The 72089-nt window shown below is 45.5% G+C and overlaps 1 protein-coding gene and 1 long non-coding RNA gene across 2 annotated transcripts; both read left to right on the forward strand.

The window, feature by feature from the left end:
- The first annotated feature begins 7876 nt into the window (after positions 1-7876).
- LMO2 (LIM domain only 2) lies at positions 7877-36528 on the forward strand. The gene is made up of 5 exons (XM_049639774.1): positions 7877-7943; positions 8032-8141; positions 26326-26933; positions 30598-30813; positions 35615-36528. The coding sequence occupies exons 1-5, from the start codon at positions 7877-7879 to the stop codon at positions 35832-35834; spliced, it is 1221 nt and encodes a 406-aa protein (XP_049495731.1). The 3' UTR covers positions 35835-36528.
- Positions 36529-63688: 27160 nt separating this feature from the next.
- LOC125934869 (uncharacterized) lies at positions 63689-71595 on the forward strand. Its single transcript, XR_007461562.1, has 3 exons — positions 63689-64120; positions 65691-65914; positions 66552-71595. It is a non-coding gene; the product is annotated as an uncharacterized LOC125934869 (long non-coding RNA).
- The last annotated feature ends 494 nt before the right edge of the window (positions 71596-72089 follow it).

A 72089-nucleotide genomic window follows, 5' to 3' on the forward strand; every position in this document is an offset into this window, starting at 1 on the left:
TCAGGTCATATAAAGGGCTTAAACAGAGCTGGGGACAGTTTCTGGTTGAAAATGCCAAACCAGGGCAGAAGCATCACCGAGAACAGGCAGCAGGTTGTCAGGCTTGTTCTAAACTAAAGATTAAGTTTGATTAATGTCCCATACAGGGAGAAAGTTGGATCAGGAACAACAAGAGTAAAACCAAGTTGCCATGGTCAAAATAGCACAGGAGGCCTGAAGCTGAGTGGTCAGGGCGGGAGAGAAAGGTGATCTGTGAGTGAGCAATTGACCTGGCTCCTTTGGCACAGGTGTTTCCCTCCTCCTAAGTGGATGTTGGCTCACACTTCAGACCCGTTGTACTCACAGACTCAGGAGCTCAAAGCATCAAGCAGAGAACTTACAGTGGGTTCAAGAGGGAGGCAGAGGTGGTCAGCTGGGGCTCAGACAGGACACATCAAAGTATTTTCTGCACTGAATGCACCCCCATGGGGCCACACAATACCTGGGGGACTCACTGGGAGACTGAAGGTGTGTGCAGAAGAGAGAAACGGGAAGCTTTCAAGAAAGTGAGAATGAAAAGAGGAAGGAGGGCAAGGGCAGAAAAACAGAAATGGAGGTGATTGTGGCCAGAACTCGCGCTTTGACAATGGCTTTTGTTGCCCCTCAGAGCTGCCCCCCAGAGCCCTGTATGGGGAGGGGCGATGTTGGGGGGGGGGGAACAGACTGTGCCTGACAACCTGGGTTTCCTTCCCCTGTTTTGTCTACTCTTTTTAGTGAGTTTTGAGTATAAAATGTCTCTCCTTAGGCAGGAAGAGCCTCAGTGATAAGATGCCCAGTTAGTTATGACACTCAAGCTTCTTGCTGGAAAGAAATATTTTTTTATGTCATCATGAAACTGCCCAGCTCACCTAGGTCTGCCGTGGAAATGGTGGCTCTGAGGACAGAAGGGAGATTAGAGCATCTGACCTGAAGCTCAGGCAAAAGGGAAGGCCCGGGATACCTTCTCTCTTCCAGCCTTTCTGCTGTGCCTGAGCTAGCCGGAAGCAACACATGGCAGTTAGGGAGGAAAAGGAGAGGTCAAGTGTGGGTTCCTGGCCTGACCCGGCACCGTCCAGAGGAATGAAGCCTGAGAAAGTGTCTCAACAACAAGTCGTCGCTCTGGGGAAGGAGGTGTGGGTGGGAAGGGGCATGCATCCGTGTGTGGCTGCCCTGAACCTCCTGCCTCATTGGAGCAACTTGTCCTGGGTCCAGTCCTAGCTCCATTAAGCAAATGAAGATCTGCCAGGCTGCCTCCACAGACCACGCCCTCAAACAAGAGGCAGGATGACCTCTGGCCAAATGTTGCTCTGCCATCTCTAGCTGAGTCGTCTTGGATGATGGCCCATCTCTGAGCCTCTGTTCCCCCATCTGAGAGTTGGGGGAAATAGTGCCCATCTACCTGTGCGTTGAGGCTCAGAGAAGGTGAATGCAATGTATCACCTGCAAAGCTCAAGGCATTTTATGTGCAAATATTATTACACAACTGTCCCACTCAGAGCCTTAATGATAGTGTTCGAGAAACTTTTCCTTCCAGAATTGTAGCCCTGGAGACACAGAGATGAATCAGGCAGGTGTCTGCCCTCAAGGGCACACAGTGAGCAGGGGAGACAAGACAGGAAAACATCCGATTAGAATCACTGTTTGTAGTCCTGTGAGATGAACGTGCAGCTTTGGAAGCTCTCAAGAGAAAACAGTGTCTACCTAGAAGACAGAGGGAGTCAGCATATGACCTAGGCCTTGAAGAGAGAGCAGGATTTTATTGGAATAGGCAGTTATTGGTAGAGGATGGACATTTTAGGAAGAGGGGACCACATGAACAAAAAGTATGGTGATTGAACATGACCCAGAATATTGGGAACACAATGAACCGTCTGAAGGACTGGAGAATAAAGCCCATGATGGGGAGTGGCAAGAGGGAGATGAGAAAGAAAAGCTGGTCCAGACTCAGAAGCGCCTGATAGAACTGAAAGGGATCTCATAGAACAACACGATGAGAACTTTCTGTGATGGAAATGTCCTATATCTGTACTGCCCAATACGGTAGCCAGTGGCCACGTGCAGCTATTGAACACTTAACGTGTAGCTCGTATGATTGAGGGATAAAATTTCTTGTTTTATTTCATTTTAATTTAAGTTTAGATAGTTACATATGGCTGGTGGCTACCATATTGGAGAGCTTAGCCATCGAACTCTGACAATAACTTCAAGTGTCTAGAGAGAGCCCTTGACGCCCTTCCCTTGGGCAGTTCTGTCCTCAGCCCATGCATCGGGAGCTCCCACGCAGGTCATTCTTGTGGTGGTACGGTTGCCTGAACGAGCTGGGCCGAAATACAACTTGTTTCCTGCTTGCCAAGCTGAGCCTGGCAATATGGCCGCGTCTGCTTAGGGGCAGGGGCAGCTTTTTCTAATTCTTACAAAGGCATTGTGTGGGCTGGCAGTTCTGCTTCCTCCGGAGTCGCTGTCCTCAGTGGTATGTTTGCAGGTAGAGTCAGGTTTCCTCACTGCTCCTGGAGGAAGCAGGGCCAGGTGAGCACACCTGGGGCATGGCTCAGGTGTTGTCTGTTACCGGTGGCCATTGGTCAAAGTTGGCCCGATTTTTTTAAAGTATACGGTGTTGGCCCATATTTTTGAATTATTTGCCTATATTTAAAAACCAGCTGAATTCTCTTTGAAATCCAGATTAGTTATCTTTTCTGGGCCTATAAATTCACAGGGCAGCAAGGACCTGAAGGAAAGTAGCACCTGATCTGGCCTCAAAGAACGATACGGGGGACGGATGACAGATGCGGGACATTTCAGAAGGCATTGTGAATGTTATAGAAGTTGCTTTTAAAACACCTGGTTCATAATTTATTATTGCTTATTATAAGGACGCAGAGTTTCTAGTTGTAGAGGTTTAAACAAAATATAGATCTTTGAGATTATTCGGTTGAGCCAATTCATGTTACAGATGCACATGGTGGTCCTAAACCACACAAGCCTACAGACAAAAGCAGGGTAGCAGAGGTAGGAACCAAGCAGGATTTGACTGGCTTCTCTGGTCCCTGCTTTGTGAGGACCCCAGACCTGTCAAATCCCCTCACCCCAATAGTGTAAGGAACAAATCTCCAAGAATGTTTCTTATGGACTCACATGATGAGGCTACCAAACGCATGAATATCCATCTCAGTACATAGCAAGCAGTCCCTGAATGCGTTGAATGAATGAATGTGTGAGAGACTCAGTGAGTGACCTTAAAATTGGGTCCACCTTCCTTCTACATGTTCTCATGTTCAGTGTATAATCTAATCAAACGTATATGACTGACTCTCGACAAAATACAATATGTCATTTATAATCTGTTCTCTTTTTACTGTTTATTTACTTTGAGCGAGAGAGAGGGAGAGCAAGAGAGCACAAGGGGGGAGGGGCAGAGAGAGAGGAGAGAGAGAATCCCATGCAGACTCTGCTGTCAGTGCAGGGCCCGACACAGGGCTCAAGATCATGACCTGAGCCAAAATCAAGTCAGACATCCAACGAGCTGAGCTACCCAGGCGCCCCTATAATCTGTTCTCTTAAAAAATAGATGCAAAATGGCTCTGACTTGGAGAAGCAGTGAATCCGAGCATCAGTGTTCTATTTTTCTGGATGTATTTTGTAGTCTCATAAAGTACTAATATTTTTATTGCCCCCAAATAAAAATTAAGCACATTTTAACTATACCACATAGGAAATCTGGAAAAAAGCAATTGGGTGTTACTGCCCAACGTCAAGGCAACTGAAACTGGCCCTTCAGGCACCATTTTCTAAAGCCATCAGTGCCATCTTTGGTCACAGCCAAGCAGCTGGCCCCAAGACCTTGTATCTTGCTAGCTCACAGATGTTTCAGTGAAAAGCCTTTGAGTCAATTTTCATTCCCTTTTACTATAGCTCTCTTGTTCTAGGACTCCATTGGGGGCACCATAATTGTCCTCAGAAACACCTCTGCCCTCCCTCCGTCTACTGTTATCCGTTGCCCTTGAATGAGATCAATGACTCTCAACTTTGCCTCTCCTTGGGACAAAAAGCTTGTCCCTTGGTCCTGTGACTAATTGGGTCCTGGGGTGGAGAGGGAGCCCTTCTGGTCCTCCAGACTGGTTTGGACATGCCTGCACCAGCAGAAACTATTTTGTCTGTTACGTAAAGATGGTAACACATGGGGAAGAAAACTTGACAGGTGTTTTGCTCTTTACCGCTGTCTGGTAGAGTAGTGTGGGCTTCTTGCCTAGCATTTGCTGGGCTTCGCTTAACAGGAAAGACATCACTGGTCTTGATCACTGTCCCAAAATGGGCTCTGCCCCTTTGACAGCCTTTGCCAGTTGGAAGTTCTTCTCTCCATAAACATCAATAGGGCTGGAGAGAAATCTCCACAGTGAAAACTTGTCTTTTAATATTTAAAAAATAAGTCTCAGGGTGCACTTTAGGACAGAGGGGCAATAAATTACAACTTACTATGTGCCAGAAGTTATGCCAATTGTATATCTTATTAAATCCTCCCAACAGCCTGAAGAGGGTCTTAAGCTCCCCATTTAAAGATGAAAAGGACAGGTAAAGAGAGTAATTGAATTACACAAATAAGGGGCTGAGGCAGAATTCAAATCCATGTTTTTCTAACTGCAAACCTAGTGTCCTTTTCTTAGTGTTTCCCTCCAGAAAGATCGTTTTTTTTTTTCTTGAAAACACCCCAAGTCACACAATATAGTTGGCCTTCTCTGTGTGTTACCACGGGGATCCCATAAAGCACTGTATTCCCACCATAGTCAGCAGGTGCATAATGCACATGCAGTTAACCCAGAAAACATACTTTCTGAACCACCCTGGCAGAAAACCCTCAGAACCCCAAAGCAATTGTCACCCCGTGGCAAATGCCATCTGATCGCCAGCCCAAGGCTCAGCCTAAAACCTTCTGCAGGGTATCACTCTAAAGATAACCCAAAGGTCTCATAGCTTCCTGGTTGTGAAAACAGCAACTCCAGTAGCAGGAATTGAGACCTACAGATCGGTGGGGTAGAAATGAGGAAGGAAATGGCATGTTAAATGACTATTTCCTCCCCAGCTTGCCCTGTTCTTTCTAGATATAGCCCAGAACTTGCATAGCTACAGTGGGATAATTTGATCAAATGCTGAATGTTTTCTATCAATTTCAAGGCTGTTCAAATCTCTATGTACTTTGAAGTGTGGGTGCGGTAGAATTCCTGGGACATTTATGCTTCTAACTCTGCTGGGCTGATTGGACACAGATTCCCCCTCAGGAGGCCTTTCCCAAGCCACTGTGCGAACTGTCCTTGGCCAGCAGTGAAGCCAGTGTACCATTACCCTTCTCTGCTCCTCCGAAGATCTTACTGTACCTTCCACTTCTTATTGTCCCTTTCATCAAATTTGCTGCCACTTTGGTTCTTTCTCCCTCTCTCCCCACATCTTTCTACTTCAGATCAAATGATTTGCCCACTTCCCCACTTTTGGATTTGCTCCATGAAGGGCAAAGCAAGGCTAAGTCCTTCCTCCGTCCTTTCCCTGTCACTTAGGCTCTCCTTAGCTTTGGGCAGGGGTGGGGTGGGGGGAGATCTCCATCCCACTGTGAGCTCTTGAGATTTCAGGCACCTGAGCTGGGGCAGGAGAAAAGGTCTAGTTTGATGTGGTCCCGTCAGCCATCACTGTGTCCTCATACTGTCTGCCCCAAACCTTTCTCCTATCTGCCACCGTCACCTTCCAGTTCTCTGGGTTAGAGCTTTCCTCTGTTTACCACTCCTGGGAGGCTAAAGCAGGGGCCAGAGGGGAGATACATTTCCTTTCCTGGCTGAACTACTGACTGCTGTGGCTAAGCCATTCCTGGTCCTGCACATTACAGGGAACAAGAGAAAGAGAAAGCAAGAGTGAGCGGGGGCTCCAAAGACTGTTGTTGCATGGTTTCCCTTAAGCCCCAGAAATAGAAAGCCAGACTTCCGACATGCAGGGCCGCCGTGCAAACCACCAGACCACACTGCCAGATAAGAAAAATGTTAGATTGTGTCATACTTCCAGCTCCAGTTTCTGAAAATGGACCTGAATGTCAGAGAGCTTCACCACGATTCTAAAATCAGAGAAGATGGAAGAGGGTGGGGAGTGGGGCAAAGGGATCAGGCACCTCTCTATCCTGGTATTAATTTCAGCCACAAAAAATAAAGAAAAAAATATTATGAAATATTAGTCATGAGCTTTCTTTTTTATATAAAAATTGTTAATGTTTGTATTCATTTTTGAGAGATAGAGACAGGATGTGAGTGGGGGAGGGGCAGTGAGAGAGGGAGACACAGAATCTGAAGCAGGCTCCAGGCTCTGAGCTGTCAGCACAGAGCCCTACGTGGGGCCCGAACCCATGAACCGTGAGATCACAACCTGAACGGAAGTCAGCCGCTTAACTGACTGAGCCACCCAGGCACCCCATGAGCTAACTTTCTTAATCGCATGTACAAGAAGAGGAAATGAACTGGATATGAACAAGCATTGCGAGTGGGAATCCAACTAAAAAAATGTCTCCTTGGCCTTTTCAATTTGTGCGTGTTCATTTATTGAGTACCGACTGTATGCCAACCACTGTGCTTGGTGCTGTGGATTTGAAGAGGACCATACATTGCAGACTGAGGCCGGACTATATTCAGATTCACCCAGATTCTAACTTTTGTGCTCAGCACTACCTCGGCCATGGAAATCATTTTGCCTCGTTCTCCCAGAGCAGTCTCCGCGGGCGCCTGTGTTGTCAGCCGCTGTAGGAAGAGTGATGGCCGGGGTGTTGACAAGCTCCTAATTGGAAGGTAGGAGGTGCCGCCACAGATCAGCTGTAAAAGATATCTTTGGGCCAGGGTGGGCTGCTAATGCTGGAAGAGACTCGGGGTGAGGCCTGGTGAGCTGTCACCCTGGGAGGGGGCCCAGCCCGGCAGACAGACGATGCTGGCGGCAGGAGGCAGCTGACAGACAGGGCCCACGCGGGGAGGCAGCCATTTCAGGGCATGGCAACGATCACGTGCAAACCAGGACTTCAAGAGCCAGAGAGCTCACTGGGGGATGGAGTACTGGGAGAGGAGAGACTGGGGTGGCCCCGAAGCCCAGGATCAAAGAGGCAGGGCAGGAGATAAGAGCCTAGTGGTAAAAACAAGGGAGAGGAGCCACAGGAGTCTGCTTTATTCAGCACGCTCAACTACTTATGAGTAGCTTCTTATGTCTATAATTGCTCAGGGCCCTTAGGGGTTCGAAAGAAGAACTGACTTAGAATTTAATGTCTAATTAGGAGGTGGTCACATCCAGGCACTAAAAGTATTGCTAGGCGAACCAATACTGCTTGTGTTGCACAATATTGGCGGTTGTGCGAGCTCTTTCCCTGCGTTATCTCATTTAATCCACCCAACAACCATGCAGAGTGGGTACAGTTGTCCCTGTTTTAGAAACGAGGGTGCTGAGGTTCAGAAAGACTGCACACCTTCTCTAAGTTTGTCTGGCTGGTAAGTGGCTGAGCCAGGATTCAAATCCAGGTCTGCGTGAGGCTCCAAACTTTCTGGTATGGCCCGCAGCGTCCCTTTACTGAAATAATACGTCCGGGGCTGCACTGAGCGAGAAGGAAAAGTAAATACTGGCTGATGGTGCAGGGGAGGGAGAGAGAGCTATGCATGAGCAAGGTCAAAGATGGCTTCTTAGAATTGGAGGGTCTGTTGGAGTCATTCAAACCGCGGTCCGTGAATATTCTCTACTTTCTGAAGCAGAGGATGAGGGTCTGAGTCAAGATTTGGGCCATCCAGCACTTGCCGTTTGACATGGCAGAGAAGACCACCCCTGCAGACCTAGGGATTCTGCACAGAACACAGCCGGCATGGGAACGCACTGCAAGAGCGAAAGCTTCCCCCATCAGATAGATGAGGAGGCCACCGATAGGCCCAGTGCTCTGAACCATGGCTTTGCAACATGCTCAAAGAACAGCGACTGGCCTTGAGCTGAAGTAAGAAGAAAATACCCCCTCAACCCTAGGCCAAGAAGCAGGATTTGTTGTGCGCGAGGGCCTGCAGGTGTCCCGGACGAAAGATGAGTCGGCACAGGCATCAGGCACTAGGGTGACAGGGCCTCCTGAGAAGGAACAGGTGCGAAGCAGGGCAATTAGCTGAGGAGGGGTGTCGGGGCCGGCTGCCTAGATCTGATCCAGGAAGCCACCAGGATTGCATCATCTGCTGGTGAGTAGGCTTGATGAACTCTCTGATGAACGCAGTATGGCAAGGGAGCTTTTTCTCCTTCTTCAGAGAGGCAGAAGTGGTCATTAAATTTGTCTTTTAAAATAAAACTATTCTGAAAGGGGCATGAGGTTTCAAGCTTCCCCCGGGGTGTTCTGGGCAGTCTGGTTTCTGTCTGAGGGAGGAAGAGCGTCTATTCATAGGCCGTGATGTGGAGAGGTTCCCGGCGTGAGTCAGACACTTGCTGGGTGAGCGGGGTGGTTGCTAATGTCTTCGGGAACTACTAATTTACCATCTAATTTGTTCCTCTGCACCAGCCACAAAGGGAGACCATTCAGTTATTGCGATCCAAACGAGAGGCTGCTGTTTACCATGAGTTCCCCAGCAACTGTGTGTGTGTGTGTGTGTGTGTGTGTGTGTGTGTGTTTGCGTGTGCACAACGACCTTACGCAACAAAGAGGTGGGGCCGCTGCCCTTGCTAGCATTTTCAAACACATTTGAATTCTGTAACAAGTGCCTCAGAGAGATCTTGGCCTCCCAGAAGGTTACAATTTGAAGCGTATCTTTAAAAAACCAAGGTGCACGGGGAAAGTGGCACACATTCCTACCACCATGGGGACCAGCAGAGGTGAGCAAACATTTGAGAGCATCTTGGTGCCAGTCATGGTGCTAGGGCTTCACATGTCTTCTCTTTTTTAAAATTTTATTTATTTATTTATTTATTTATTTATTTATTTATGAGAGAGAGAGAGAGAGAGAGAGAGAGAGAGAGAGACAGAATCCCAGGCAGGCTCTGCACCGTCAACATGGAGCCCCATACTGGGCTCGAACCTCGCGATCATGACTTGAGCTGAAACCAAGAGTCAGGCGCTTAACTGACTGAGCCGTCCAGGAGCCCCTTCATGCGTCTTTTCTTGCTGACATCTCACAACTACCCTGTGAAGCATGTACTGGGCTTTCGTCGTTCCAGGCTCTTTGCCCCAGTGTCTCTGCTTAGTGAAAACCCATATTTCCTTAGGTCCCACCTGAAAACTTCAATCTCCTGTAAGGCCTTTCCTGACCTGGTCAGTATAATTAGTTATGCTAATTGTGCTTTGTGCTCCCAGAAAATCATAGACTTTAGGAGGATGGCAGTCTCGGTTTCCTCATCCGTAATAGGGGTAACCATAGGGTCATTGTGAGGAATAAACGAAATAAATCCTGTAAGTGCTTTGACAGTAGCTGACACTTAGCCTTTGTTAGTAACCCTTGTTGTTATTAATAACAGTAATAATAATACCACTTAATTACATGCTGCTAGTTGTAAGCTCTTTGGGTGTGGGGCTAGTGCCTACTGTGTTCATTGTTGTGAACCCAGAGTCCAGGAATGTTTGGTATACAGTAGGCACTCGTTTCCTAGCTGGTGAATGAGTGAATAAGAAGGAGGTATTTGCCTTCTCGCCTCTGTGAACTCCTGAGGACAGGCCCTTATCTGACCTGTTTTTGTATTTTTCTTCCCTTCCCTTCCCTTCCCTTCCCTTCCCTTCTCTCTCTTCTCTTCTCTTTTTGAGAGAGACCATGTCACACAGTGTCCCTCCAGCCCTTGCCTCCCTGGTCATTCCCTCTGCCCCATACCTCCTTCCTTCAACCCTTCTTGATGTTGAATGTCCTCAAATAGCAGCCCCACCCCTGCCTCTACCACCCTAATCCAACCCAAATGCAACTCTAGTCACATCCTTCCCCTGCTCAAAAGTCTTCAAAGGACTACATTAAATCCACATTCTTAGAGGCTGACAATCCAGGCATCTCCCAATATGGGAGATCTTTCCCACCATACTCTACTTCTCTCCCAGAAAAATTGAATACTTGTGGAGAAAGGGTTGGGTGCAGTATGTCACTCCCAACAGAATGACCAAGGAGCCTAACAACACTCTCAGTGGCAAATTGATTATAATGGGCCCTCACCCCGGGTTCCCTGGGCCATCCAGTATGTTCTAGCCATGGCAGGCATGAACCCCTCCCAGCTCACCCCTCCCACCATGATACCATGGACTCCACAATAATGGGTCTTCTCTTACATTTTTTTTAATGTTTGGTTTTGAGAGAGAGACAGCACAAGGAGGGGAAGGACAGAGAGAGACAGAGACACAGAATCGGAAGCAGGCCGATGAGCTGTCATCCCAGAGCCTGATGCAGGGCTGAAATGCACAAACCACGATATCATGACCTGAGCCCAAGTCGTACACTTAACCGACTAAGCCACCCAGATGCCCTGGGGTCTTCTCCTAAAGCTACAAAATGGCATGTGGTTTCCCAAATCAGTTTCCTTTCACTGCTCTTATCCCCCTTTACTGATCTTACTCCCCCTAGGGACCCCTCCTCACCCATAACAAAATGTTCTCATTTTGCCTTTACTGGTTCAGATGGGAGACCCAGGCTCCAGATCATGACTTCTCACCTTCACCTGCCTGCCACAGCTCCCGGGTCTTTCATTCCTGTATCTTTTTCTGTCTGAGCTCAATTCCACCACTGGGAATTGGTGTCCGGAGTGAGGGCTGAGAATAACCTGGGACCTACCGGCTGTAGACAGAACGGCAAAATCCCTGATACAATGTTTCTACCAGCCCAGAGAGCAGGTACCACCAGGCACCATTCCCTAAAACATCTTCCACAATGGGACTTACGAGAGCTTTAACGACTGGCTAATTTCAGGTCCTTCTCAAAGGGAACTATTAGCAGCACCTGGACTGACATCTGTCACCACGTGGGTCTCCGAGAAAGGCAAAACACCAACACCAATATTCTAAAATAGCATACCTGAGGTTATCTACCTCCATGATAGGGTGCTGGAGCGAGGCCAGCCACCCACAGCTGTGGGGCGCAGATGCCCTACCCCTCCCCCCAGCCCCCCTCAGCATTATAAACGGAAGCCCTGAATGTGGAGGCTCCACACTGGAAAATGCTCTCGTGGAACATTTAGGTTATCACTAGCTGGCTGTGGCCCATGTAGCTGCCGGCCTCAGTCTGGGATATGGTTTTCCGACTCCATGCCAGGACACCTGGGCAGTATGGCACCCACAGCATAATCTCTGTTTGTCTATAGTGCACGACTCTTCTTCCATAACACCATAGGCCAGGCATATTATATTACCCTGAGCAGCCAGCCACCAGGAGAAACAAAAAGGAGCATGGTCCTGCACTCTTAGCGCCCCCCACCCCAGCTATCTTTACCGTGGCCACCATGCCCAGCACATGATAAATATCCCCTCAAGCGCTCCTGCTTTGTGCATCTTTGTGACAGCCTTCCCAAGATCAACACATGCTTCCCTGACCCAGACATGGCTCAAAAATTGTTCTGGCCAGGGAGTCAAAGGCCACATTGCAGGTGATGACCACGGCCCAGCCAACCCCCGCATCTCAGAGGATAACTACCCAATTACCCACATCATCTACCAACGTGCCTCCTGTCAGAGCATAGGCATCTTCCCCTCAGGGGGTCCCCCACTCAGCATGTACCACACACGGGAAAGAAGGGAAGACCAGACAGACCCCCAAAGTTATAACTCTCTTCTCCACCATCCTCCCCATAGGGCATAATGAACCCCATTTCCACTGTGGCTAAGACTTCCCCTGCCGGGCCTCCCAAAGCAAGCCTACTGCTTAAGGCTATCCCCAGGTTGATCTGTATGGTCATGTGGTCAAAGTCACATCCCAATGGCTGGACCTCACACAATGTCAGTTATGCTGTGACCCCGTGAGCAAGCCAGCTTCTTATTTACACCATGCTGAATGACCTTTTAAGCTGATAGAAAAGGCCCACAAAGTCACCAGTAGTGATGTTATTGGTCTAGGCCCCTATGTCTTACCCTGTGCCATCTGGGACCACATGGGCAGGACATTCATTGATTGATTTACGAAGTCTGATCTCTGGCCCATGAGTCCAGATCATGCAATTATCCAAATGCATATGGGTGTATTTGTGTCTTCCTAGGCTGCATAGCATGTCAGGACTCATGGCCCTATGCTGGCCCAGATACTAAAGAAACATGAGCGATTAGGAGCGCCAAAGGGAACCTGGTTCACCTGTGTCACTTCCCTAGATAACTCATTCCTGGTGGCCAAACTCACCTGCACACTCTGACAACCCCCTCAACGTTTACTGACTGCCCCATGATGGGACCCTGCTGGTCACAGTCCCCAGTCGGAGGTAATGAGCCATTTTCCTACCCACCATGCTACATACAATAGTGACATCTGGGACTAGAGAATTGGGATTCAGGGCTCACAACACGATTACACCAGGGAAACAGCAGATGCAGCAGAGGAAATGTCCAAGGTTCTATCAGCTCGTGTGACATAAACAGCGGCGGCACTTGAGGTTTTCACTGAAGGGCAAAACTCCCTAACTGCCAGGGTGGCGGGCAACAGACTAGCTCCAGGTGATTTGCTAGCTGCCCAGGGGCATGTGCCCTTAGGGGAACTGGCTGCTGTATATGGATAAATAATGCAAAGTAATCTAAATAGCCCAACAAATGCAACACCAAACCACAACCAAATTTTACACAAGATACCCCGAACTCCCTAGGAACTGGATGTCCCCTGCAGACTGGGGTGACTTTGCTCCAGGGGCTCTTCTGCCAGTAAGGGGACTTGACAGAGTGAACTGGCTATGTAAAATCGGTACAGCCCACAGCCCAGTAGATTAAGCAAAGACTGCCCAAAATTAACCTTCTCCTTCCACCACCTCCCGGTGTTTTTCAACAGACGAGTTCCTACCCTGTTTCTGTGTCCCCAGGATCAGGCTTCCTTTCCTCTGAAAGAGTCCTCTTGTCACTGGGCCCCTTGTCCAGGGACTCCCCCTGATTTACCAATGCCAGAGTCAGTAACAAACGTCTGAATTGCTTGTGATCGTGGCTCAGGTGTGATACATTTGGCCAACAGGTTGCCACGTTGAATCGTAACACTATTCCATTGAAAGGAAACCTGAACCTGTCATTATTCCATCACTACCTAGAACTGCATCTCTATCCCCTGGCCCCACACTGAGCCCTTTACTCAGGCTGGTTTTCTGCCAGGCACACGTGCTCTCCTCACAGGGTTGGTGAGGAGAACCAGCCTTGACTGGCTGTTAATCCCTACTCAGGCCTTAGTAGCCCTGTGACCTGGGACAAATTTCTTAGCCTTTCCGTGACTCAGTTTTCTCATCCATAAAGTTGTGATCACACTACTTACTTCATTAGGGTGCTCTAAGGGGAAAACAAAACCCACCCCCCGCCCTACGTAAAACTCATAGTGTAAACCTGACACAAAAGTATTCACTCAAGGGGCGACTAAATTTCCACTTTCCCCAAAAAGCCTTCCATACCTGTTCCCAATCTAATTTCTCTTTAATCCAATCTGATTGCATTTCTGTTCAACCCCTTGCTGTTAATCATGTATTGGTTCTCCATCATATAGGTATTATTCATTTTGATTTCCCAAATAAAAGATAAAGGTCCATGAAGGAAGGGACTACATTTCCTACTGACTTGCTGGGTCATCTTGCCCTTAATTATTTTGGGATCTTTTTTTAATTTTCTTTTTTGTTTTTTAAAATTTACATCCAAATTAGTTAGCCTATAGTGCAACAATGATTTCAGGAGTAGATTCCTTAATGCCACTTACCCGTTTAGCCCATCCCCCCGCCCGCAACCCATCCAACAACCCTCAGTTTGTTCTCCATATTTATTAAGTCTCTTCTGTTTTGTCCCCTCTCTGTTTTTATATTATTTTTGTTTCCCTTCCCTTGAGTTTCTTTCTCTGGGATGGCAAATACATGGCATGCATGCCAACCTTTCCATATCCCATAGCCTTGGGAGACACTAGGAGGCAATAATGATTCTCTTCCCCGGGAACCTGGCTCCAGACTTGGAATCCTTCTTAACATAATTCACTATTTATTATTATGTTATGTTAGTAGACATATTTATTTTGTCTACTAACTTATTCAATAAATATGGATTGGGTACTACCTCTCTTTAGTAGTTTGGAGATAAAACTTGGAGGGAGGTACTACCCTCTCTTTAGTAGTTTGGAGATTAAACTTTGAGCACCTTGTCCCTGAACTTAAGGAACTTGTCACTCAGTGGAGAAAAAAGACAAGAAGCAAATACAGACGTAAGAAAATGTCAGGTAGTGATAAGTACAATGATGAAAGAAAAAAAAATAGTGGTGTGTTAGTGCCTGGGGGGCAGTCTACTTTCGATTGGTGTCCAGAGAGATACTCTCTGAGGACCCTGGAGATTTTGATCTGGTAGGTGTGGTGTGGGCCCTTACAGGTGTGATTAACAAGCAAATGCAGGAAATTTGGGAAACACTGACATGGCGAGTAGAGCGAGGGTATGGAGTCAGAAGACGTAGGTTCAAATCCCATTTCCTACACTTATGTAGTTGTGTGACCCTGAGCAAGTTATCAAACTTCTCTGACCTTCTGTTTCCTTATCTATAAAATGGGATAATACTATTGACCTCAGAAGGTTGTTAATAGGGTTAAATAAGATAAAACGTATGAAGTGCCTGGCCCACAATACGTGCTCAAGGAGAGGTAGCTATCATTTGCAACAATAGACCCATCTATCCCTAACTGTAATCTTTTGTCTGAATTACTCAAAAGACAAATCCCAGAAAGGCCACTTACTATGTACTTAATATGGCCACTGAGTAGATTTTTTTGCCTAATGAAACACTTCCTCTTGAAAAATAAATTCTCCAAAGACCTTCTCATGAGCAAGAATGCCAGAGTTCAATGAATAAGTGTCCTAGGGCTCTCTAGTTTAAGCAGGATTAAGATTTGGAAAGGCTTGGCCTCATTTCCTCCCCTATCAAATGGGAGCCTGGCTACTTGCCCTTTCTAAGTCGGGGGTGGGGGGAGGATTTCTGTGACCGAAAGTGATGTGAGATTTTCAAAGTGTGAGACACAAGGGGAACACTTGCCATGTCAGACTTGAAAGGCCATGACAGGACAGCCTCGGCAAGGATAGCTCCTGATGCACCAGCCTCCCCCCACCCCCACCTCACCCCACACATTGGGAGAAGCTGGCCACTCCTTCCCATTTATAGGCTGAGCTGGTACATAACGGAGAAAAACAAAGTTGGGCAGGAAGCAGCCTTTTCAACCAGTGAAGAAACCGTTAAAATCCATCCCTTTGCCCCGATGCCAAAGTTCCGCCTGCCCCACCCAGCCACACTATCAAGGACACACAGCCATCAGAGGGCCCTAGGGGCATTTGTCCCTACTTTATCAAGGACCCATGGAAACATTTCTCTAACTGAAGATAAAGACCTCTCCCCCCCTCCCTCCCTCCATTCTGTTTCTAGCTACCTACCAGAGGGTTCCTGTCATTTTCTCTCAGTAACAACAGTTCTGAAAAGGAGGTATTTTTCAACCAGGACTTGAAGTAACTGGCAGAGAGGCAGGTAAGATGAGTTTCATTCATTCATTTGCTCATGCATTCATTTTTTCAATAAATATTTATTGGATACTTACTACCTGCTAGATTCTAAGCTAGGCTCTTGGATTCGATTCTGAGCAAAAGGCGCTTGCAGTCCCTGGGGGAGCCAGACACGCTTTAACCATCACAAAACGTAGGACTACAAATTGTGATCCAGACTGGGAGTGACATTAGACAATGGTGGGTCCTGATCTAGTCACGGAGGGTGGGAGTGGGGATTCCTCGAAGAAGTAACACTTGAGCTGAGAGAGAGTGTGTATAATAATTTTCTAGATTTTGCTCTTGCCCTCCAAGTGGGTGTTTTCAGGGTTAAAAAGATACCTCTGGGCCCAAAAGACTTGCTGCCATTCTCTGCCAGTCCTGTTTCTGATACCAAGTCACGATTACTCGGCCCTTGTGAAGGTTAGGATGGAAATGACTTATTGGAATAATAGAGAAGCCAGCATAAACCTGCCAGGACCTCCTTCAAGATTCAGTTCACTTTGCAAAAGTTGCCAGATAAAAGATATTTCCAGATGGAGGGCCACGCAGGAAATACAAATGGAATATTTTTTAATAGCTCTTCCTTTGCAAGATATGACCCAAGGCGGCCTTCTGTAATATGATGGGAAGCACTGTAGCCTGAAAGTTTGAGAGGAGCTGAGCCGGCCCACAAGCAGCCCCCAGGGCCTTTGGAAAGGGGCTGTGGCCTGAAGGAACATTAAAGATGCTCTACTTACAGGAGACCCCCGTTCCTGCCACTGCCCCCCAAAGTGGAGCCTGTGACTGGTGCCTTCTAACTGACAGATTCTCAGAGGAGAGGGCAGATAGATATCTATGCAAGCGTTGAGTTCCTTTAAGGATGTGGCTTTACAAAATAACACACTGCACCCTTTTCCCCTTTCCTTGGAGCCGAGTGGCCTCTTGCAAAGAAAGTCATCTGGAAATTCAGGGCCCACCACCACGGACAGAGACCTAAGTGGGTAGGGATTGCCACAGGGGCACCTGAAGAATGTCTCAGGACGTACAGGACTAGCTTCCCCATAACTTTGGGGTTAAATGGGTCCACAGATGAATCTGAGAAGGTTGTGAGCTTCCTGAAACAGTAGGCAAAACCTTGCATGTTGGCCCAGATGTGCACCTAGATGGCCTTTAACTTTGACCAATGTTTCTGGTGGTCAGATATGCATAACATAAAATTTACCATTGTAACCATTCCCGAGAGCACACTTCGGTGGCATTAAGTACATCCACATTGCTGTACAGCCAGCACCACCATCCGCCTCCAGAACTATTTTTATCTCTCCAAACTGAAGCAATGTACCCATTGAAAAATAATTCTTTCTTCCCCTCAGTCCCTGGCAACCACTATTCTACCTTCTGTCTCTATGAATCTGACTACTCTAGGTACCTCATATGCGTGAGATCATGTAGCCTTTGACCTTTTGTGGCTGGTTTCCTTTATTTAGCATAGTGCCTTCAAGGTTCATTGATGTTGTGCATGGGTCAGAATTTTCTTTTTTGAGGTAGACTAATATTTCATGCACACACCGTTTTTTAAAAACCCATTCATCTGTTGATGGACACGTGGCTTTCTTCCATCTTTTGTCTATTGTGAAAAATGCTGCTATGAACACAGACATATAAATATCTGCTTGAGTTCCTGATTTCAATGGGGGGGGGGTGTATATGCCCAAAAGTGGAATTGCTGAGTCATTTGGTAATTCTATTTTTAATTTTTGAGGAACCTACATATTGTATCCTATAGGAGCTGCACCGGTACCTATAGGAGCCTTCCCGCAAGCAGTGCCCAAGGGTTCCAGTTTCTCCACATCCTTACCAACACTTTCTGGGTTATTTTCTGGGTTTTGGTGAGAGCTATCCCAATGGATGTGAAGTGGTATCTCATTGTGGTTTCGATCTGTATTTCTCCAATGATTAGGGAGGTTGAACAGCTTTCCGTGTGCTTACTGGCCATTTGTAGATCTTCTTTGAAGAAACGTCTATTCAAATCCTTTGCCTATTTTTTAATTGGTTATTTGGGTAATTTTTTTGTTGAACTATAGGAAATCTTTTTATATACTGAATATTAACCTCCCATCAGCTATATGGTTTGCAAATATTTTCTCCCATTCCATGGATTGCCTTTTTACTCTGTTGATAGTGTCTTTGAGGTACAAGTCTTTAGCTTTCACATAGCCCAATGTATCTGTTTTTAATTTAACAATTAAATTAAATATAATTTAACAATTAAACTAAATGTAAATAAAATATGACACCTGTGCTTTTGGTTAAAAACTCACTGGCATATCCAATGTCATGTAGATTTCCCCCTAGGTTTTCTTCTAAGTTTTACAACTTTAGTTCCCAGAGGGGTTACCCCCCCCTTTTTTAAGCTTACTTTTATTTATTTTGATAGAGATATAGAGAGCAAGCAAGGGAGGGGTGGAGAGAGAGGGAGACAGAATCCCAAGCAGGCTCCGCACTGTCAGCACAAAGCCCAATGCGGGGCTTGAACTCACCAATGTGAGATCATGACCTGAGTCAAAATCAAGTCAGACACTTAACCGACTGATCCACCTAGGTGCCCCAGTCCCCAGGTTTTTAAGAGGTCTGTGACTGATAATGCATGGGCCATCCTTAATATTGATTCTAGGGACACCTTTGTTTCCAATGTAAAGACCCTCAGGCCTTCCTGAATGTCGATGTGAATCCAGGAATTTGGGATATTGATAACATGGATGTGGTATTTAAAGCCTTTAATTCAAAAGGAATTATTGAGTATCTCCAAATTTATATCAGTACCCTGGAAGCTGGTGAAAATGAAAATCATGGCCTCTCTTCTCCCAGAACATAAGGCACTTCTGAGGTGGCAAGATTGGGCACACACATGAAATCACCGTACTGCCGGGCAGAGTCTAATGAGCACTTCACCAGGCCCTAGAGCTAAGAGCCATGAGAACTCAGGGAGGGATCAGCTACCTTGAGCTTCCAGGGACAGAGAAAACTCCAGGGTGAAGATGTGACTTGAGCTGGGTCCAGGCTGATGGACAAAACTGGAGGAGGCAGAGAGGACTGGGGACTTAGTAATGATGCACTAATGATTGCCATTTACTGAACACTTACTCTGTGCCATGCACAGGGTTCTGTCTGCTGCACACATTATCTCAGTTACTTCTTCGAACCCTATATTTAGCATTGTCTCTGTTTTATCATTGCAAGCACTGAAGCTCAGAGATTTGCCTAAGATTAATTACCCAGATAGTAAGTTATGAAGCAGAGGCTGGAAACGAGGTTTATTTATCTCCAAAGCCTTTATTCTTAACCACTCTACTATTCAAGCACCAAAGTTTTGAAACACAGACAAAGCAGACATCCCAGAGAGAACAGGATAAGACAGTGCATAAAAATGGGCACAAACAGGGTGTTTGAGATCAAAGAGGAGAAGCCTGGCTGAGTAGGAAAGTTTAGGCACCAGGGTGTGGAATATAAAATTGAACCCATGGAGTGGGGAGGATCACAGAGCCTTAATGGAAGTATGGAAAGCTTGGTCCTGACCTGCTAGAGGGACAGAATTGCAGCTCAACCTTCTTCCTTCTATAAAAACAAGAGCACTGGGGTCCCCAAAGTTTAGGCCTTTTGCCAATGGTTACAGGCTATATAGGGAGCCATTGCAAATTCTTGAGCAGGGTGGTGGCAGTGAAGAAAACAGGATTCCAGATGGGTCAGCCTGAGGTTCCGGGGTTAGTCTGATGCATGTGGGACAGCTAAAGGAAGGCAGAGAAAACTGGCAGAAAAGAGCAAGCAGCTCTTTTCATACCTCCTTCAGCAATGGGTATTTCTAGAGAGCATTATCGACAAGACTCCTTTCAACCGAGGTCTGAAGCTTAGGAAAGCAAACATCATCAGGAAGTAGAATCGCCTCCCCCTGCCAGACTCAGTGTCCTCGGCTAGACTTGAGCGCCAGAAAACACAGCTGCCCCAGAAGCAGCCTAGCTCCTCCATCCAATGGAAATCCTGTCTAGATGCAGTGCCTCAAACCAGACACCTCCAACTCTGAAGAGCCAGTGGCCAAGGCAGGTTCCTCATGCCATCTCTGTATGCTGTTTTCCTGAACATGAGGTTGAGCCAGGCGTCTGTAAGTCCAGCCCATCTGTCCCATGGGGGTTACCAGAGCAGGTAAGGAGGTAAGGCAAGAGTTCCCCAGGCAAGGAGGCTGCCTCCACCCTCCTGGACTGAGCCCTTACTGTAGCAGGATCCCGCCTGTGTTCAGCCATGAAAACCCTGCCCTGGTTGACTATCCTCCTCTGAGGTTCTCTCTGCTTAATTAATTCTAAGAATAGCTGCCATCCATTGAGCACTATGCTAAGCATTTGACATGTGTGATCTCATTTTATCCCTACAACCTCGTGATGAAGATATAATTATCCCCATTTTATACATGACAGAACTGAGTCTCAGCGCTGTCAAATGATTTGCCTAAAACCATGTAGCTAAAAAAGCCAGGACTAAAAGGCAAGCCAGTCTATCTCCAAAGTCTGTGTCTTTGCTCATATCATTGGCTGCATTCTACACTGGTTCGCTGTAGCCACATCTCCTTGTGGGCAGCTGGGGGGGTGCGGGGGCTGCAGTAGAGAATCCAGCTTCAAAGCATTGGCCTTGCTTCCTGACACCACCCATATCTGAGTGTTCCCAGAAGCCAGGAGCCTGATCTCTTTCACAAACCAATTTTTGGGCCTGAATCTGAATGGCATCCGAGACCTTATCTTCTCCTAAAAGTGATGCTCAAGGAAGACAAGATTTTCAAGTTCCTTCTCAACATTTACCCAGAGACCACAGCGCACGCTTTGGCCAAGGGAAGCAGGGCTTCTATTTGTACTTTCATTCATTCAATGAATATTTATCGAGGGCCGCAGGAAAGAGTTTGGATTTCAAATGTGCTGAGTCCCAGGCACTGCCATGTGTCATTCAGGCGAGGCTGTCTCTTTGCAGTTAAAGAGAGGGGACAGCTTGTATGGACAAAGAACACAAGGATAGCTCAGTAAGTCAGCTCACCCAGCTCTCTAACTCCCCACTTGAACTCCGAGCAGCAAACAAGTTCAGGGTCCAGCACCCAAGGTGGGGAAGAGTTTGTTGATGGCTGTGGTGAAAGAAAGAGCTGTCGATTCTATGTCTCATTTGCCTTGCCCTTCAAAGGGTCTGAATTATCAATGGGTGTTCAAAGATTTTAAAGCTGGAATGTCTCTGTGTAAGGAGAATCTTCCTCGGAAACTTACTAGGTCCTTTCCAAGTACCTTATGTGTTTCATTTCACAGGGTTACTGTAACGGCCCCTTGAGACAGGAACTCTGACTATGCCCGCTTCACAGATGCCAAAACCAAAGTCCAGAGAGGTCAGACAGTATGTCAAAGGTCAACAAGTATAGCACTGCTGCGGTTGGAACAGACACAGGTGAAGCCCCCTAGGGAGGTGCCTCAGAACCCCTTCTGCTTCAAAGAACAAGCCAAGAAGTCACATTTTTGAGGTTCCTTCCACTAGGACATGCTAGGAGCTTAATTCTGCTAAGACCCTGCTGTGGAACTGTGATATCTGGGAGCAATGATTGACCACCCGATCCCGCCTCTTGTCTTAGTTGTAAAAGTGGGTCTAGAAGTTGTTGGAAAGGGGAAAATCAGACAGCTAAAGTCAAGGATGTAGCTGAAGCAGACAACATAGTAGAGAAGCAATGAAATGTCAGCAGCTTGCCCAGAACGTAAATGGGTACAATCCTGCATTTCTGGCTGACAAACGTGGGCCCCCCAAGCCTGGGGCTGGTTGATGTCTTACATACACTTCAGCTCTTCCTGTAGCTTTGACTAGCTGGGAGACTAGCTAGTTGTTTCCTGATACAGTGGTGATAACTTCTGAAAGATGAGGTAATAACAACAACTATCATTTATTATTTTTTTTAATGTTTATTTATTTTTGAGATAATGCGAGAGATAGAGTGCAGGCAGCTGAGGGGCAGACAGAGGGAGACACAGAATCCAAAGCAGGCTCCAGGCTCTGAGCTGTCAGCCCAGAGCCCGACGCAGGGTTCGAACCCACGAACCTCGAAATCATGACCTGAGCCGAAGTCGAACACTTAACCAACTGAGCCACTCAGGTGCCCCAACAACTCTCATTTCTATGTATTTACTATGCACCACTAGTGTGCAAAGCATTTTCACACACATCATGCTAAAACTCTTAGCACATCCTCTTAAAACTCCTGTGAGGCAATCGCAGTGGCCTCACCCTAGTCCCAACCCTGCTAAGCATTACGACTGCCTCCATTTAAGATATAGAAACTGAGGTTCAGAGAGGTGAAGTAACTTCCTTCAAATCACACAGCTAGTAACCAGCCGAGCTGTGTCTGTCTAACATCTATGCTCATTCTCCTGAGCCTCAGTTGAAATGGATTTTTAAAGACTTTTTGGGGGTCTATTCAACTGTACAGGAAACCTGATTTATTTATTACTAAGATTACTAATAGGTCTAACATTCTGTGAAAACATATCCACCAACTGAAATGTCCTGGGATGAGTTTGGGAGCCAGATGCCTATGACAATTGAGTAGTTTAAAGAATTTTGCATGGGAACTGGAGCCATATTAAAACAAATCTTTATTTTTGTTTCTATACGTGAATGTCACAGCTCACAGGCATGTGATACAACTAAGCTTCTAACGATTGGGAAAAAAAATAAAAGAAGTAAATTTTCACTCTTGGCATTTTCCCAATGACATTTGCATTTTCATTTCTATTAGAAGTCCATTTTAGCAAAGAAATGCAGCCTTAGTCACTTGAAACCGCTCTTCCCTAGAAAACAATTGTAAATGTAATAAGCAAAAAGAATAGAAAATGCCAACAGGAAGAAAGCAATCACCTGAGGTCAGATTCATCATGCCGACTGATTCAGTCTTCCTCTGACATTCACATTCAATTTTAATTTAGAAGTTAAAATTTCTAAATTTTAAGGTGTTCAAGATTAGCAAGGAGAAGGGGCTGGGGTGGGGAAGAATTAAATTGCAATCCCACTGGGTAGGTATAAGTACAGATTTCCCCAACTCTCAAGAACTGTTTTGCATGTTTGAATTGCCTCATAGTTACTGAGTCCCTCTTCTGCATAAGGCATAAGGTTTGCTATAGAAAGATACAGTAAGGTCACAATTGCTTTAAAATTATTCATAATAAAAACACATTTTGAGACTTGATTCTAAATGTTAAGCTTAAATTTGAGCAATTTAATTGCCCGTTGAATAGAAATGAAATCCCACTGGTAGGCAGTTATTTCTTACAACCACTGTGTGTGAAATTGAAATCTTAAGATACCATTTCAAATATTCACTTTCTCTAAGGAAGTTCTCCCCAAAGAGTTGTGAAAGATAAGAAACTGACCCAAAGTCATAGGCAGTAATCTCTCTTTCTTCACACACTGGGGTCAAAACAGAAGCCTATTATTAAGAGGGAACTTGATGCCCAAAAGTTGGTGGTTCAGAGGTTGCCTTGAGGATATATTTATTTTAACAGCTAACTTGAGCCTCCATACAAACCTGTAACAAGGAAGGTAGCAACTTAACTGATTTAATAGAAGCAAGCAGATGCAAACATATCATCTAGTCACCCAGACAGTGAACACTGAAATGGAAAATGCTCGTATGTTCAGGCAATAGGAAGCGAAGTGATGGGACTCTGCTCCGTTTGCTTTTTAAAAACAGGGAATCGTTTATAAATATGGTGAGAAATTCTTACTTTAAGCCCCCATTTCACCTTTAAATTTAATTCCAAGCTCTCCCTATTGATTTTTGAATTTTTAATTTATCTTTTATTGAGGTATAATTGACATACAACATTATATATGTTTCAGGTGTGCAATATAATGATCCAGTATTTGCATATATTGCAAAAGATCACCACAATAAGTCTAGTTAACATCCATCACCACGGTTACATAGGTTTTTTTCTTGTGATGAGAACTTTTAAGATTCGCTCTCTCAGCAACTTTCAAACATGCAACACAGTATTATTATTAATTAGAGTCACCATGCTGTACATTATATCCCCAGGAGCTATTTATTTTATAGCTGAAAGTTTGTACTTTTTGACCACCTATACCCATTTCACCTGCCCCTTTCCCTCGCCTCTGGCAACCACCAATCTGTTCTGTATCTAAGAGCTTGTTTTCCTGTTTTTTAGATTCCGCCTATAAGTGAGTTCCTATGGAATTTGTCATTCTCTGATTTACTTCTCACTTAGCATAATGCCCTCAGGGCTCATCCATGTTGTTGCAAATGACAAGATTTCATTCTTTTTAATGGCTAGATAATATTCCATTGTGTGTATATGTATACACACACACACACACACACATTTTCTTTATCCATTCATCCGTACAAGGACAGGTTGCTTCCATATCTTGGCTATTGTAAGACATAAGACTGCAATGAACGTGCAGATGCATATATCTTTTCAAGTTAGTTTTTTCATTTTCTTTGGATAAATACCCAGAGGAATTGCTGAATTCAAGCTCTTTTTAAACTCTCCCAATGATGTGTTTTGCTATAACATAGCAGCTGCCTTTTATGTGCACTTAATGTACATTGAGTGCTCTCCATGCATTTAATCTCCTGTCATCACCCCCACCCCATTATAAGCTCATGTGCCACATTTTGCATGCATTTACTCTTTTAATCGTCACAACAACTGATGCAATGGGTTCCAGCATCCCCATTTTACAGATGAGGGTATTGGGAGTTTAAATTCTTGCTTTTAGCCCAGGTTCACACAGGTGGGAAACTGGGTTAGAATGTTGACAGTCTGACTCCAGAGCCACTATCCAATTCTTTCTCTTCAGATGAAGTAACTTTCCTAGGCCATGCTAGCTGATAAGGGCCTAAGTGAAACCCAGGTAGCTCTGGCATTTAACCACCACACTGTCTGGCTATAAGTAGGTAAACTGCTAACCACGAACTATAGGTTTATTTTCATTTCTGATTGTAGGGTGGTAAGTTACATATTTATCACATAATTTGGACTTGCCTAAAATGTCTAGAGAGTTTCTTTTTTCTTCTTTCTTTCTTTCTTTTTTTTTCTTTTCTTTTCTTTTTTTTTTTTTTTTTGTTAAAAGCAAGGGTCTGATCAGGACAATATGTTTTTATATACTGAAGACCTTGACTGGGACCCAAAGCTGCTCTTCGGGCTTCTTTCATCACACACACACACACACACACACACACACACGCACACGCGCACACACACACACACACACACACAGCACACAGTGTTAATTATACCCATTAGGGACCCCCACCTTGCACATGGAGACAAGAACATGACAAAACCATGCACACAATGGTAAATTCTGGTTTATACTCGTGCAAAGTCAGTGAGGATCGGCTCTGAACAGGGAAAATGAAGTAATCAGGAACTCAATTCTAACTTCAACCACCAACCTTTCAAGGTAATCTCATCCAAGTCCTTCAACGTCATCTTTAAAATAGGAATAAAATGTCTATGACCATGATCCAGACTGTTTATATAAAACTATGAGTTCTGAAAGTATTTGGTAATTTCCTCTTTACAAGACTGGTGACTGGGATCATGCACAAATAGACCTTTAATAATCATTTCTGAAAAATAATAATTTCTGAGTATAATAATTTGCAAAGAACTCTGATAAGGCCCAAAGTTTTTCCGTACAGAAGGACAAACTATTAGCCTCCTCCTCTTCCTAGACTTTGCCTTTGTGGTTGGAAGGGAAACCAGAACTCCAAAAGTCTGGCTTCTTTCTCTTTCCCTGATCCACGGCAAAATAGTACTGCTCCCAAGTACTGTGCTTGATCATTGGAAAGGCACTTTCTCTGTGCAGAGTATTACTGGCACTTTCCATGGGGGCACTTTCACCGCAGGAGTCAGATTTTTGAAAGATGCTGAGGGATGGAATTCTGCCGCCAGCAGATGGAGAGGAGACTCAGACCAGCGTGGTCCCTCCCCACCCCCCCCCCCCCCCCCCCCCCCCCCCGGGATTAGCTGCCCCTGGCACTGCTCAGGCGTACCCAGCCCGTGCGGTCCCTGCTCGCACAGCACCAGGCTCCTCTCTGGAGCGCGGACGCAGTCACAAACCCGCAGCCAGCAAGCAGAGCCGCGCTGTCCGGGGCAGCCCCGCGCACGGTGTCTGAGGACCTGGGACCTCGAACCCCGGACGGGCGCGAAAGCCACTCGGGACGCTGGCATTTCTGTATGTGCTTATCTCACGTTCTTGTCTTTTCTTTCTTCCTTGAGCGGCCTGCTGGTTACTTTCAGTCTTAGTTAACCAAAAGGGAAACGCCGAAGGGGGAAAGCCCTGAAGAACGATTTAGAGGCAACCCAGCCGCCTCTCTAAGGAGAGGTGTTCACTGAGCGACTCTGCCTGTCCCCGACGCTGGCCCCTTTAAGAAGCAAGTCAGTCCTGATGCTGCTGCTGTTTGTATTGCTAATCCCCAGGAGCCCCGTTAAAAAAAGGGGGGGGGGACCGGGCAGCTGTCTCTTTAAATGTGATTTCCTTCTATTGTATTTGAATCGTGATCAGGAAAAAGGAAATGAAACCAGAGACAGAGGGAAGCTGAGCGAAAATAGACCTTCCCGAGAGAGGAGGGAGCCCGGGGAGAGAGGCACGGTCCCCTCCCCGCCCCCAGGCCGCCGCCCCCTCCCTGCCCTCGGCGGCGAGCCGCGCGCCGCGACCCGGGCCATAGGTGCGAGGGACTCGGGGCGGCCGGGCGGGCGCGCACGATCCCCGCGGGCGGCGCGGAGCCGGCGACAGCGCGCAAGCCGAGCCGGACCTGGTGGTGGCGGTGGCGGTGGCGGCGGCGGCGGCGGCGGCGGCAGCGGCGGGACCGGGATGGAAGGTTAAGTCCTGAGCAGCAGCAGCTGCAGCCGCTGGGGCCAGGCTGCGCGCCCCGGTCCCCGCCTCGGCCGCGGCGCGCCGGCAGCCCGGTGATTCGCTCTCTCTCTTTGGCGTTTGAAGGGAGCGCGGTGACTGTCCTTGAGCGCGGAGGGGCGAGCTCGCCGCCGGAGCGCCGGAGCAAGAGGAGGTGCAGGAGCGGCGGCGGCGGCGGCGGCGTCGCCCGAGCACCCGAGGGGGTCCGAGCCCCGGCAGCCGGCCAGCCCCGCGCCACAAAGGGAGCGCCCCCGCCGCTTGGCACGCCACCTCCCTCCCCAATGTCCTCAGCCATCGAGAGGAAGAGCCTGGACCCGTCTGAGTAAGTGTGGCTCCCCTGCCCCTGCCACCCACGGTGACCACGGCCTCGCGCCCCAGGGCTGCAGGGTGGCGCGGGCGGCGGGCGAGAAGGTTTCAGGTGCGCGCCCGCAGCGTGCCCTTGGCTCCCTTCGCCTGGAGCAGGGCTCCCCCTTCCTAGCGGGTGGCTCGGGGGGCACTGGGAGAGGGGCTGGGCCACCAGCGGCAGGGAGAGGGGGTCGGCCTGGCACCTCTGCGGGCCCTTCTCGGCTACCCGGGACGCACCTCAAAGCCACAGCGGGCCAGAAAGTTTACACCGGAGCAGGCACAAGGGGAGATTGGAGGTGCGCAGGTGCAGTCCCGAGAGCGTGCCGGGCTTGGTTCTACTTCCTTCTCCCCCCTCGCTTTCTCGGTCCCCATTCTCTTTGTCCATTTGATCCTGGAAAGGGGGACATTCCAAGCGGAGGCCTCCCGAGTCCCCGACGGCCCCCTTTGCGGTGCGCAGGTGGGGCGGCTGCCAGTAGCGCCAGGGACCCGCGGGCGAGGAGGTCCAAACGTCCACCTAGCAGCTCTCTCCGGCCACCAGAGACTTTCGAGCCCCTAAATCCGGAGTTAATTGGAGTACATGTATTTCCCTCTCCCTTGGGGTCCACTGATGGGGCGGCCTGTGAACCTCAAAAGTTAGTGCACCATTTTGTGTATAGGTGAACTCTGGGGAGCGGTGTCTCATAGCATTTTTCACGGGCTCCAAAGGGTTTGGGGTCAGGGAGCCAGAGCTCCAATGAGCATTTGCCACATTTGTTTTCAGAGCCTCGTCCTGGTTTGGAACGTTCCCCTATTCCCAACCTATACCTCCAAACCATTATTAAGCGTTAACAAGGGGAGAAAGGGTTGTTTGAGATATCATTTTCCCGTCAGCGCAAATGCCCTTTTAAGATTCATTAGCTGTCTGGTATTGAGAATTTTTATTCCTTTGAAGTCCCCATCTAATCCTTTGAAGGGATTTGTTACACAGACCAAAGGAGCTGGTTAATGACTTGTCCATTTGTGCTTTTAAGACGCATTTGTCTTCTCTTTTCTTTTCTTTTCCTGCTTTAAAGGAACTGTGCTTTCCTGATTGAAGTTTCCCCCTCCCCCAGTTTCAGCCGGCTATGGTGTTTATGTACGTGGGTTTTATCCTCGTTACCAGCATAAACACTCAGCATGCTCTTATAAAATACAGGAAGTACCATGATCCAGTGAGAATATAAACATCACTGTTGAGTCTTGAAGGCTCTCACACCAGTTCTACAAGGGGCTAGGATGGTTTTAAGGAAAACACAGCTTCCATAAATAAGTTCTTGGGAGAAAAATAACATTCATTTTTAAAAGAACCTATCTATGCAGATGCAGGGTTTACAGGGTGGTCTGTACCACCCCCCCCCCCTTTTTTTAATCAATCTGGAATGACAACTTAGCCCTGAGTTTTCAGAGTCTGAGCAAGACCACAGTAATACAATAAGAGTGAATGGGATGAATTGGTGCCTAATGCCTTTTCGATCAACAGAATTTAGCCACTAATCCTTTTATTGGAAGATAAATCTGGAAGTTTCATTTCCCTGAAGGTTTGCCCTTTTCAAAGTTTGTGCTTTTTCACTGTGATTACTTACTCAAAGCCAACGTGGGCCTTGACTATCAGCATCTCCAATTTACAGATAGAAGCTTGCCTAGGCATTTGCAAATGAAACATTTAGACAGAAAGCCAGCCAGGATTCACCAATGGATAGATTTCCTCTACCAGGCATTGGGTGGCCCCTACCGCTTACCTGTGAGTAACAACAGCAGATCATTTTAATTCCAGGCAACTTTGCACCAGAAAGGTGAAAGTTCTCCTCTTTCACAGTTGGTTGGCAGCATCAGCATCAGGGCATCCAGCGTGGTCGAGGTTCCACGAGTGTTTCTGGAAGCCCGAGTAAGACCATGGGCGGTGGGAAGAGAGGACATGTGCTTCTGAGCTGACACATGTGAAATGCTGGGGATATTATCTTTCAGAAGGGAGAATGGCAGTCCTTATGTATAACCTGTGGAAACAAAGAAAAGCAAGTCAAGCTTCAGTGAATTTTTACAACTCTTTAAAGTCTTGAGTTTAAGAAAAAAACTGACTTGGGTTTCACATTTTCTTATTCTAAGAAGGGATCATCTTATGAAGGACCCTTACACTTGGTCTATAAGGCATGGACTTGGTTTCAGTATTCCTAAATATTCACAGGGAGGTGACCACTTTAAAGAGGCACCTGCGGGTTGTCAGCGTGCGGGCGTTACAACACTGATCACCTGAGTCTCATCGTCCCTAAGTATAATTGGTGCTGAGCTCTATGGGCACAGACCAATCAGGGCACAAGGTTACCTGGCAAATTAGTGTCAGCTAGAAATAAGGGAAAGATTTATACCCTCAAGGTATGGAGGAGGAAACTCCCTTTGGGAATTGCACAATCGGAAGCCAGTCCATTTTTTAAAGCATAATAGATTAAAAAAAAAAAAAAAGATTTGCATTTGAGTAAGGTTCAAAAGAGCGCTTGTTAATTGTTACAAATCAACAGGTATTAGGTTTTTCCTGTATCCCATTCGGTGCTGGAAATGTTTCTTTCCACTCTTATTTTCTTTTGGCAAATAAAATTATTTATTTTAAAATGTAAAACTGGAGTATTCAGATTCCAGGGAAGCAAAGTGAACTGGAGACACTGTCTCACCTTTTAAGGAGGGAACACGTATCACAGGCTCACTGTTAGCAAGCCTGGATGGAGATTTCAGAATCTGTTTAATTGCCGTCTACTCTTGAAAATAATCATTGCCCCTTCCTCATTTTCTTTCCTAAATCAGCTTTATCCAAATCAGTTTTGCTGTTGTAAAAATTTTCACATGCAGAAAGGTCTATTTAATGGCCTTTATAAGTCTAACAATGGCCTTAATACCTGGGATTTTTCTCCAAGGGTTCATTCAGTAATAAAGATGAGATGTGGAATTTCTGTAAAATACGTATATACATATATATATATATATTTTAATGATAATGAGAATTCCTATTATATCCTGATGGCATTTTTATTTGGGAAACAAAACAACCTAAGATAATTTTTTTATCACTTTCTTTTTTCTTCCTCACTTCTGCTCTTTGTGCGGTTGGGAAGGGCTTGGGTTAGGATGGCAGGTCCATTCGACAGGGAATTTGTAAAGCTTTGGCCCTCTGGGTAGTGGGCTGTCCCTGAAGCAAGTAACTCTTTTAGCCTGGAGTGCCTCCCCTGAGGTTTGGCAGTGCCCTTGAGTCTAGGCATGGGAGGAGGAAAAGAAGGAGAAATGCCAAGATACAGGGGAGAGTAGGAGGGGAGAGTGGAAAGAAGAAAAAGACGGCAGAGAGGCCCAGAAAGTGCTGGGCGGCAGGCAGGGGCCACAACCCGGCCCCCCCTCCCCCGCGGGGTGTACCTCTTGGTGCCCTGCATTTACTTCTATAGCATGGAGGGAGAGAGACCTAGCTCCCTCCAGGCCTGACTCAGGCTAACGGGGCCTCTCGGCAGTTCAGCCTCAGGATGTGGAGCCCCGTCCTTTCTCCTGATGTCACCAACAGGCACCTAACTGTCCAGTTCGGCCCATAGCGGTTCCTGACCCCCGGTGCTTGGCATGTGGTTGTCCCTAATGCTTGGTCTTCTCTCCAGGGAGCCAGTGGATGAAGTGCTGCAGATCCCCCCGTCCCTGCTGACATGCGGCGGCTGCCAGCAGAACATTGGGGACCGCTACTTCCTGAAGGCCATCGACCAGTACTGGCACGAGGACTGTCTGAGCTGCGACCTCTGCGGATGCCGGCTGGGCGAGGTGGGGAGGCGCCTCTACTACAAGCTGGGCCGGAAGCTCTGCCGGAGGGACTATCTCAGGTATGCTATGTCCACGCCTGGGGCCCTGAGCAGGGAGGGGACAGTCCACAGACCATCTGAGTGTAGGTCCACCTCTTCCGCTCAGGCCAGAGGCTGAGCCTAGCTGCCCTGTGCAGAGAAGTAGTTGGTGTCTCCTCCTGCTGGAGGAGCATATTCTCAGGGACGCATTCCTCTGTGCTAAAATACTAGTTTTTTAAAGGTGAGAGAATGATAAACATGAAATGCTGAATAGAAGTCCCCTGGGGGGGGCATGGTGGGGCACAAGGACTGGTGAGGGGTACGCATGTCGGGCCGGAGAATCCAGGAGTGCTGGAGTTGACCAGTTTGAGGGTAGGTTCTTAGGTGCTCATTGAATGCTTCAAAACATATATCTAGGTTGTAAATAATTTTTTGTAGGACCCCAATATTATATGATGAGACATTTCAAAGCTCCAAGCTTTTTTTTTTTTTTTAAGTTTATTTATTTTGAGAGAAAGAGAGGGAGACAGAGAATCCCAAGCAGGCTCTACACTGTCAGCACAGAGCCCCACGTGGGGCTCCAACCCACCAACCGTGAGATCATGACCTGAGCTGAAATTAAAGAGTCGGACGCTTAACTGAGCCACCCAGGCGCCCGGGAAAGCTTCAAGCTTTTGACTGTGACAGGGCAAAAGCTCTGAAGTCAGCTGTAGGTGTGAGTCCCAACAACACAGCGTTCTAGCTGTGTGAACTCGGGCAAGCTACTTACCCTTCCCCAGCCTTGATCTCCTCATCTACAGAAATGGGGATAATAGCCACACCTACTTCCAAGGACGCGGCGAGGATTAGATGGGGTCATACGTGTAAAGTTCTTGGCCTGGTGTGTGAACGTCAAACAGATGTTAGCTGCTCTTGCAATCAACCCTCATGACAGGATCATCGAGTCTTTTCCTACCTAATGAACAAGAGATGGGAGAACGGAAGGAAAAATAGGAACTCTAGGACACCCACTGAGACAGGAGCTAAGGACACCTCTGATGCTCCGGGTCACGCTGTTGGCCATGTGAGTTTCCCAGCACTCAACGAGTGCCTTGGTTCGGAATGTTCTAGCATTTCCAGTTTCATATTAGCTGCCGTGCAGGTAACTCTGTGCCCTCTACTGTCAGATCTGTTCAACTGTATAGCTGTCAGTTTTTTGCCATCTTCCTGGGGCACAGGGTCTGTGGAGCATGCAGCCGTAATACATTAGGACCACCCAACCCAGGGAAGCTTGTTTAGACTCCAGTGCCCTTGGCGCCAGGCTACCTCTGCCTCCCAAACCTGCCCTCAGAGCATTTTTACATTAAAAAAAAAAAAAAATGCAGGCAATTCCACGGTGAAGGAAGCTTATCTGTTTACCCAGACTGATAGAGTAAGTGCCTTTTTTCCCCCCTAAATTCTCCAATAAAGTCCTTGCAAACTTGGTGGTTCAGAGAAAATAAGTAGAGTTTTCAATGATCCTGATTATAATTGTGGTCCATTTTTTATTAAGTTACAAGAAAATGGAACTGGGATAAACAGAGACCTGATTTTGCTGGCTACCAGTTTGCCAAAAGTCAGTGCAGAAAGCAGACGGGTAAATGATCCCCATTGGGCCCCCTGACTACATCCCTGTCAAATCATTTGAATCTTATTAAATAATGCAGATAGAGTAAGGTCAAAAGAGCCCCACCTTCTCCCTATCTCTGTGGTTTTATATAACATTCAAGAATAAACCCAGTGCTGCCTGGGCTTGTTAATCTTTTGCATTTTTAAAAAGAAGAGGGAAAAAAAATTGTCTGGGAGAACCCAATGTTAATTAACTTGTGTCTTGGTGACACGAAATAATTCTTCTCCCTGCTACATTCCTAGGCAACATGTTAATTAACTCTGTGTTAGTGCAGGCGGTTCCAGCCATCCTTTAATATTTATATTATTGTTATTAAAATGGGCAGGAGAAAGCTTAAGACATTGACACCTCTTGACAAAGGAGAAAAACCATCTTTGGCTTCAGGAATGGTCCTTTAGCCATGGACTTGCTTACTTGCATTCTTAACATATCTGGCAGTCTTTTAAAGAGGCAAGTTGGGGTGGGGTGACTCTCTGGGGGTTCCGTGATGGGGTTCAGTCTTCTTCCCGCCCCCCCACCCCGCCCAGAACTGCTCCTCTTGAGGATTTCCCACAGCTGACTCGTCTGTTACAGTCCTTTTCAGACATTTAGCTTCAAATATTTATGAGATCTCCAGTGCCGACCTAAACCCTGATGCTGCTGTGTTATGTTGCTGGGAGGGAACCTAATCGTAGCTGTTAATGTCAGTGCCGGGCCCAGATTCCCTCTGATCCCTTTCTACCAACTTTTGTGTGCAGTGCACCCCACTCCACAGTGGTTTCACTTGCAACAGCCAACAGTACCTCTGTTAGAGCCAGAAGTGTGCCCACTGCCCCCCAGACCCCCAGCGGACTTTGACGTTAACCAGTGACTGGCAGGAGCACCAGGTGCAGGAGCACCAAAGCCTTGCAGCCTTGCCTGGAGCCGGCAGACCTGGAGACATACCCCAGAGTCCCCGTGCCATTGGCCCAGAGCACCCCCCCCCCGCCGGGGCCTTTGCTGGAGATTACAACTTTGCTTGTCTGCCTCCCCTTCTATCTGGCTTCCCTTGCTGCCTTACCAGTTTCCCCTGAGAATACATCCTTAATAATTCCCCTCCTCGGGGTCTGCTTCAGGGATATCCAGCCTAAGGCACCAGTTCTTGAGGTGAATGCTCAAATTAGATGTCAAGTCCTGGTTTATTTTTCCTATTAGTGGAATCTCAGAATACCAGAGCTGGAAGGGGCTGCAGAAACCTTTTCTTCCAGTTCCCTTGCTTTTACAGCTTGAGACACAGAAGCCAGAAGAGAGGATGTCATTTGCTCCAGGGCACCTGGCTAGTTAGACCTGAGCTTGCCTCCCAAATATTAGTCCTTTGTCCTTCCCCTCATTAACTGCCTGATGTGTATTGTAATTTACCCCCAACTTCCCTTTAATAAATGCTCTCCTTCCTTAAGGGTCACACACCCCAGGCGTTGGCTTCATTCCACAGACACTGTTTTGTGAGTCGTCTATCTCTGCTCAGTCCCAAACTCAACTTACTGAATAGTCAGAAAACCAGAACTGTCTTTCCACTCTGTGACCTCCAAGGTGGCAGTTTCCTACAGCTCCGCCATCTGCTATGTTGGGATAAAATGTTCTTCCCCCTATAATGAGTTTGCTCCCACGTGGTGCCTTGAAAACACTTAGAGAACCTCAAATGCAAAGCAGGATTCAGGTGGAAACTAGCCGGGCCCTGGCTCTAACTCTCAGCCCTTTACCCACAGACCCGCGTCTTCTTGATTCCGTTAATTCTATCCAAATGTTTCAAAATTTGTCAATTGCTCCTGTCTCCCCCATAGCCTCTCAAAATGCACTAATTGATTCTCTGCTATTCTGAAGTTAATAAGAACTTCCAGTAAGAAGCATTTGCCTAAAACTGTCCAAAACGTTTTATGTGGAAAGGACCCGCTAACATGCCATGTTAGCAGGCACACGTGAAAATGACCTCCTGTAGCAGGACTGCGCCATTGGGAATACACCTGACGTGTTAAAACATAACCAATATTGGCTTAGCCTTTGATCGTTGGTGCTTTGACAACGCTCAGTTTGATCCTTCTCATAATGAGGTGGATGCTGTGGTCACTGCCATTTCAGAAGCTCAGGGAGTCTGAGGTCCCACTGAGGCCACTCAGTGCTCTGCGCTGTAGTCTTGGACTGAATCTGGGTCTTCTGATTCCAGTACTTGCGCTGTCCCACTCTCACAGGCTGATTGCAAAACCTCAGCCTGCGTCAGAATCACCTGGAAGTGCTCCGTAACCAGACTGCTAGGCCTCATCCCCAGAGTGTCTCAATCAGGAGGCTTGAGAATGTGCATTTGTAGCAAGTTCCCGTTTCTAGCAAATGCTGCTGGCCCCAGGACCACAGCTTAAGAACCACTGCAGTGAGCTCCACCATGTTGCCTCTCCCACCTTGACATTGAATATTGCTCGAAATAAGTGATTGATTGAGACTTAGGGGAGTCTTGATTTCAGCGTCGGAAGAAAAGTTTCTCCACAGATTCACACCAATGGAGCAGCGAGGACCCTGAAGTAAGCTCTGCCATTCAGTGGAAAGATGCCGCTTATCTCCCAGATTGTTGAGGCACGGTTAACTGTGCTGAGTGTCTTCTATCCAGCTCTCACTGTCTCCCAGAAGCCGGGGCCCCAACGAACAGTCATGCAGAGGTGGCCATTTTAGCTTATGGAGGAGTTTGAGACCAGCCCTCCCCATGGGTGGAATCAGTGGCTGTTGACATGAGAGAATCTGAGAGCCTCAGAAAGATGCCCATTTCATTGCATTCCTGGTCAGTTCCCTCTCAAAAGATCCCCAGGGGTTTACTCCAGCTCTTCTTCTAAAATGAAAGTTCCCCTGGGAAGGGACACACAGTACTGCCTAACATCTTAACTTAAATCACTTCAGCTAGGCACTTCTCCACAGAAGAGGGGCCTGGGGCAGCCTGGACCGGTGCCCACAGAGAGGGAGAGCTCAGAAAAGGGGCAGGTTATGCCAAACACAAATGCCATGGGTTGCAGCCTCATGCCATAGTCCCTCCTTCCCTCTAGGAAAGGCTCTGTGAGCCTCCCTGGACCCACCTTGTCCCTTCTTCCTGACCTGTTGGAAATTGAGCCTCCTGTATGGAACCCATCCTCAAACCCTTTCTTCCAATATTGTCTCTGCCACCGTCTTCTTAGCTTTTCTTTCTGTTTTTTCCCCTAGGCTTTTTGGCCAAGATGGTCTCTGTGCATCCTGTGACAAGCGGATCCGTGCCTATGAGATGACGATGCGAGTGAAAGACAAAGTGTATCACCTGGAATGTTTCAAATGCGCCGCCTGTCAGAAGCACTTCTGTGTGGGCGACAGATACCTCCTCATCAACTCCGACATAGTGTGTGAACAGGACATCTACGAATGGACTAAGATCAATGGAATGATCTAGGCCCGAGTCCCCCAGCATTTCTGAGGGGTGTTTCACTGAAGTCACTGTCTCCGTAGGGTCTTCACTCTTGGGCACTCTGGGGATTGGAGGGTGGGATGAGGCATTTCTTAGGGGATGGTGGACCCTCTCTGGGCACCAAGCCACAGCATCCAAGTGACATAATACAAGGGACAAGACTTAACTATGACAGGATGATCAGCCTTTAGGGAGAGCTTATGGACAGTGGCCACCGCCTATGCATAGTCACTGATAAGATTAGTAGAGGAAAGGAGTGTTGGGCAGGCAGGCGCGTGCCATCATCCTAGAACTTCACACTTACGGAGAGGGACGTGTGCAAAGGACCTTGACCCTTGACAATTAGAGATGTGCAATTGATTTCTTTTCTTCCTGGCTTTTATGACAGCCCTGCTCCAATCACTGTCCTCCACACAAGGGAAGGACAGAGAGGAGAGTGGCCATCCTTTCTTCTTGGCCACCTTCCCAAGGCCTTAAGCTTTGGACCCAAGGGAAACTGTGTGGAGACACATTTCAGTTGAGAATGGAAACTGCAACTTTTAACCAAACAATTATTTAAAGCAATGCTAATGAATCACCGTTTTTAGACACCCTGGTTTTGAGGTGAGGAGTTCCACAGATTGTTTCTATACGAATGTAAATCTAAAAACAAAAGTTGTTCAACTATTTTATTATCTTAGATTATATCAAAGTATTTGCTGTGTGTAGTTAAAAAAACAACTCTGCAGACAATAAAAATGACAGACTAAAATGAAGTGTTGTTTACTTGATTATGACTTAGAATTTGGGTTGGCAGGAAAATGACTTTTTATACTGTAAAGGAGAAGTAAATAAGCAATTTACTTTTAGGTCAGATAAAAACTTCCCATTTATTGCTAGGGTTTATATGAGGCAGGCACGTTTCTGTATTACTAGCAATTATATAACAGGTCATCATGTAGCTCAGAGGGATGTAGAATAATTAAATTGTTATTGTAAAATGAGCATTTCACTTCAGCATTGTATAGAATGAACGGAAGGCAAGATCATTGCCTTTGGGAAACCTGTAACCTAGAAAGGACACAAATACATAAAACAGATTCCCTTTGGGAGAGAAGGTAATTACCTAGCTTGAAATGTGGCAAAGATGCTGAGCTTGACACTTCGATTTTCCAAGACGTGTGTCTCAGGGTATTTTATGACAAGTGGTTAAGAGGACCCTTACTTTGAGGATTTAAAGCAGGCCATCTTGCCTTCTGCCTTTGCCTTCCACCCTCCGCAGGCCGCCACGAACTGACTCAGAGCGCCACCTGCTGGCCATCACCTCTCTGCTCGCTAGTTCAAATCCATCCTAGTGAGAGACAAACCTAGGTGGATATACTTCTCGGTTGTTTCATAAAAATATTGGCAAGCACCAAGAAGTCTTAATGTGTTTAATTATCAAGACATCAGAAATCTGCATCTAATGCTATAGTTAATTAACTGTGGCATTCCTGTTAAGGTTTGTTTGTTTGTTTCTTCTAGAGGAGAAATAAGAAATGGGTCTTGGTATATAAAATGCTAAAGCAGTTGGGAAATTTGACTGCTTTAAGGTGGCCTATTTAAAGGAAGTCTAATTAGGGGCGTCTGGGTGGCCCAGTCGGTTAAGTAGCCAACTTTGGCTCAGGTCATGATCTCACAGTTTGGGGTTCGAGTCCCACATCAGGCTCTGTGCTGATAGCTCAGAGGCTGGAGCCTGCTTCTGTTTCCTGTGTCTCCCTCCCTCTCCGCCCCTTCCCTGCTCACACACTCTCTTTTTCTCTCAAAAATAAACATTAAAAAATTTTTTTAATAAAAAAAGGAAGTCTGATTATATTGCATTGCAACTCAGGTGGGGATAACTTGCTGCCAGTGAAGGGAATGTTTGTTCTAAATCAATAGAAGGAACGTGGTTCTTGAATTGTGGTCCCTGAACCAGCAGTATCAGCATCACTTGAAATGAAGTGATTTACTAAAAAAATTTTTAATTAAAAGATTAAACTTCACTAAAAGTTATTTATTAAAAATGGAGGTTCATGGGTTCTACCCCAGACAGAGTGAATTAGAAACTCGAAATGGGATTAAGCAATCTATGCTTTAACAAGCCCTGAAGATGATTTTGACTCACGCTCAGGTTTGAAATGACTGTTCTCAAACATTCCAGAGTTAGGCAGATCATGTGCTCTTAGGTTGTTAATAGTTAATATTTGACATAAAGGTTAAACAGTAGCTTTCCCACATGTGGACAAGCACTGTCTACTCATGGCCCCTAACCTGAAAAGCTATGCATAGTTTTGTCACTCAGCTAACAGTTGTGATCTACCAGATCAATCACAATGCAATCTACCATTTTTAACCATATCAACATTAATTATAATGATTTTATATATATAATATATATATTAGCTATGTAACTATCTTGTGGGTGGCATTAGGGCAAAATAAAAATGATTCTTGCTTTGAAGTATAAGCTTTCAAGTACAAGTTTCAAAAACTCAGCCAATAGCTTTGCCATCCTCAATAAAACAATAATGAATATTTTCCATGTGTCAATGGTTCCATCTTGCACAATGGTGAATGCACAGGTAGAGTCTTTGTGGCAAGTTACCCCAAGGGCCCAAATGTCTAACCCACAATGGACTTAAGAGAAAAAAAAACACATAAAGGGACTTCATGAGGGACCAGCTTCTACCTGTGGTCCTGGCCTGAGTGTGTCACCTGTGTGCCCTAGACCCAGACTTAGGAGAAACAGACACCTGCTCCCTTCCCTGGTCTATGACTTAATTCGGCAGTTTGCTGGAACATTTTGCTTCCTTTTATCTCATTAATGTCTTGTGTCCTGAACCAGCTTCATTTTATTGTTGTCTCTAATAGAACCACTGCTTCTCAGGAGTATTGGATTCCTGCAAAGTTAAAATAGAGCCGTGGCTAGGAACTTTAGCATAGGAAGACTTGGATTTGAATTGCAGTGACATGACTTTATTTACTTAACAAACACTTACATACCACTTACCATGTGCCAGGCACTATTCTAGGTGCTTTACAAATATTAACTCTTAATCCACATAACAGCCCTATGTGGCAGTTTCTATTTATTATCATCCACATTTTACTGCCAGGGAAACTGAAGCACAGACAAGTGTAGTAACTTGCCTACAGTCATACAGGTAATAAATGACATAAGTAAGCTGTCACTGAGGACTTTCGCCCTGTGTTCCGCTGCCTCTTTCTCAGGCTCACCTCTCTGAACCTCAAGTTTCTCATCTGCAAAATAAGGAAAATTAATTCCTTTCTCCCCAGGCTATTCAAAAATATTTGAATTCGGTCTAGCCAGAAATGTAACCAAAGCATAATAGCACAAGATTAGCACCATAATAAAGATATATAAAAAGTGTTATGGAAACATAGATAAGGAAACAATTAAATTGGCCCAGAAGTGGCTACCTGGAGTAAAGAGGAAATCACATTTGAAATGACCTTGGACCAGGAAGGGGGTGACAAGGCAAGAGCAAAGACTCAGAAACATTGACCTTGCAGAGCAAGTAGTCAGGTAAGCCCAGAGTTTTAATGGTGGTGGTGGGGTTTGGGCTGGAGAGGAGCTGAAGCTGGTGAGGAAATAAATAGAGCAGATAAGTTTTCTGCAATTTGGGGACCAAATGGCAAATCAAAATCAAAACCAAGGAATCTATGGGGGGGGGAGGGAGGGAGCAAGATGGGCTTGGAATATCTCATTAGGCCAGTAAGGAAGGAAGTACTAAAAGGGGGGGTGGGTAGAGGGGGATATAGGAATGTCACAAGAACAAAGAAGCCAGCTTGAAAGGGCTATCAATGGCCAAATCTGGGACAATTTGACTAACAAAATAATTAAGTACAGTAATGAGTTGTAAACCATTGGGGGGGGGGGGTAAGAGTCTGTGAGTTCACAGGACTAATAAGTAAATGGAGAAAAGGGGAGACTCTTGCTCACAGCAGAATCTTGAGTATCAGCTGGCAAATGTGAAGACAATAGGGGAGTTGGAAGACCAATTCCAACTATCACAGTAAGATGACTGAATCAAACGAGAATCATCAATAGTTGCTAAATTTCAACAGAAAAGAGCAGGATATTTGGATGGTCTTAAAGTGCCTTCCCATATATTGCTTATTAGTTGCAAGGAGAGAAACCAGTAATTACACCGTGGAGAAATTGGATAACCCCTTGACCAGGTGATCAATGAGGGGAGGACGGACGCGGTGTGCCTCCAGATGTGATACTCTGTAAGGGACACAACATCATTCGTTTTAGTATTCTGGCCAAGAAGGTATAACCTCAATTTAGTTATGAGACAAATTTTCAGAAACCTCAAAATGACGAACATTGTATTTTTTAAAAAGACAGGGAAGATGGACTCTATCCTCAAAAGTGCCAATGTCATACGAGAAAGGGTGGGGAAATGTCCCAGATGAAAGAAGTCTAAGGAAACTTGACAACTAAATCCAATACATGGCCCTTCACTGAATCCAATCCTGGAGGAGAAAAAAATACTATGAAGGACATCATTAGGTCAATTGATAAAACCGGAATATGAAAGGGTAGATTAGTTCAAAGTATTACACAAATACTAAATTTACTGAGGTGACAACTATACTACGGTTATATAAAAGAATATCCCTATTATTAGGAAATATACACTGAGATGTTTGGGAGTAGAGGGTCATGATATATGTAACTTAATCCCAAATGATTGAGAAAAATAGGTGTGTGTGTATGGGGGGGTGTGAATAAATGGTAAAGCAAAGGGGATAAAATGTTAACAGGCAAATCTAGATAAAAGATATACAAGTATAGTATTTTTATTCTTGCAACTTTTATTAAGTTTGATACCATTTACAAATAGTGTTTTTAAAACTCAGGAATTTAACCTTTATTTGTTTTGGACTTTGGGTTCAACTAGGAGACAAATAGGAGAGAGAAAAAATATAGGTTAAAAGTCAGTGATACACTACTATCCATTTGTCACAATTTTAATGTACTTTTGATCTTAGAAACAAAGGTCATGTGTCTCAAGCAAGCAATTCCCCCCCCCCCCAACACACACACACACATCATGTGAATGATGTGCTTAGGAGGATTCACTTAGTGCCACTTTTTGAAGCAGGTTATTTCTTAACCTTATAAAATGAGCTGACTGCAAATTCTGCATTTCCTTTGTAATTAGGATCAAGATTTAATCATCTGGCTCTGAAATGTGTGTATTATAGGACCAGGAATCTGAGCTATAATGTTTTGTACATAGATCTAAGCAAGGAGTTAAAACAAGTTTCAAAGCAGTAAGGTCACTTCCGTTCTCTACCAGTGGCTACGCGTTAATTCTCCCATAAAATCATCATTTCTCTGAGTTAATAGAATCTTTGAAGCTAAATCAAGTCAATTTCCATTGTCACATTGTGAAGCTTTTGAACTGCACTCACTGAATTATCCTATTTGATGGCTACCTTGAAGATGGCTTTGTGGTGATCCTAAGAAAACCCCCAGCAGCAGCTTCTGTGTGCCCAGCCTTTCCGCCCCACCCCATTTATTCTCATTACTTAATGGCAACTTAAGGCAAATGCCCACCTCCTTAGATATACGGTAGGTAAAATAGATACCGAGGCAACGTAATGTGATAGAAAGCACACTGGAATGGAAATTAAGAGTCTGATTTTGCCTCGAAGTAAGGGTACATCTTTAAGTAGACCTCAGTTTCCTCATCTGCACACAGAGGAACTTATTGTAGACGATCTCCAGGAAGTTGCTCCTCTAAATGTGATTTACAGACTGTTAAGGATGGACATCGGGATTAAGGATTTGTAATAGCCAGTCTCCAAAATGCCCCCAAATGATTCTTGCGTTTGTAATCTCTTTCCATATCAAGTAGGGCTAAACTGCCTAGCCAATAGGATATTGCAGAAGTGACAGTGTGACTTCTGAGGTTAGGTCACAAAACACTTTGTGGCTTCCACCATGCAGTCTCTTGGATCACTTGCTGTGGAGAAAACCAGCTGCCATGACATGAAGATGTTCCAACAGCTGCATAGGAAGGTCCATGTGGTAAAGGACTGAATATTTTCAATTTACATTTGGGAACAAGTCAAGGATATCCTACTATCAAACTTCTATTCAACACTGTACTGGAGCTTTTAACCAATGATATAAGGTAAGAGAAAAGAAATAGAAGGCATATGCATCAGAAAAGAAGTAAAACTGTCTTTCATACACAAAATGGTTATGTAGGAAATCTGAAGGAGTCTCCAGAAAAAAAGAAAAAGAAGAAAAGGAAGAAGGAGAAGGAGAAGAGGAAGAAAAAACCACCTAGAACTAGTAAGTTTAGCAAGGTACATAATATAAAATTTAGTTGTATTTACATATACTAGCAAAGAGCAATGAGAAATTGAAAAAAAAATTTAAATGCCATTTAAAATAGTGTAATAATATTAAATACTTAGGGATTGATTTAACAAAATGACAAAAACCTATACTCTGAAAACTGCAAAACACTGCTGAGAATAAGTAAGGGAGACATTAGAAAAATGTAGAGCAGGGGCGCCTGGGTGGCTTAGTCAGTTAAGTGGCTGACTTTAGCTCAGATCATGATCTCACAGTTTGTGAGTTCGAGCCCTGCGTCAGGCTCTGTGCTGACAACTCAGAACCTAGAGCCTGCTTCGGATTTGGTGTCTCCTTCCCTCCCTGCTCGCACTCTGTCTCTCTCTCTCTCTCTTAAAAATAAATAAACATTAAAAAAAAAAATGAAGAGCAAAACCATGTTCATGGATCTGAAGATTTAATACTGTTAAGATGTCAATTCTCCCCAAATTGATCTATACATTCAACACAATCTACAGGAAGCTTTTTAGAGGATAGAAATTCCAAAGTAATTCTAAAATTTGCATAAAATGCAAAGAAGCTAAATGGAAAAACAATTCTGAAAAAAAAAAAAAAAAAAAAACTTGGGGACTCACCTACTACCGAATCAAGACAGTGTGATATTGGTGTAAGGATAGACAATGGAATAAAGTAGATAGTCCAGAAATAAACACACATATATGGTCAATTGATTTTTGACAAAATGCTAAGGTGATTCAATAGGGTAATTTTAACGGTGTTGTAATAATTGGAAATCTATACACAGAGAGAGAGAGAGAGATGTCTTGATCCTTCATGCTATACAAACTCAAAATCAATCATAGACCAAATGTAACCCATAAAAACATACAACTTCTAAAGACAATATAAGAGAAAATGTTGCAATCTTGGGGTAGGCAACAATTTCTTAGGTACAAAATAAACAGCATAAATTGTAAAATAAAAAACTGATAAGGGGCACCTGGATGGTTCAGTCGATTAGGCGTCTGACTCTTCATTTCAGTCCAGGTCATGATCTCACAGTTTGTGGGTTCAAGACCTGCAGTGTAGGGCTCTGGGCTGACAGCACAGAGCCTTCTTGGGATCCTCTGTCTCCCTCTCTCTCTGCTCCTCCCCCATGAGCTCTCTCTATCTCTCTGTCTCTCAAAAATAAATTTTTTTTTAGATTTTTTTTTTGTTTATTTATTTTTGACAGAGAGAGAGAGAGAGAGAGAGACAGAGCATGAGAGGGGGGAGGGGCAGAGAGAGAGGGAGACACAGAATCCAAAGCAGGATCCAGGCTCTGAGCTGTCAGCACAGAGCCCCACGTGGGGCTCGAACTCACAGACCGCGAGATCATGACCTGAGCAGGAGTCCCACGCTCAACCCACTGAGCCACCCAGGCGCCCCTCAAAAATATTTTTTTAATTGATAAAATAAACTTTGTAAACATTTTAGCATTTTGCTCTTCAAAAATACCATTAAGAGAATGAAAAGGTGGGGCGCCTGGGTAGCTCATTTGGTTAAGCATCTGACTTTGGCTGAGGTCATGATCTCCCAGATGGTTCAAGCCCCACATCAGGCTCTATGCTGACAGCTCAGAGCCTGGAACTAGCTTCATATTCTATGTCTCCCTCTCTCTCTCTCTCTGCCCCTTCCTGGTTCGTGCTCTCTCTCTCTCTCTCTCTCTCTCTCAAAAATAAATAAACATTAAAAAATAAAACGAAGGGGCACCTGAGTGCCTCAGTCGGTTGAGCGTCCGACTTCGGCTCAGGTCATGATCTCACAGTTCGTGGGTTCGAGCCCCGTGTCGGGCTCCGTGCTGACAGCTCAGAGCCTGGAGCCTGTTTCAGACTCTGTGTCTCCCTCTCTCTCTCTCTCTGCCCCTCTCCCATTCGTGCTCTGTCTCTCTCCCTCTCTCTGTCAATAATAAACACTAAAAAAAAATGTTTTTAATAAATAAATAAATAAAATGAAAAGGCAAGGTACAAACTGGGAGAAAATACTTACAAAACATGTATCTGATAAAGGACTTGTATCCTGAATATATAAAGAATTCTTACCACTCAAAAATACAGGACAACTCAACTAAAATGGGAAAAAGATTTGAATAGACACTAGCTAAAGAAGATATATAATGGGAGACAACTCAGCAATAAGTAGTTACTGATATATGCAGTGTAAATGGATCTCAAAAGCATTGCTTTATTTATTTTTTCAAAAGCATTGCTTTAAGTGAAAGAAGCCAAACACAACATATTGATAAATTTTTATCCATTCATTATTCCTTTCTGACTGTCTGATGTACTTCTATAGCAGAAACAAGATATATTTAAAATTATTTCTTACAATTATAAAATTGGAATAATTCCCACGTACCTACATCACAGGATTTGTTGTAAAAATAAAACAGAACAGTACCTGTCACATAGTAAATGCTATGTAAATGGTCACAATTATTATTTACATGTTCATATTCTAAGAACTAATTATTGGATTAACAAAAAGTCAAAATGTTCAATTTGCCAAATTTATCTTAAAGGAGTGTGATTTTTGTTTGTTTTAAAAAAAAAAATTTTTTTTAATGTTTATTTTTGAGAGAGAGAGAGAGAGCACAAGCAAAGGAGGGGCAGAGAGAGAGGGAGACACAGAATCCAAAGCAGGCTGTTAGCACAGAGTCCAATGCAGGGCTCTAACTCACAAGCCATGAGATCATGAGCCGAGCGGAAGTCAGAGGCTCAACCCACGGAGCCAGCCAGGCACCCCTTAAAGGAGTGTGATTTTTGTAGCAAATGTGGAGTCAAGATATCTGGGAACTGTCAATCCTACTATTAGTAATAAGTAGTCAAATGAGATAGCAGAATCAGGGAACTGGGGACATGGAAGGAAAGACTTTTCTAGATGGATGAAAGGAAATCCAGAGAAAGAAAGCCACAATGGCAAACCAGAAATCATGACCCGTACGTAGCTCACAGTCCCTGTCCGGGGTTCTTTTCCAGAATGCTATGCCATGGATAAAAAGGCTTTTTTTTTTTTTTTTTTTCTTTTTTTTTTTTAAGTGCTTCAGAAAAGCCAAACACTTTACACACAAGAGGTAGTGTGAGCACTATATTTGGGCAAATAAAGTCCAAAACTGCTTATCATTTCCCCTGATGGAAATGACAACTGGCAAAAGCCAGATGCCTTGTGATCTGAAAGGTAATGGGACCCAGCTCACTAGATCTCCTGTTATTTCTGACGGAATCCTCCCAGCTATTACACCTTGGAAAAATATTAACGTGCTCAGCCAACAAAGACAAATTCAGAAGAAGCGGCAGCAAGTTCTGCTATACGTTGTACTGCCACCTGATATTCAAATGCGCTCTTCTGAGCTGTGTCTAATGTCAGCATCATTTTTTTAAAGAGACATATCAATTTCAGTGAAGGTTTTTATTTCACGTTCCCCATTCTTCACTGCCTGGACTAGGGAAAGGAAAAAAAAAAAAAGGATTACCAGCTACATTACTTTTTAATTTAATGCCCTTGAGTCAGGGCAATAGCAACAGCAACGAGGCATGATAGAGATTTCAGGGAGGACGGCAAATGGAGAACAGTTGTTAGTACAGCATCTTCCATGAATATTGGTCGCAGCGGCTGTCTCGGCCATCATTCTCTCAAGGTAATGCCTTGCTTCCCATTGTCATTGTATCTCAGAATCAAATTATTTGAATTCCAGACACATCGACAGCACACTGAAGGGCCCCTGCCAATTTTTGCAGCTCGCTTGGAAAAGAGCATCATGAAGCATTACTCATTTATACGACTCCCAGGCTCCTGTTGTAAATTCCGTGCGCAGGACTGCCTCCAGGTGCGGCCCTTCAGCTTAGCTCTCTAATCCTGTCACCCTTTACCACCAACTCCCTCCCATAAACGTGTGCGAAAAAATCCCCAGGCCAGGTCTTCTCCCTCTTTGAGCTTCTGTTCCTGCAGATGGGAGTCCGGGCTGCCAGGGCTGGCCTGGACACAGAAGCCAGCTCTGTCACCTCAGTCAGGCCTGGGGGTGAGAGCCCCAAATCACAGCACACTGAACCGTCCCCCACAGCCACCTTGCCTACATTTTCATACAGAGAAAGTCTGGCTAAAATTAACAACTGTCCTACAATGGTGAAGCAGCCGATGACGGCTCATCTCTTGTTGGAAGATGAGGAAGCCATTAGCAAGGGTGTTTTTGAAGATCTTCTTGTGTGTGTGACTTAGGAAAAATCTTACACCACAAATTTAAAGGAATTTAATGTGTATCATTCTAAATCTTGTACATGTTTCATATATGCATGTAGGTATGCATATATACATGCATATTTAACTCGAAGAAAATACACCAAAATTAAGTGATCATTTTAATTTTTTTCTTCTCCATATTTTCCTAAATTTTCTAAAACAAACAGGTATTGCTTTTATGTTCAGGAAAACAAATGGTGTTTATAGAGGAAATTTTGATCAAGGATGTTTTCTTAAACAAAGGGACTATTTCCAAAAGGTTCACTACCCAGTCCGCCCGTAAGCCTCCTACATAGGAGAGCGGCCACAAGGGGGCTCTCTAAGCACAAATCTGGGGTTCTAGTTAAGCTGTGCCGCAGGACCAACAGTGGCCATATTAGTCCAGTCAGATTCTCTCCCCGAATTGACCCATACAGGAAAAAATAGCAAAAGCAGAAGAGAAAGAGGAAGGAGAGAGGGAAAGGATGAGTTACTTGTCTAGCGGAAGTGTGGTCTGCTGAAAAGGCAATCAAGAACTTGGTAGGTGGAGCTGCCTTAGGCCCTGGGCTAGTTTTGCATTCCTGCCTTCTGCCTTGGAGGCTCACAATTTCTGTTTTCCCATGAGATCTTGGTCGTCAGTCTTCCTGGGTATCTGGGAGACAGGCTCATGGTCAAGAATCCTGTTTTCCTAAGTACCTTGGGTTATCCTTATAACAATCTATGTGGGAGCCAGATTATATTTTGATTCTTTTAAAAATCTCACAAAACAGGAATCTCAGGCTACCAAAACTGTGACACCAGGCAAATGTGTCTCACAGGTCATTTTATTCCTTATCAAGTACACTCTCCAAAGCAGGGCCACCACCAGCTCATACAGCATTTTACACAAATTTGAAAAAGCTACCCCTTCTTCAAGTAAAGAAAAGTTATATTAAAGGGCGCCTGATTGGCTTAGTCAGTAGAGCATGTGACTCTTGCAACTCTTTTTTTTTTTAAGTTTATTTATTTATTTTTGTGAGAGAGAGAGAGGGAGAGAGAGAGAGAGAGAGAATCCGAGCAGGTTCCACACTGTCATTGAGGAGCCTGATGCAAGGCTCTATCTCAAGAACAGTGAGATCATGACCTGAGCCAAAACGAAGAGTTGGCCGTTTAACCAACTGAGCCACCTGGGCACCCCAAGCAAGTGACTCTTGATCTCAGGGTTGTGAGTTCAAGTCCCATGTTGGGGGTAGAGTTTACTTTTTCTTTTAAAAAAAAAATTTTTTTTAATGTTTATTTTATTTTTGACAGAGAGAGACAGAGCATGAGCAGGGGAGGGGCAGAGAGAGAGGGGGACACAGAATCTGAAGCAGGCTCCAGGCTCTGAGCTGTCAGCACAGAGCCCGACGTGGGGCTCGAACTCAAGACCGCAAGATCATGACCTGAGCCAATGTCGGACACAACCGACTGAGCCACCCAGGCGCCCCTAGAGTTTACTTTTTCTAAAAAAGTTATATATTAATTGCTTCTCAACAATAACAATTACTAAAGAAAAAGTTATTCTATATAAATTATACAAGTAAATGATTCACCTTAAAATAATAGAAAATTCAAATGTTTATAATATTAGAAGCATAAAGTCATTTGGGTCCAATAATTTGTCATAAAATAGACATCTCTCCTTGGTAGAAATAATTGTTCTTGACAGTTCCAATGATTACTTTTTGTATAGCTCATATTTTATAGAAATGATCGTCAGATTGGTAGTTTTTCGTACTGCATTGTGAACTTTACGTTGGTGCTAACATACTTAATTTTGAGATGCCACATTATTCACCGATATTGATATTTGGCAAAATTAATTGTACCTTGAAAATTTCACTTATTTGGAAATGGATCAAGTAAGTTATTGCCACAAAAACACTGCAATATTTTACTGGGAGATAGTAGTTTTTTTATAATGTGTATTTATTTATTTTGAGAGCGAGAGCACGAGCGGGCAGGGGCAGAGAGAGAAGAGAGAGAGAATCCTAGGCAGATTCCACGCTCAGTACAGAGCCTATAGCAGGGCTTGATCTTATTACCCTGAGATCATGACCTGAGCCAAAATAAAGAGTCGGACACTCAACTGACTGAGCCACCCAGAAGCCCCAAAGAGATTGTGTTAAAAGCACAATTTTATTTATTTTCTTTTTTCTTTTTTTTATTAAAAATTTTTAATTTAAATCCAAGTTTAGTTAACATACAGTGTAATAATGTTTTCAGGAATAGAATCTAGTGATTCATCTCTTACATATAACACCCAGTGCTCATCCCAACAAGTGTCCTCCTTACTGCCCATCACCCATTTAGCCCATCCCCCCACCGAACCCCCTGCCAGCAACCCTCAGTTTGTTTTCTGTATTTAAGAGTCTCTTATGGTTTGTCTCTCTCTCTCTCTGTTTTTATCTTATTTTTGCTTTCCTTCCCCTGTGTTGATCTGTTTTGTTTCTTATGAGTAAAATCATATGATATTTGTCTTTCTCTAACTGACTTATTTCGTTTAGCATAATACACTCTAGTTTCATCCACGTTGTTGAAAATGGCAAGATGTCATTCTTTTTGATCGCCGAGTAATACTCCATTGTGTATATATACCACATCGTCTTTATCCATTCATCAGTCAATGGACATGTGGGCTCTTTCCATACTTTGGCTATTGTCAGTAGTGCTTCTATAAACGTTGGAGTGCATGTGCCCCTTTGAATCAGCATTTTTGTATCCTTTGGATAAATACCTAGTAGTACAATTGCTGAGTCATAGGGCAGTTCTATTTTTAATGTTTTGAGGAACCTCCACACTGTTTTCTAGAGTGACTGCACCAGTTTGCATTCTAGAAGGACAGTTTTAGGTTGTTAGTTCTTTATACGTTGATGAGGAATGTCTAAAATTCCTTAATATGTTCATCAGTCAAATTCAGTTGTACATGTTCACCCAGCTTTGGTACTTCATATTGATAGTAATTCTTCAAATCATATACGATATATAGAACCTTGCTGCTCTAAACACCCAAGATCAGGGCATCAGGAGCTTGTCGGAAATGCAGAATCTCAGGTCTTACCCCAAAATTACTGAATCAGAATTTGTATGTTCATAAGATCCCCGGGTGCTCTGTATGCACATAAAAATTTGAGAAGTACTAATCTAGCATCCTGAAAAAAAAAGACATTCTTCAGCAGTATACGCCTTTCTTTTTAATGTTATTGTTACCAATATAGGAAACAAAAGAGGGGCACCTGGGTGGCTCAGTCAGTTAAGCGTCCAACTTTGGGTCAGGTCATTATCTCACGGTTTGTGGGTTCGAGCCCCGCGTCAGGCTCTGTGCTGACAGCTCAGAGCCTGGAGCCTGCTTCGGATTCGGTGTCTCCTTCTCTCTCTGCCCCTCCCCCGCTCACGTTCTGTCTCTCCCTCTCTCTCAAAAATAAGTAAACATAAAAAAATTAAAAAGAAAAAAAAAGAAACAGATTTTGGACTATAGGTGGATTGATAATGGAAATAACATTTGAAATGAATCTTCCTCCCTTCTCTGATATTTTTACATTGGAAAAGCTGGGGTCATTGTGAAGAAACTGCCATCTATTTAACATCAATATCTTTCTGTAATTATCATAAATTAACTTTTCTTGAATGTCTTCTTAGCTTATTATCTGCTTTCAAGGGATTGATATTCATTGACTTTGGGTTCCTGGCTAATTTTGCTTATGTAATAAGTAGTTTCCATTATCCCCAAGGGGATGTGTTCCAAGACCTTCCAGTGGATGCCTGAAGCCACAATACTGAACCCTGTATACACTATGTTTTTTCCTTACATACATACTTAAAATAAAGTTTAATTTATTAATTAGGCACAATTAAGAGATTAATAACTAACAATAAAATAGAACGATTGTAACGATATTCTATACTAAAAGTTATGTGACTGGTCTCTCTCTCTCTCAATATCTTACTGAATTAACTGTACTTACCCTTCCTTTTGTGATAATATGAGGTGATAAATGCCTAGTGATGAGATGAAGTGAGGTGAATGACGTAGGCGTTGTGATGCAGCATGAAGCTACTGTTGACCTCATGATGAGTTGGAAGGAGGGTCATATGCTTCCAGGTCACAGCTGACTGTAGGGAACTGAAACACAGAAAGTAAAACCAAGGATAAGGAGGGATTACTGTAACATTAATTTGATCTTCACTCTAAATTAGTCCTGAGTAATGCATCTTAAAGAGGATATTTTCAAAAGTACATTTCTGATTTGTATTTTTAGAATCTACGCTTTTATGCATATCATCAATACGCACTGCATACTCCCCCTAATTAAGTTTTAGTAGCAAGATGGCATCTACTCAATTTCCCCATCTCCTTTTCAACAATGATTTTAAGTTTTATGTTCCATAAATGCATTTTCAATATATGCCAACATTTGGTTGAAGCGGAAAGAGTAATTATATGATATCTTGGATGATATAAAAAATCCAGTGCTGTCAAAATAAATTTTTCCTTCATCATTCAATACCAAATGTAAAGAAGATGCAGAACAAACAATATACAATGCCCTAGAAAATACTGAGGATCTTCTGTAGGAGCCATTATGTTCTCTCTGCATACTTGCGGCATTGCTATATCCAATTTCTCTTTGGAATCAGGCTTTATAAATAATCTTTGGAAAATACATATATGCTTTCTTTTGTTTTGTCATCTACTGGATAACCCCTTTGTCCAAATATTCGTATATTTACTTTTTGGAAATCCACAAATCTAGCAATATTATCTGTTCTACATGGCTTTTACCAGTTGTACCTAAAATAATCAAGTAATATTTGCATTTCATACCTTTTTCAAAAGTAACATATTCATTGCATCTACAATAATTTTAATAGTTTGGTTTTATGTTTCCTGCCCTAAAAAACGTGTAACATTATTTGCTTTTTTTTTTTTTAATTTTTTTAACGTTTATTTATTTTTGAGACAGAGAGAGACAGAGCATGAATGGGGGAGGGTCAGAGAGAGGGAGACACAGAATCTGAAACAGGCTCCAGGCTCTGAGCTGTCAGCACAGAGCCCGACGCGGGGCTCGAACTCACGGACCGCGAGATCATGACCTGAGCCAAAGTCGGCCGCTTAACCGACTGAGCCACCCAGGCGCCCCCATTATTTGCTTTTTAAAAAATGTTTATTTATTTTTGAAAGAGAGTGCAAGCAGGGGAAGGGCAGAGAGAGAGGGGGAGGCAGAGAATCCCAAGCAGGCTCCGCGCCGACAGTGCAGAGCCTGACCTGGGGCTCACACTCATGAACCATGTGATCATGACCTGAGCTGAAATCAAGAATCAGACACTTAACCAACTGAGCCACACAGGTGCCCCACGTTATTTGTTAATCAATGTGCCATTGTGTTATAAAATTTTGTATCATTTCTGCCAAAGAAAGACAATTCTCATCAAAGTACTTGTAGTTTCCTGGATGATCTCTCTAGATGTTGCCTTACCAAAAGTATGTGCTCCCAGTATGGCTTCTCATTTGAATAGTATCTTTGCCTGCATCTCTCTCAATATACTATCCCTCAAACCATATTTCAACTTTGAATTCTTAACACTATTGTTGAAATGCATTTTATCTTCCGTTTATTAGTTATATGTGATATGTACCTGCCAATCCTTGTGCACACTTTCATTACTCAGTTGATATTTTTTTCCATCTCTGAAGAATTTGTAATATAAATAAAACACGGAAATCACTGAGATAGAATAATATGGAGTTTTTGATCATTAGTTAGAATTTATAAGTACATAATTTCCGAAAACTTCCTACCAGTGCTAATTTGTTAAATTTGACAAAATCTGATGAAAACTTGATGAAATTTAATGAAAATAAATTTAATGAAAAATTAAATTCCTTATGTAAGATAGACAAATTGTAACTACATTATTGTTAATATTCAAAGTTTTAAAATACTCAAATTACATAGCCATGTACCTGGATAGGCAATATCCAGTTTAATGTTTTCTTTTTCTCTTCCATTTTTCTTCAAAACTAACCAGTTAAGCTTGGCATAAATGCTGATAGTAAATTCACATCCTAACCCACCAGTCTTTGTCCCCCCTCCCCCTAGTCCATCTTTTCCAAAAATGTATTCAATGATCTAAACTATTCTTTGTGATTTTCTTCTGTTTTCTGATTCTGAAATTAATTTTTAAAACTCTTTCATAGTATCTGAGCAAAAAATCAATAGTGAGTTTTATTTTAGAACTTACATGTGTATAACATACAAAATACACAGCTATCAAGCGGCTAAATACTATCAAGTGAATATTCTTACTAACAGGATATCCATAACAATAAGCAATTGCTATTATGTAATTACCAGATCGTTAAATAGCAATCTCTATCTTATGTGTATATCATTTATTTTGTAGATTATTTGAGCATGTGTAGCTTGATGGTGATTCATATAGTTGTGAAAGTCCTCGTAGATTTACGTTGGGAACTCAGCAATGCCTTTTGAGTACAGCAAATAAAACAGCAGATTATGTGATACAAGGTGAAACATTAAATTCGCTGGTGCACTAATATCAATGGGATTTGTCTTTAAATACTCACCTATCAGCCTATCAATTAGAAAAGCAGTTTCTTGTTTAGAAGCAGAAATATTTTTAGATGACATTAGATCTGTTGGTTTTGATTACTGACTCATTTTTCCTTTGTGCGTGGAAGCTGAACAAAATACATTAACCCTCTTCAAACAAGACACTTGACTGCCATCTGCTGGCAAATTGTAATAAACATACAAGTCACCCATCTTTGCGATAAGCAATATTAATAAACGCACTAAATTTTGCAGAATAATAAAGACATCTGATGTGAATGGAGCCCTGTGGACGAGGAGTGTGGTGCCCAACCGTAATAATCCTAGGTGGCTACTCCGAACCCAACTCTACCTAGATTTTGTTCTCTTTGCTTTCAAACTTCTGCCAAAGGAGGAAAATTCCAATTGTAAAAACATTCTTGGGGCCCAATCTGGTGTTGCTCATTCATATTGCTGGTGGAAAAACACGGGAGGGGGATACAACCTACAATTCAACTTCTACAGAAAGGCCCCTCACTCCAGCAAGTCAGACAAGGAGTTCAGGATTTCCATCACTAATCCCAGGACACAGGGCAGAGTTGTACTTGGTCTCCTCACGACTAAGACCACTGGTGCTACAGGGGGGTAAAGGGTGGGGGTGGGAATGAGGGAGGGGCTGGGCCCAGGCAAAACATCAAAGGGGAAAGCCTCTCCCTAAAATTAGGGATGGGCCAGCAGATTCCGTGAACAAAAGAACTTTAAGTGGGGGTTGAGGATGGTGAGGGAGCTTTACAAGTCTTCAGTGCAGTTAAAAGCATCTTGCTAGAAAAGGGTAACAGGACCTCTGGTGTGCTTTGCTTAGAAACAATGGTCATAAATCCATTAATATTTTCTATTCACAGAAGAAGACAAATTGTTAAATGACAAGGTGGAAAGAAACTCCCATTACACAATCCTATGTTCCTAAAGTAAAATACTGAGTGAGTCTATGTTCTTTGCTGCTCAAACAGAAAAACTAAATATTACCAATAACAAATATAGGGCAGAAAGTAGCCCCAGTACTTGGCTCATAATGAGCATTTATTTGTTGAATGAGAAAAGTTCTACTCCAAAGTTACTCCCAAACAAGTCAAGTAAGTGCAGAGCATGCAGAATTGGGGAAAGTGGGGAAGGATTTCAGGAGGAGGTGTTAACTGAGTTAGGTCTTAACAAGGAGGCAGAACGTTAGCTTAGTGGGCAGAGAAGGAAAGAAAGGACATTCCAGATAGAGATAAGAGTCACGGCAAGACCCACCAAGCAGAGGAGAAGCAGGAACATCCAGGAAGGAATGTCAGGAGAGCACGGTGACAGTGTCTAGTGAAGAAGCAGGGTCTGGCAGGGACCACTGGACCTGGTGACCTTTGGGGGTGGGCATGAAAGCCAGATTGCAAGGGAGGATAATGAGTGAGTAGGAGAGGAGGGAGGGGAGGGAATAGAGGAGGAAGTTAATTAGGCTACCCTCTCTCTTTTGTTAACTTTTTACTGTATAAATATATATATATATGTACAATAAATATATATATACAATAAATATATATACTATATATATATATTTTGTGTGTGTGTGTGTGTGTATATATATATATATATATATATATATATACATATATATAATATATATAATCCCCCCAGCATTTAGGGGGACCTCGGCCTCCAGGGCTTCCCTGCAGTTTTGCACTCACTAGTGGGTGCCACTGGAGGGCGAAGACTGCAGAACTCAGTTGGTCCAAAGATAGAACCTACCATCCACATTGAGATAACAAGAGCAGAACATGGCCAGCTGACATATGTTGCCAAACCTCCTTTCCAAGACCCACACTGACTTCTTCTTCCAGGGGTCCATGTTTCCCCACAGAGATAGGATTCAGTAAGGATATATTTGACTTCATTAAATAGTCCCTGAACTCTGACCTCCTGTTGGCCCTCATCTGGCCTGAGAACCTCTCTCCTGGGTGTTCTATGGCTAGGACCGACTCATAGATAAGGTTGGGCACACCTGGGGCTCCAATCCACAAAGAGAGAGAAAACACTGGATAGAAAGTGAATATAAGGAGCCATCTGCAACAAAATCAAAGCCAGGCTCTCGACAGTGGGAACTGCAGGACAAACCTGGAGAGGGAAGCCAGATTGGGAGCGGACCCTGGTGGCCACAGATTCGCCTTTTCTTTGGGTCCCAACCACTCACTGGTTTTCCTGCCACTGACATTCTGACTGCACAAGGGCACTGCCCAGCCTTCCTATTCTCTTAATTCCTTGGAAAGCATCTGAGACAAGACTGGAAAGTTCAAATAGGGGCTTCACAAATGCTAAGAGTAAAATAAAAACTCGAAGCAACATGGGTTAGAAATAAGACCGCGAAGTTACAGAGACCACAGAATCCAGAGGGGAAGTGAAACTCACTTCAAGATCACTAGAATCCACATGAAGTTTCTGATGCCTTAGATCCAAAAGTGAAAAAAGAAACCCAGCAGGGAAACAGCAGGATGCCGTGGTTAAGGGACCAGACCAAGGAGCCAGATGGCCTGGGTTCATGCTCCAGCTCTAACAGTTGTGTGTGACCTTTGGCAAAGATCTAATCCCTGGCAGCCTCAGTTTCCCCGTCTTAAAAACAAAGGTGATACCAGTGCTTACAGCATAGAGTTTGTATGGGGATTAATTAATCTACGTAAAGCATTTATGACAGTCTTTGTCTCACAGCAGGTGTTAAGTAAGCTTGGAATTTTGTTAGGGTGATTTTGGACATGCTCAATGTGACTAAGGGAAGAGAAGAAATGGAGCCCACCAGGGAGATAGGCAAGGAGGCAGGCATGAGATGGGGAGGCAGAAATGAGACACAGGAGACGGCAGCTACCAGGAAGGATGGAGGAATGAGAGAAAAACGAAATATAGGGTGGGATGGGGGTGGGGCAGAGGAAACATTCAGGTAAGAAAGACTTGAGATGGGAAACCCAGCAAGAGACCCACACTTTCCAGAGCCTGGCTGTCCACTAGACTCCCCATCCTTCCCACTGGGTAAGAAATCCTGGGACTAAGGGATGTGCTCCCCCACCCTGTGTCTCCCCACCCCACCCCACTTTGGCCGCTTAAGACCCTGGAATTCCCTGTCCAAACTGCAGGAACCCCACTGCCAGGCTCTGGGCTCTTCTAGCCACAGCGACCCCGGCCCTCCATACAGACTGCCCCCAGGTAAGCACACCCCTAGGCTCACAGGTGGCTAAGGGGCAGCTATTTACAAGAGGGTGTGGACAGAGAGCTCTAACGCTGGGGCTGAGGTGACCGTAGGTATGCTTGGGGGGGGGCCCTCACGGTGCCCGATGGGACTGGGGGCGGGGCGTCCCTGAGGAAGGGAGGGGTCTCCCATTACCGAGAGAATGTCCCTTCCCCTTCCTTTGAGGTCTGATAACCTTCGTGCTGACGAAGAGATGATGCTCCTTCCCCGTCAGTGTTCAAGTCAGACCCGTCCTGAATCTCCCCAGTTAACCCAGTGGCGCCCCAAAACAGGGCCGGGGTCTGTGGTAGACTCGGGAAGCTAAGGGAAACGACAGCGGGGAAACCAGAATCCAGGTAACCTGCTTTCCAGGGCGCAGTTTCCCGCTGGGGCTCGGGTTTGCGCGCAGGTGTCCGCGGGCCGGGGCGTCAAGGCCGCCCCGGGTGGAGGCGCCGGGCCCCCGCTGCGGCACCCACCCCACCCCCGGCGCACAAGGCCAGGCTGCCCCCTCCCACCTCATAAAACTCCCGGCTTCGGCCTTTCAGGCGGTGAGCCGAGCCTTTCTGCGAGGACGCCGCGGAGGTAACGCAGCCCGGCTGTTACACCGATGGGCGACTTTAAGCGCCCGGCTCTTGGGGGGTCGGGGTGGGGGGAGCTCCTGGCCGCGGCCCTGGCGCTGCAGGCTCCCGCCAGCGTGGCGCCGCAGGGGTCCGGGAGGCGCCGGCGCCCGGCGTCCAGGACCGCGGTTCCCCGGGCGGCACTGGGCGGACCGCAGCGCCGGGACGAGCCGAGACGGCGCTGGGTCTCCGAGCGCCGCCAGCGCCGCCTGCTGGCCGGCGCCAATCCCTTGGTCCGGGAGAAGTGGGGAAACAGACCGGGACCGGAGGGCGCAGGGCTTTCAGCGACGCGGGAGCCTAGCTTGACATCTGAAAGGGCCCCGGCAGAGGGGTGATGGTATCAAACAGTGCCTGGGAGCGGGGACTCAAGCCCGGGGAGAAGCTCATCCAATTTCCCTCTCTTTGCCGCCCGGAGGTTGGCGGGCGGGCGGCTCTCGTACTGCTTTTTAGGCACCTCTCCGGGACCTGGCGGGATCCCAGGGGCGGGGTTGGCCTGGCGGTTGTTTGGGGATCCTCCAACCACAGGGGAGCGCGCCAGATCCAGCGAGCCCCACTGCGCTGCAGGGTAATTGCGCTTCCAGATCCAACTCGGAGAGGGAGTAGTTCTCTGCAACAGGCAGCGTTTGGGGACCCGCTAAACCCCACCCCCTGCTCCAACCTGAGCCGGAGAACCTAGAAAGAGGCTTTCGGAGCTCTAGGTGCTGCAGGGTGCCCAGGAGAAGGTATCCACTGAGGGGGGGGCGGGGGGGCCTCACTCCCTCTTTCTGCCAGAGAGGGGCCTCAGTGTTGAGCTTGTAGCTGGTCTCTGAGCAATAGTTATTAATACTGTTATACAGCAGCTCCACTTTACTGAGCACTTACTGTTAGCAAAGCTCAGTGTTAAGCCCTTACCAAACACGGACACTAATTTTCTCACTGAACCCTTGAAATATCCCTGTAAGGTTTATTCTGGGACGTTGAGTGTTTTTTATTATATATATAATATTACTTATTATATGTATATATAATATATATTATATATGTGTATATATACTATATATATACCATATGTATGTATATTTCATTTGTATTTCATAATGTGTGTGGAAACCCCCTGCTTAGAGCTCAGCTTCCCATTGTCCCACTCCGGGAGGCAGCAGGCAGCAGGGTAGAGCCAAGAGAACTTTGGAGCAAAGAGACCTAGTTAGTCCCTGTGAGACCGAGTTTCAACACCTATCAAATGTGGTGAGTGTGGCTCCAATCTGCATTGGGGAGCTATTTTTTTTTTAAGTTTATTTCTTTATTTTGAGGGAGAGAGAGAGAGCACGCACAAGCAGGGGAGGGGCAAAGAGAGAGGGGGAGAGAGAGAGAATCTCAACCAGGCTCCTCACTGTCAACGCAGAGCCTGATGCGGTGCTGGAACTCAAGAACTGTGAGATCATGAACTGAAATCAAGAGTCCATTGCTGAACTGACTGAGCCACCCGGGCTCCCCCGGGGGTTTTTTTTTTTTTTTTTTTTTTTTTTTTTATTTCCTTAAGAGTTTGGGTGCTGATGCCAAGAGCGCTCTGGTTAGTGTTTCCTGTCCTTCGTCCTCTGGGCCGGACATGGGTACAGCCTCTGTCATCTTGCACGTCCTACTTACTAAACATAGGGCTAACCTACATCCCCTTCTTCCTTTGGCCTTTCCCCCAAATGAAATTATATCAGTTTGGGACCAATCAGGAGAAAGAAGCCACACGGTAATCTGAACAGAGGATGTTTAATGTAAAGAATCACTGACTATTACAGGGGATTAGAGTAACAGAAGATTGGCTAGTAAGAAGTAAAGGGAACTCTGGGGCGCCTGGGTGGCTCAGTCGGTTAAGCGTCCGACTTCGGCTCGGGTCATGATCTCGCGGTCTGTGAGTTCGAGCCCCGTGTCGGGCTCTGTGCTGACAGCTCAGAGCCTGGAGCCTGTTTCAGATTCTGTGTCTCCCTCTCTCTCTGCCCCTCCCCTGTTCATGCTCTGTCTCTCTCTCTCTCTCAAAAATAAATAAACGTTAAAAAAAAAATTTAAAAAAGAAGTAAAGGGAACTCTGAAATGAAAAAATGCAGAGCAGATAGAGGGAGGAGCCACCACCTCTGGGGTTGAGATAGAATGCCCAAGGGCATCCCCTCTCCCCCACTCCGCCACTGCCCAGGCATGGCGGTGGCTCACTGGATGGCAGAGAAATTGCTGGGGCGCCAGGAGAAGCTGTTCATGGGAAGGTGTCTCGTTGGAGGCACTCTTCTATTGAACTGCGTTAAGCGGGTGCCAAGGGAAGCTGCAGGCCATTCTGCACTTCAGGAGCTTGGAATTAGAGATCCTCCGAGTGCCATCTTCTATTGAACTGCGTTAAGCGGGTGCCAAGGGAAGCTGCAGGCCATTCTGCACTTCAGGAGCTTGGAACTAGAGATCCTCCGAGTGCCAGCATAGGAGGCTCCTGCTGGAGAAACCATGCACACCCCAGGAGCCAGGCACCAGAAGAATATATATATATTCTATGGCAGGCTAATAGAGCTGGAATATTTGGAGTCGGCTGAGGAAGCGGAAGTCGTCTCAGGAGAAAAGTGACTGGGAAACAGGATGCTGCAGCAGAAGCTGCCTCCCTTTTGGGAGCGGAAGCCCCGGAGCTGCCTACTGGCCTCTTAGTTACAGACTGGTCTCTTGGCTTAGTCCCGGATGAGACATACCCAGGGACCGGTGGTGTTTGAAGTGTTCAGGAAGATTGGAAGCTGGGAGGAAGAAGATGCTTATATTTATCTTATCTTTTCTTACCTGTGCCTGCAAACCTCTAAGTGTGTGAGCAGCAGCCTCAGGTGACCATCCCCAAATGAGGGGCTATTGCAAGCTATTTTCATGATTTTTTTTTCTCCTGCAAGCATCAGAATAAACCTAGGAGGGGCGCGGTGTTATACAGCGGGGGAACCAAAGCATTAGTTGAAAGTACCTTGCCCAAGGTCGCCCAGCCTTCTGAGGTACAGCTGGCAAGTGATCCTGGCCTCGGGCTTCCACTCTGGCTGTGCACGGGGACCGGCTGGCTCTGAGTTCCAGCTGCGCCCAGCCCAGCTGCACCCCTTCTCCTGCACAGGGCACATGCTGCCTCACTTCCCCTGCCCTGACAAGGACAGTGACGAGGGGAAACATTAGCTGGCCATGGCAGAGACTGCAACAAATTATCATTTCTCTCCCCCCCCCTTTTTTTTAATGCTTATTTATTTTTGAGAGAGAGAGGGCGCACACCAGCAGATGCACATGAGCAGGGGAGGGGCAGAGAGAGAGGGAGACTGAGGATCTGAAGCCAGCTCCACGCTGACAGCAGAGAGCCCGTGTGGGGCTCGAACTCAGGAACCATGAGATCAAAGTCAGACCTGAGCTGAAGTCGGAGACTTAACGGACTGAGCTACCCAGGCACCCTGGTAGGTAACTTCTCTATTGTAGTTGTTTAAAAATAGTTTTCTTTAAATGATGACTTATATCAAATAGAGAACAAACAAATAAAAAGTTGGATTTAACGAATGTTGACATTTTGAAATACTGGTGTCAGAATTCTTTCTCTCATAAATAAAGCATTGCAGAGACAGCTACAGCTATGTCTATTCTTAAGAACTATATCTGCTCTTAAGAGGAAACCACTTTAATGGAGTTGGTGACTGACTCCCATGTACTTTTCTATACACATGTGAAGCCAAGAGAAATATATCACATGGCTTTCTGTGTTTTAATTTTCACAAAGGACATCATACTGTACATATCCCCTTCAGAGGTTGTTCTTTTAAGTTTATTTATTTATTGAAAGAGAGAAAAATGAGCAGGGGAGGGACGCAGGGAGAGAGAGGGAGGGAGAGAGATTCCCAGGAAGGCTCCGCACTATTAGTGCAGAGCCCAAAGGAGGGTCTCGAACTCATGAACCACAAAATCATGATCTGAGCCAAAATCAAGAGTTGGACACGTAACCAACTGAACCTCCAAGATGCCCCTTCAGATTTCTTCTTAATGAGCCCTAGAGTCCTTTACTTGTCTGGATACCTATTCCCAAAGTTTTGCAAAGACGGGCATGAGGGAAGGGTACGCTAAATGACAGAGTTGGTGACTTAATGCAGCAAAAAAAAAAAAATCTTTTTTCCATGATTTTTGCCCCCAAGTGCATTTTTTTGGTGTGTATGAAATTGTTCTTTTTAAAATAAATTTTATTTAAATCCAAGTGAGTTAACATATAGTATAATAGTGGTTTCAGGAGTAGAATTTAGTGATTCATCACTTGTGTGTAACACCCAGTGCTCGTCCCAACAAGAGCCTCCTTAGTGCCCATCACCCATTTAGCCCATCCCCCACTCAACACCTCTCCAGCAGCCCTCAGTTTGTGCTCTGTATTTAAGAGTCTCTTATGGTTTGCCTCCCCAACTGCATTTTGAATGGCAGACACCTAGGATCAAACTCTCATTGTCCGTGTCTTTTGTCCACAGTCCAGGTGGATTTTGTGGGCTATGCTGTGCAACTGAGAACAGCCTAGAAGGAACAATCTCATTCTTTTATCAAGAAGGAGCATGCCCCAAGAAGAGAATTTTCTTGCTCAAAGTCACAGACCAGTCAATGGAAAAAGAGGAACCCTCATCCAATCACTTATTAATTAATTTGACAAATATTTAGAGTGTCAACTGTGTGCCAGGAACACAGCTACCTGGAAAACCCCAGGGAATCAAAAGAAGGACATTCCTATCTTTTCGCACCTCTATTCTAGTGGACAGAAACATATAATAGACTAAAAGTATAAATCACTTAATATTAGAAGGGGTAAGTGTGAAGGAAAAAAGAAAAAGCAGGCCTGGACGTGGAGGGGACAGGTTGCAGAATTCAATAATATGCTCAAGGTAGGCCTTGCTGAGATGATGAGATCTGAACAAAGACTAAAAGAAGTGAGGGAGAGAGTAGAATATTCCAGGCAGAAGGGGCTCCAGAGCAAAGGCCCTAAGACAGGAGTTTGCTGTCAAGTTGTAGGGACAGCAAAGAGACCATTGTGGCTGGAATGGAATACCTGAGGGACTGAGGGACTGGGAGGATAAGGGACCAAAATGTCAACGAGGGGCCAGAGTGTGTAGACCCTTGTAGGCCATGATGAACACTTCAGGTTTTTTTATTTTGTCTTGTCTTTTAGGCTCCATACCCAGCATTGGAGCCCAATGTGGGGCTTGAACCCATTACCCTGAGATCAAGACCTGAGCTAAGATCAAGAGTTGGACGCTTAATCAACAAAGCCACCCAGGTACCTTGTAGATTTCAGTTTTTATTCTGAATGAAATGAAGAATCCTTATAGAGTTTAAATAGAGCAGTGACTTGTTCTCACTTAGGCTTTATGGCAGGTTTGTTGAGAAGAGACCACAGTAGGGTAAAGCACAAGTTGGAGGTACTTGAGAGGCTGATGTAGCAATTTAGGCCAGACATGAGGTAGCCTGTCCTGAGGATGAGTAAAGGAATGGTAAGAAGTGAGTGGGTACTGAGCCATCATATCTACTGTTCCCTTTGACTTGTGTGCTTTTCCCTGTATATCTGTTTTCTCATCTTCCTAAGGTCTCTGCTCAGAGAGCACTTGTTTAGAGAGGACTCCTTTGACCAACCTGTATAAGATATCAATATCCTGCCTATATATACCCTTCATTCCATCCTTACACTGGTTTTTCTCCATAGTGTTTATCACATTGGGCATATCTCTCTTCCCCCTTGCTATCTCCCTCCCCTGACCAGAGTAAAAGCTCTGTGATAGTAAAGACTTTGTCTACTTTGTTCACTGTTGTATTCCCAGTACTCAGAATAGTACCTGACCTGTAGTAGCAGCTCAAAAGTACTATGTTAAATGATGAAGTGAATGAATGGATCTCATTTCCTGTATTAGTTATCTACTGCTGTGTAACAAATGGCCCCCAGACCCAGGAGCTTACAATAACATTGATTATCTCACACAGTTTCTGAGAGCCAAAAGCTGAGAGCAGCCTAGGGAGTCATTCTGGCTCAGAGCGCCTCATGAGGCTGCAGTCAAGCAGTGCTGCAGTCATCTGGAGGCTTGACTGGGGCTGGAGGATTTGCTTCCAAGATGGGTCGCTCACAGAATGGATCACTCACAGAATGTGGCTTTTGGCAGAAGGCCTCATTTCCTAGCCTCATGGGTTGTCTGAGTGTCCTTACTTCGTCCAGAGCAAGTTATGAGATGAGATGAGGGAGCGAGCAAGAAGAGAGAGAAGGGAGCCCCAACGGCTTTTGTAACCCAACTTCGAAAGTGACATACCATCACTTCTGCCATATTCTCCAGTCACACAGACCAACATTGAGACAGTGTGGAAGGAAACTACACAGAGGCATAGATACCAGAAGGCGGTGATTGTGGGGGCCATCTTGGAGGCTAACCTAACACTCCTTTTTATCAAGACCTTTCTCCTCCCACCTCCAGCCAATCAACTGTAGCCCGCTGGTAGTAAACTGGTGACCCACAGCTATATCCAGGGCACGTGTGTTTTTTTGTTTGTTTGTTTTTAAAACCATTACCATGTTTTAGGTTATTAGAGGCAACATTAAAAAAAAGGGAAGGGGGGCGCCTGGGTGACGCAGTCGGTTAAGCGTCCGACTTCAGCCAGGTCACGATCTCGCGGTCCGTGAGTTCGAGCCCCGCGTCAGGCTCTGGGCTGATGGCTCGGAGCCTGGAGCCTGTTTCCGATTCTGTGTCTCCCTCTCTCTCTGCCCCTCCCCCGTTCATGCTCTGTCTCTCTCTGTCCCAAAAATAAATAAAAAACGTTGAAAAAAAAAATTAAAAAAAAAAAAGGGGAAGGGCAGGGGCACCATGGTAAAGGCAGGGGGGTGAAGGCCTGTTGCTGGATGACAGTTGGGCGGTTGGAATGAGAAGGCCATGGAGAATCTGAGACAGTTGGAAGGCAGTCCTGACCAGGGCAGAGGGATGTGGGAGACAGAGGCAAGGGAAAAATTTCAGAGGTGGGAAGAATAAAGAATAGTTCCCTGCAGAGAGAGAGGGAAATCAGGGTAGGATATGATCTGAGAGAGAGTTTCATCTGCCTTCACTGTACTTGAGGCAGAGAGAGGCACCATGAGGACAGGGTTCTGCCTTCTGGGAGCTCATGGCCCCATGAAGGAGGCAGGCACACTCACAAGAAACTAGGCTGCAAGGCTGAGTGAAAGGAATTTGCCAATAAAGCTGCAAAATCAGGTCACTGGATGCCAGAGGAGGGGGTTGAAAGTAAGTCTGGGACTCTCTGATCCTGAGATGAAGGCGGGCCATCCAGAGGAGGTGTCCCGCAAGCTCAGAGGTGGGGGGTAGGATGGGACTGAGATGCAAAGCTTTGTGAGTAAATGAATCAGGGAAAGGGGGCATTGATCAAGGAGGAATGAGACATCCAGGACCCAGCCGAGACCACCCGGAGAACTGGACACAGAACGGCAGAGGGGTTTAAGCAAGGGGTCTGGAGCCAGACAGCTTGGATTTGAATACTGATTCTGCCCCTGGTTGGTTGTGTCTTCTTGGGTCTCTGTTGTCTTCTCTTTGCTTTAACACCTCCATCTGTTAAATGGGTACCTACGGTGAAAGCTACGTGTACTGGTGAAGTTACATAGTAAGGGTTCAGTCGATGGTAGGCAGCCCTAAGGTGGTGCAAAATCACTGAAGTTCTGGGGGTAGAAAGCTTTAAGGAGAATTGGGTCAGGACCCCAACAAGGAACATCTATGAGCACCTGCGTGTGTTATTGCATTAATTTTCATGCAGCAACCTATGAGGAACCGTTAATCAAGTTTACAGATGAGGAAGTAGGCTCATAGATAGGAAGTGAGTGGCACAGGGTCACAGAGCAAGACAGATGTGGCGATGAGATGTGAAAGCATGTCTATGCAGCCCTACAGTCCACGTGCCCACATTGCCCTTCAGGAGCCCCCAGGAGAGCAAGGAGATTGAAGATGTTGGAGGAGCTGCTGAGCATGAGGGGAGGGAGCAAGGTGTGTGGGGCTGCAGCCTGGTGGCATGAGAGGGTCATGTAGCACTGAGCAGGGACATAGGACTTGTCTTCAGGTTAGGAGGTACAGAAGAGGCTATGGGGTGTCACTGATGGAGAAAGGCCCCTCAGGGTGTGGGAAGGGCTGAAATCAGGGTCACAGCTGACGGAGCTTAGTTTTGGAAAAAGGAAGAGAGGGAGTTGATTGACCAGAAGAGTCAAAGGTGGTGCTGTGCTTGCTCTGTGGGGGGGACAGGCAGATCAGCCCTGAGACATTGGTGAGCTGGTAGGACACACCCAACTGGAACCCTCAGCGTTTAGGCAAGGGCTCAGCAGGGCGGGGAGCGGGGAGGCCTGTGGGGAGAGAAAGCCAGCTGGGTGTCAGACCAGCCTGCAGTCTGTCCATCTACATCCCCATCTGCATAGGCTTTTTACAGATTGTTAGAATTTACTGGAAGGTCAAGATTTAACAAAACAACACATTCTGTCTTCACCCAGGCAGCTCATCTGTCAGGGGGGCCGACGGGGGGATGATGCTGTAATTGGTGAAGTGCAGGGTACTGTGGGCACCTCGGCAGAGGCGGCAGTGCTGACATGAGTTCTCAGTTAAGAGCCTAAGGAAAGGCGTGGGGAGGGGTGACGTAGGTGAGAGGCTGTAGACTGGGGCATCAGCTTCAGCAAATGTTGGAGGAGAAGACAACACATCGCAGAAACCGAAGTTCACAGCTGCTGGAGTATGTGGGTGTGGGGAGAAGCTTAAGGGCCCGGCAGCGCCTTGCACTTTCTTTTAATGAGGTTAATGGGGCCGTTAATGTCTTGAGCAGGGACAGCCATGATGGAATTTATCTTGAAAGCTGCCTCTACTTCCTCTGTGGGATGTGAATTGAGCGCACGCATGACTGAAGGCAGGAAACCAGGAGACTGTGGTGGTCTTGCAGGGGACAGATGACCCGGCCGTGTCAGGAAGCAGAGCGGCACGCTGAAGCAGTCATCCAGGGAAGGACCCAGGAGTCTCGGCAATTGTGAGGACCATGTCTTACACCTCAGTGTGAGGGTCGTGTTGCGGGGAGGGATGGGGTTTGTGCGAGGGGCAGGGGTAGGGGGGAGAGTTCAGTTTTGAAGCTGGGTTTTAATGCACATGTGGGACATCTGTGTGGTCATGTCCAGCAGGAGCCACAGTTGGGGAGCGGTGCTTTACAAGGGCTCTGGAAAGGAGGTGATGGCTGGGGAGCTGTCAGCACTAAAATGAAACCCCAAGTCTGGGTACAGTGTGTGGGAATAGGAAGATGGCTCAGCCTGGGAGAAATGAGGTCAAGGTTTGGCTTTGTTTTTGAAGATGGACGAGATGTGAACTAATTTAGACCCGGGTGGGAAGGAGCCAGTTGAGCAGGGGTGGTGGATCCCCAAAGAAGGGAGGGAACAGGAATGGACAGGTGTTGCTGAGAAGTTCAGAGTAGAGTGTCGAGTGCCAGGATCCACCCTGAGCAGGAGAGGGCAAGGGGCAGGGGCCAAAGGTCTGAGGGAAAGGGAGACAGGTTGATACCGCTGTTCTAAAGGCCAGGAGCGAGAATTGAGCAGAGACACTTGGGAGGAAGCCCCAGTCGGCACCGAGGGCTGCGCTGGGGTTGGAGACCAACACTCCACCTGGGCAGGAGAGGATGATCTTTGACCGATTTTGTCCACAGGACCCTGCGGCTTAGGCGCAGAGGAGGAAATGGACAGGAAACTGAGGTTTGGCTGGCCCCACACAAAGGACAGGCCACAGCCTCCACCCCGAATTCCAAAGGCATGGACGAGAGGTATATGCTGCAGAAATGATAGTGCAGCCAGCAGACGTCTGCACCTGGGGCTGAGAGGTTTGGGCAGCCCTTGCGTGGGGGTGTAAGGAGTCTCCTGGGAGAGACTTCTTTCCCCCTGAGGGACAACAAAGCCAGGTTCTGACCACTGGTCCTTCAACTAGAAGAGCGGGAAGCTACCTAGAGGATCCCCACAGGACAGCAGCCAAGCTCAGCAAGAGAGGGGTTGTTTGTGAGGACATCTGAGATGCTCATGTCCAGGAGGAGGAGATGCTCATGTCCAGGTGCTTGGCTCAGCTTTCGCACCCCAGCCAGTGCTGCCTGGGGGCTGCTCAGTCAATACCTGTGACCACAAACCGCCCTTCACACACCAGTCATACCCCTGAGCAATACCCACCCCATCCAGGGCTCCTTCCAGATGGGGAACACTTGCCCACAGAGCACATCACTTCATGCACACAACCTCGTGGAAGGGGTGCTTTGATACCGGTTTTGTGAACGAGAAAAGAGCAGATCGGAGAAGTTGAGTGATTTTTTTTTCCCCTAAGATCGCCCAGCTTGTGTGTGATGGAATCCGATCACAACACATCCTTTTGTCTTTTGACATCCAGCTGATGTTCCATGGTTGTTCCCTTCCCTGGGCCTATCTGGCAAGTGGCAACCCGCCCCCTGGTCAAGGTCACCTCCTAGCTGACTCCTGCCTACTGGAACATAGCTGGGGGCAGCTGAGGAAAGCCTCCCCACCCTGATGATGGAGCTTATGATCTTTAACCTCAAGTAGGCATGGCTGGGGGTGCTGTCTAGCCCACTCTTCTGAATGACTATTTCATACCTTCTTCTCTGACCTCACACCTTCTGGGAGCAGCCAAGGCCTTGGCATGCTCCCTGGTTGACAGTGGGAGACGGAGGCAGGGGCTGTGCTCCAGAACTGTGGCTCCCTCCCACCCTGAGTAAGCGAAGGGCTGGGCCTTTACCTGCATTGCCCCCTCCTCTGCCCTGTCCAGAGATCCACAAAACAAGCAGATTCCCCACGGTTTGACAATAGCTACTATTGACCCCAATTAACATATTTAATATGCTCTCGGGAGAGAAGGTGTTTTTGAATAGAGGTTCCGTTAATACTGCATTTTTCTCCGAATGTTCAGGGATGGGGGAACCATGACGGAACCAGTCTGTCTGTGTCCTCACAGGGGAGAAAATCTGGAACTGTATAGGCAGGCTCTCGCCTGGCTGCGTCTCACCTGGGAGGGCTGAGCTGACACGTGGGGAGATTCACTGAAACTCCAGCATCTCCCAGAACACACTGGGCCTCACGTACCACCTCTGCCTGAAGAGCACCAGGAACCAAGGAGAAATGTGTCTTTGGGGCAAGATAACCTCTCAGAGCCTCAGGGCTGTGGCCCAACTCTGTCACGTGTCACAGAGCAGAAAGAGTCTGACTAGGCTCTAGTCTGCCCCTGCCCCAGGGCCACAGTGTCTTTGGTTCACAAGCCTCTTTGAGCCAGTAATTACTTAGGGAGCTTTAAGAAACATATTGCAAAAAAATTATTTAAAAGCATTCCGTTTCTAATCCTAATTCTAGCTTTGTAACTGTCTAAATGGCTGCTGGAAACAGGCATTTCCTTCTTGGGCTGGAAGTTGAGGTGACCTTCTTTAGTGGCCAATACTGTCTTTTAAAACCACAAATCTCAGAGTTGACTCTGGCAGGTTGCGTGTCTACAGACACCTGGCCATGCAGATGATATGGCTCCCAAAGAGGAGTCCCTTATGGGTAAGACACAACAGCAATCACAACTGAAGAAGTGGCAGAAGTCCATAAAGTCCCCTCAGTGGAGGAGTCAGTTCAAATGGCTGGAGTTGGCATTCTTCTAACAGGGAGACTAGGCTGGGGGTTTTGCTGGAAGTGGACCTGTCAGATTTCCTGGCTCCCCATAGGCTCGGTGGCCCTAGGCCACACAGGTGGGTGGGCAGGAAGGTTCTGGTGCAGGAGCTGGTAGGCCTGGGTGGGTGTGGGTAGAGAAGCAGAGATGTGCAGAAGGACTATGCCCTGAATTGTGTTTCTGAGAGCTAGGAAATAGTACCCAGGTTAGAGTGGGCCCCCTCTGCAGAGTCATTGTTGAAGGTGCCAGGAAGAAAGGCCTAGAAGGAGCAGGGGGAGAGCCACGCCTCGGCACCAAGACTTCCCTGTTAGGTCCCAGGCCCTGGCAGCTTGACCTCCTGTCCTGTTCCTGTGAGCCTGATTTCCTGCCTCTTAGTTTCGGTCTCTTAGTTCTAGTCTTGGGGGGATCCTTGCACTTGCCCGTGGCCACTCCTCATCACTCTGTTCCCGGAAGCCTCTCTCTTGGGCTTCCCCAGCACCACCCCTAGGCTGCTTTCCCAGAGCCCCAGAGCTCTCTGGATGCTGTGAGCACTGTGCAGGAGCAGGGGGTGTGGGGAGCACCCTCTGCAGACTCCCGGCCCCCTCCCACAATGCGTCACTCTGGCCGCCTGGCCTGGAGTTTCCATAATGATGGTAACGAATTTAAGATTCCAAGCAGAAATTCCACTCTTTCAAGTGGTTCAAATACGCCAATGATGGGGAAGAGGAATGTGGGAACGGAGTCTCAAGGTGAATGGGGTGGGCGTGGGGGTGGCAGGCAGGCCTGAGGTCCATTTTCTCTCTGAAATTTCTTCTATACCCTCTCGTTGCTCCCCATACCTCCAATGCCCCACCTTCCCTCCCTCTCAGCTGCTACACTGCTTCCCATTTAAGCCAGAAAACCGAGAACTACCCCGATTTTATCAGTAGCCAGCAATTCCACTTAAACACTGGACCCTACCCTACTTCCTAGTCAAGGACATCCCTCCTGCAATTGACCTCCATCCACCTACACCTCTGTGGGGGATCATTTTCAAGCACATAAAATCATGCTGGGAGAGTCGACATTTAAAAATCTACTCTATTGAGGTATTATAATTTGGAGATAAAATTCACCCACTGTTAAGTGTGAAGTTAGGTGAATTTTGACAAATATATATACCCGCGTAACCACTGCCACCACCGTCAAGTTCTAGAAGATTGCTATCAGCACGCCCCAAAAAGTATCCCCTTGCTGAGCACTATTCCCTTGTATGGACACAGTACAATTTGTTCACGTGTTCGCCTGTTGATGTGCAATTGGGCTGTTTCCACTTTTTGGCTATTATGAATAAAAAGTGCAGTGAACATTCACGTGTAAGTCTTTGCATGGAAACGTGTTGTCACTTCTCTTGAGTAAATATCAAGTGAAATAGCCTGGCCATATGATAATGTATATTTAGTTTCATTAGAAACTTCCAAACTGTTTTCTGCAATGGTTGTACCATTTGACATTCCCAAAGCAGTCCATGAAAGTTCCAGATGCTACACTTAGTACTGCCGGGGAGGAGGGCGGGGTTCCCCAAAATTTAGCCACTCGTGTGTTTGTGTGTGTGTGTGTGTGTGTGTGTGTGTGTGTGTGTGTGTGTAGAGGTATGTCCATTTTGTTTGCAATGTGCTTTTTCTCTGACAATTACTGATGTGGACCACCTTTTCATGTAACTGCTGGCTATTCACACATCTTTTGTGAAGGGTATGCTCACTTGCCTACTGTATTAGCCTTCTACATATCACCACAAATATGTCAGATAAGACTAGAAAAATAAAGCACATTTATTGTCTCACAGTTTCCGTGGGTCAGGTACAGCTGAGCTGAGTCTTCTGTTCCGGTCCTACGGGCTGCAGGGAAGGTGTTGGGCAGTGCTGGGGTCCCACCTGGGGCCCAGGTCTCCTTCCAAGCACACGTGTTTGTTGGCAGAATTCATTTCCCTGCAGCTATAGAACTCATGGTGCTTTGCTTCAAGGCCAGCAGGAAAAATTTGCTGCTGCCTCTCGAAACTCACTTAAAGATTCACCTGATTAGCTCAGACCCACCCAGGATAATCTATCTCCCTTTTTAAATTTTAAATTTTGATTTTTGAAAGACAGAGAAGAGAGAGAGGAATGAATGGGGGAGGGGCAGAGAGAATCTCTCCTTTGATTAGCTTTAATTACATCTGTCAAAATGCCTTCATATAATATAACTTAATCATGGGAGTGACATCCATAATATTCACAGATCCCACTCATACTCAAGGAGAGATAATTATACAAAGGCATGGGTCAGTCATTGGGGTCATCATAGAATCCTTACCACACCCATTTTTAATTGGTTTGTCTCCTTTTGGAGTTATGTGAGTACTTTATAAATTTGGGGTATGATTCTTATGTAGATATGTATATTGTAAGTATTTTCTCCTAGCCCCTAAGTTTGCCTTCTCATTTTCTTAGTGTTTTTGGTAGAACAGGAATTTTTAATTTTGATGAAGTCCAACTGTCAACCTTTATAGTTCATGCTTTTTATCCCTCCACAAGGAATCTTTGCTTTCCCAAAAGTTGCAGTATTTTCTCCTATGTTTTCGAACCTTGATGGCTTTAACCCTTACATTTAGTTCTGTGACTCCTCATGAGTCAACTTTTGTGTATGATGTGAGTTAAGAGTTGAGATTCACTTACTTTTCCAAGAAGATACACCATTTTGCCAGCAGTATCTGCTGAAAACACCATTTCCCCCATTAAATTACTTTAATTTTATTTTAATGGTATTTTAACTGAAAATCAATTTTGTGTGTGTATTACATGTATGATATGTATGTATTATATATACAATATAATTCTAGATGATTCTATTGATTTCTCTTTCTATACTTAAATGTACAGTAATCTCTTTGACTACTATGTATTTACAGTAAGTCCTAAAATTGGGCAGATTATGTCCCTCAGCTTTGTTCTTTTCCACAATTTTTTTGGCTATTCTATGACCTTTGAATTTGTAAGTTTCAGCTTGTCAACTTCTAAAAAACAAAACAAAACAAAATAAAACTAAGCCTGCTAGGATTTTGATAGGGATTGTATCAAATGTGTGACTCAACTTGGGGAGAAATGCCATCTAACAATATTGAGCCTCCCATCCATAAACCTGGTATTTATCTCCATTTATATTCTTTCCGCATTTTTAGAGTTTTCCATGTACATGTTTTCCATATAATCAATTAAAGATTTCCCTGAGTATATACCATATTGTAGGTGCTATTATAAATGGTATTTTTACATGTTCATTGCTAGTGTATAGAAGTTGAATTGATTTTTGTATATTGACCCTGTATGTTTTGACTTAGCTAAATTCACTTAATAATGTAGCTGATTTTTTATGTTTCCTTAGGATTCTCTATATACATGATCACCTGCAAAAAAAGTTTTGGTCCTTCCTCTCCAGTCTGTATGCCTCTTTGCACTAGCTGAGCTCTCTAGCACAATGTTAGATAAAGTTGGAGACGCCAGACGTCTTCACCTTGTTTCCATTACTATGGAGGAGAGCCAGCCTTTCCTGA

The sequence above is a fragment of the Panthera uncia genome, chromosome D1, assembly GCF_023721935.1.
Source record: "Panthera uncia isolate 11264 chromosome D1, Puncia_PCG_1.0, whole genome shotgun sequence".
In the NCBI taxonomy this organism is placed as follows: Eukaryota; Metazoa; Chordata; class Mammalia; order Carnivora; family Felidae; genus Panthera; species Panthera uncia.

Bases quoted from the DNA above. Each gene is read 5' to 3' on its own strand.
- LMO2 (XM_049639774.1), top strand. From the start codon at position 7,877: ATGGGAACGCACTGCAAGAGCGAAAGCTTCCCCCATCAGATAGATGAG. The intron at 8,142-26,325 runs GTGCGAAGCAGG...TTCCCGAGAGAG, and splicing joins GGCCTCCTGAGAAGGAACAG to GAGGGAGCCCGGGGAGAGAG. The intron at 30,814-35,614 runs GTATGCTATGTC...TTTTTCCCCTAG, and splicing joins TGCCGGAGGGACTATCTCAG to GCTTTTTGGCCAAGATGGTC.